General features: G+C 31.5%; 6 protein-coding genes and 2 long non-coding RNA genes across 11 annotated transcripts; 5 read left to right on the top strand and 3 right to left on the bottom strand.

Annotated features, from left to right (window-relative positions):
* The first annotated feature begins 2623 nt into the window (after positions 1 to 2623).
* On the top strand, positions 2624 to 10873 carry LOC107891108 (uncharacterized). The gene is made up of 2 exons (XR_001682122.2): positions 2624 to 3045; positions 10374 to 10873. It is a non-coding gene; the product is annotated as an uncharacterized lncRNA (long non-coding RNA).
* Positions 10874 to 14329: 3456 nt separating this feature from the next.
* On the top strand, positions 14330 to 16055 carry LOC107891109 (probable beta-1,4-xylosyltransferase IRX9). Its single transcript, NM_001326784.1, is given in 3 exon segments — positions 14330 to 15015; positions 15191 to 15437; positions 15882 to 16055. Coding segments are annotated over 3 exon segments (1107 nt in total).
* Positions 16056 to 19053: 2998 nt separating this feature from the next.
* On the top strand, positions 19054 to 21723 carry LOC107891110 (uncharacterized). The gene is made up of 4 exons (XR_001682123.2): positions 19054 to 19352; positions 19476 to 19559; positions 20887 to 21068; positions 21182 to 21723. It is a non-coding gene; the product is annotated as an uncharacterized lncRNA (long non-coding RNA).
* A 941-nt stretch (positions 21724 to 22664) lies between these two features.
* Positions 22665 to 26663, top strand: LOC121220943 (protein IQ-DOMAIN 1). Of its 2 annotated transcripts, none has more exons than XM_041100908.1 (6): positions 22665 to 23049; positions 23686 to 23782; positions 23876 to 24163; positions 24727 to 24948; positions 25193 to 25312; positions 25627 to 26663. In XM_041100908.1, exons 2-6 carry the CDS (start codon positions 23726 to 23728, stop codon positions 26278 to 26280), a joined length of 1341 nt encoding a protein of 446 aa, XP_040956842.1. In that variant the 5' UTR covers positions 22665 to 23049; positions 23686 to 23725; the 3' UTR covers positions 26281 to 26663. The 2 variants fall into 2 exon arrangements, with proteins under 2 accessions (XP_040956842.1, XP_040956843.1); XM_041100909.1 differs by having other exon boundaries at positions 22668 to 23049; positions 23695 to 23782.
* A 902-nt stretch (positions 26664 to 27565) lies between these two features.
* LOC107891111 (uncharacterized) lies at positions 27566 to 31197 on the bottom strand. 3 transcript variants are annotated; one of them, XM_016815762.2, is made up of 7 exons: positions 30850 to 31197; positions 30153 to 30687; positions 29791 to 29982; positions 29474 to 29713; positions 29085 to 29302; positions 28547 to 28801; positions 27566 to 28083 (listed from the first exon to the last, which is right to left on the bottom strand). In XM_016815762.2, the coding sequence occupies exons 2-7, from the start codon at positions 30583 to 30585 to the stop codon at positions 27826 to 27828; spliced, it is 1596 nt and encodes a 531-aa protein (XP_016671251.1). In that variant the 5' UTR covers positions 30586 to 30687; positions 30850 to 31197; the 3' UTR covers positions 27566 to 27825. The 3 variants fall into 3 exon arrangements, with proteins under 3 accessions (XP_016671251.1, XP_016671253.1, XP_016671252.1); XM_016815764.2 differs by having other exon boundaries at positions 30964 to 31078; XM_016815763.2 differs by having other exon boundaries at positions 30845 to 31040.
* Positions 31198 to 51901: 20704 nt separating this feature from the next.
* LOC107891114 (uncharacterized) lies at positions 51902 to 53521 on the top strand. Its single transcript, XM_016815767.2, has one exon. It carries the CDS (start codon positions 52458 to 52460, stop codon positions 53322 to 53324), a length of 867 nt encoding a protein of 288 aa, XP_016671256.1. The 5' UTR covers positions 51902 to 52457; the 3' UTR covers positions 53325 to 53521.
* A 715-nt stretch (positions 53522 to 54236) lies between these two features.
* LOC107892506 (putative disease resistance RPP13-like protein 1) lies at positions 54237 to 56171 on the bottom strand. The gene has a single exon (XM_016817581.2). The coding sequence runs from the start codon at positions 56169 to 56171 to the stop codon at positions 54924 to 54926; it is 1248 nt and encodes a 415-aa protein (XP_016673070.1). The 3' UTR covers positions 54237 to 54923.
* A 90-nt stretch (positions 56172 to 56261) lies between these two features.
* LOC107892507 (putative disease resistance protein RGA1) lies at positions 56262 to 56573 on the bottom strand. Its single transcript, XM_016817582.1, has one exon. It carries the CDS (start codon positions 56571 to 56573, stop codon positions 56262 to 56264), a length of 312 nt encoding a protein of 103 aa, XP_016673071.1.
* Positions 56574 to 57777: the final 1204 nt, after the last annotated feature.

The following is a 57777-nucleotide window of genomic DNA, read 5'->3' as shown; positions in this document are numbered from 1 at the left end:
GATTGAACTGTTGTCATCCCAAGTCTTAACCCACAAATACATGGAAATTTTACACATTACCCATGGTGGCAAATTATCAACAATAATCAATGGCAAACACATGCTCTCTTTCTCCTTCTCCACACCACCCAAAGCCATTAAAAAAGATTGCTTACCTTTCCATTGAAGTTAAGTTGTGGCCTTGGGCCCTTCAAATTCATTGTATATATACAATATACAGCTTCCCTTTTCATTTTTTGGCATCACTTTTTGTTAGTGCCGATACAATAATGTAATGTATCATTTTCCTCTCAAATCAGCAATTTCAGAGGGAATCAAAGGAGTAGCCATTTCCTATCTTACAAACGCTTCATCTTTACTCAAATAATTTCCCATATTTGATTCTGAGAGTGAATGTTTGATAATAAGACAACTTGATTCTATTTATAGAAAATGGGTGTGAAAACACTCTGCTACAGTTTTCTTAAAGGAATGCTATAGTGAGTGATGATTTTGATCCCAAAATAGGCAACTCTACACTAACTATAAATCGCATCAACTTGACAAGTCTAGAGTTTTAAGACAATGATTACATTGCCATTGGTTGGAAGGAAAAAGGCAGGTTAACCTAAATGAGAGACGCCAATCAAACATGCCTTACCATACAGTATCATCCTAAGGAAACATCTATATCACATAAAACAAGATAAAGAATCCAAAGGAGACTTCACTTTCCAGAGATTCCCAAGTTTGAACTAAAAATCAAGCTTCACTTTTAAATTATGTAAGAAATTTCATGAATATCCCTATTAATTATCATTGTTCAATATGATATTGAAAGTTTATTTCAAATGTGTTGTTGGCTGATTATCATTAGTTTTAAGTTTAGACAAATCAGTATTTAGCTTGTTGAAAATTTTCTATGTTATACATAATTATCTAATTTAAGCCATAACTACTCATTAAATGGGATTCCAATTGAATTTAAAATAATCATATGTTTTGTCATTCTTCAGGCCCGACAAGCCTGATCCAAAGTAAAATATTGATTTTTAAGCCCCACCTGCTCATACTTTGTCCATTTTATTTTTGTTTTCCCATACACTGAATTTTAAATCTGGAGTGCTTTTTATATATACACCACTGATACTTTACAACACTATTGAAGTTGGGCTCGGTAACTCATGCTTGTTTGTATAGGTAGTATTTCTACTTTATGCACACCATTCAAGGGCTGCATTAGTAAACAAATTTAATCTGTTGAATCAATATATTCACACCAATCATTTTAACAGGTGGTTTTCCTCTATGAGTGCGGATTTTGAGATTATTAATGGGGGAGATCAAAGGAGATTCATAACTCGAAGTTCATCTGAGGATAGATAAAAACTAATCTTTAAATTAACAAGGAGTGGTGACGTATCTTATTATAATTGTACATTCATTTTCAAAAACATGTAATACATGTTTGTAGAGAATTTTAGCCCCATCACAAATTCAAGTAAAGATTCGGCTCATCTTTCTAATGGTGGGATTAGGAATAAGAAGACTTGGAGTTTTTAATGAAGAGAAATCTAGGACCAATATTATTAGTGAAAGATAAAAAATGAATTTGATGACTTAAATCGATTTTAACTAACGTATGGAATTTAAAGCTAAACTTTGATATGGTGATGGCAAGACAAAGAGATAAAAGTATGCAACAAAAAACAAACAACTGGACTAAACCGACTATATCTATTGTTATATCCTTATGTTATTCATAACCCTTTTTTATTGTCTACCCACTTTGTGAAAATTGACAAGCCTCTCCTCCAAAAATAAATAGCAAAGTGCAAAATAGATAAATAATAAAGGGCAAATTTGGCAGCTAAGTAGTTTAAGGAGCATCAAGTCATTTTACAAAAATATTAAGAGTATTGTAGTCAAGTTCGGGCGAAAATATTAAAAACCTTTAACGGTCGAATTGAGATTCGAGTGTCAACCATTGGATTTTAATCCAATGGCTAAGATAGAAACCCTAGTTAAAGCAAGGTCAAGACTGTGACTATCTAAGCTAAGGCAAGATGTACTTTCACATCTTTTTCGATTTGGTCCAAAAGTGATTTTCATCACACCAATAGACATTTCAAGTCATTACCATGCCAAGTAATCGGTAATAACTCATATTTCTCTTTTTGGTTAAAATTACATTTTAGTCTTTCAAATTTTTAGAAATTACAATTTGGTCCTTTTTACCAAATTTTCACATGCACAATTCTTTTCATTGATTTCTATCTTTTATAAAAAAAATCTCTATCTAGCTTGTTTTCCCATTTTTATCGAGAAAAGGATATATGAGTAATTTTTACCACCCATGGACTATTATCAAGAATTGAATGTGAATTATGACATTTGAGTTTGATAAACACCTATTTGTTGTGGAAAAATTGTGCTTAGAGGCAAAAAAAAGAGGTGAAATGGTAATTTTACCATATAAGGTCCTTTCTCAATAATTTTATATTGTGAATATTATTTTAATGAGATATTTGTTTTATAGAGTAAACTTCGATAATTGGATAGGAATAAAATAGTGAGATGGAATGTGGACCACATATTAGGAATTTCAGTTAAACTTTTGGGTATTTTATTTAAGTGTTTTAATTGGAAAAAGCCATCCCCACCAACCTTCTAAGTAGTTCCACCCTCCCCTCCATAAGGGTTTCTCTTCTTTTCATTTTTCTTGACTTTTCATTCAACATTTCACAAGATCTCAACCCCCATATTTGATCTTTTGTTAAGAACATGTTTTCAAGCTTTAAAACACCTTCAAGTCCTTTGTTTTCCACAAATAAAGTTAAAGTTAGTGAGAGAAAATTTCAATGTGGTAAGTAATGGTGTTTTTCTCTCCTAGCTTAATATTTGAGTGTGGATGCTATGTGAAAGCTTGGAAAGCTTAGGTGCTAAAATGTGATTTTTTTTTTGTATGAGAAAATGATGAAATGATGTATCATGGAATTTCAAGCAAATGTGATGATGGATTCAAGTGATTGAAAGCTTAGTTTTGTGTATAAATGCATCCAAGAGGTAAGTACCTTTAGATACTTTTACTTTTCCTATACTAACATGTTTAGGAAGTTGATTAAATTGTGGAATAAATATGAAAATAAGTATGTAAATATATTTGTGTAAGTTGATAACTTACAATTATAAAAAAATTCAAAAAAGAAAAGAAAATTATAAAAAATTATAAAAATTAGCATAAAAGTACTAATTTTATAAAAATATATATTATAAAATATGGACTACCATGTTTAAAATTTAAAATAATTTCACTATTTTTAAAAGGTTGATAGCTAAATTTAGGGAAAAAAAGTCAAATTAATAAAATTTGTAAATGTTAATGACTAAATTTGTTGTTATTCCTTCTTTTTTTTTGTACCATATTTGGAGTTGAGGATAAGAGGACAAGGTTTGAACCCGTATTAGACGGATTGTAACACCCCTAACCCGTATATTTCGCCGAATTAGGGTTACGAGGCATTACCGAACAAACACAACCATTTTTAAAACCAAATTGATCACAAACATGAAAATTAAATCATTTTCGCATTGCTATTTATAATTTACAATCAAAATCTAACTAACATCGTACTCAAACCTATACATGCCATAAGATTGAGTTCAAATATTTAACAAAATACCAAAAGTAGTCGATAGTGTGATAGACTATGCTGATGATCCCCGAGCTCGTAACGCGTCTCCAAAATCTATAAAAACAAATGGACAAAAACAATCAAAGTAAGCTTTTATAGCTTAGTAAGTCTATAGCATATCTAAAATACATATAAAAGAATCATATAATTCTTTAAGTAAATTTATTGAAATCACAATTATCAATTATAATTACTAATCAAACATTGTTATATTAAGTCATTTTGTTTAAATCTAAAAGGATGTGTATTTATCTAATACACATAAACGGACAAATGTATATACATTATATGCATATAATCAATTTACTAACATAATCATTAACTGCATATACTGATTCCTATAGTACTTATTGTTCACACTTCATCGGATCCATTTAAATATAATTGTTCAAATACATATACCAAAAGCATAATTTTTATACTTATCAACTATAAGTGCCGAATGCACATATACACTTATACCCACCTATGCCGAATGCATACATATATATACATATATATATCCAACAATTTCATGACAACTGATATATATATACATACTCACTATTCACAAGGATTCGAACGATTATATACTCATCAACCACCTTGAAACAATGTTCATAAATTTATCCATTTCATATAGACAAAATCATATATATTTATGCCCAATGCATAGAATCACTTAATTTAAACAGATTCACTGGCACTTCACCTGATAGGCTTATAGTTTAATTCCGTTCACCGGCACTTAGCCTGCTAGGCCTATAGCCTGATTCAGTTCACCGGCACTTAGCCTGCTAGACGTATAGTCTGAATAATTTCACTGGCAATAAATCCGATAGTCGTTTCTCCGTTGGAATTGAATTATATTCAATTCTGCGTAACAATCATGCACTTAAAACATACTTGTATAATTCACAACAATAATTTCAGTTCAAAGAAGCTGTAATTCATATTCGAACTATATATGTATATAAATCCATACATAAAAATTCAGCTCAAAATTTATAACCTATATCTTTGAACCACATAGGTTCATGAAATTCAAACACCAAATCCAGCTCAATAACTTCATGATTCAACCTAACAAATTTATGTATATAACTTTATATCTTGAATCCTACTACTAATATCATACTATTAAATTTATAATATACCGTAAGTAATATACATTTAACATTCGAATTACTTAAATACATACACATTTTATGGCATTAAATTCACTTCAAAGAAAACATATCATACATTCAAACATATTATAAATAATCTAAGCTAATAATTTCATACCTTTGATTCAATACAAAAATTATACATGTGTATACATACATATTTGCACCTCATATACATTTATATATAATTTATACTTATAATTCAACTCATGAACTTATATATATATATTCATACACAATCGAACCTCATACTCATATATATAACTTCATATCTAATTTCAATACAATAACTTATACATGTACATATATACATATTCGAATCTAACATATACATATATAATTTCATACTTAAATTCAATATAAAAATGTATATACATGCTTATTCGAACCCTATGAATATTTTTATAGCATTCACAATTCAACTAAATTCAAAAACTTATTTATATATATATACATATATATATTCGAACATTATAAATACAAATATAACATTCATACTTTCACTTAACTCCAAAAAACTTATACTTATATATATATACTTATTCGAACTTCTTATTTACATATATAAATGCTTATATTAACTAAATTCAATTTATATACTTTTAATTATAGCTCATCAATTATATAATAAATATACACACATATATATATATATATATGTTGAGTTAATAACATTAAATTGCTCATAGACTTACCTCGGATATCGTTGACTGTTAAATCGGCTACTCGACCACTTTTGTCTTTCCTCGATCCAAATCCGATTCCTTTAATTCTTGATCTAAATCATATTCAAATTAAGCTTATTTAAACACCATTCTATTCAATTTAGCCTAAAAATACATGAATGGGCAAATTACAATTTTGCCCCTAACATTTCACACTTTTTACAATTTAATCCTTTTTGCTCAAAATACACAAAATTTAACTACACTCCTATGGCCGAATATTCCTAGTGTCTATATAATTCCATATTTTCATTTATTTAGCATTTTAGTCCCTTGAAAAATTTATTTTCACAATTTAACCCTAATTACTCAATTTCATCAAAAATTCAAAAACAATACATGTTAATCTAACAAATATATTTCATATTTCACCTACTAGCATCATAAAACTCAAGCATTCATCAATGGCACATTTCAAAATTATTCACAATTCACAAAATTAAGCCATGGATTTTGAAGAACACGAAGCAACGATCTTAAAAACGTAAAATTTTTTAAAAACCCAACAAAATACATACCTAAATTAAGGATTACAAGTGCCGAACCAAGCTTTCTTTTTTTTTTCTTTGTCTTTTGAAGTTTCGGCTAAAATGATGAACCTTTTTGCATGTTTCTTTTATTTTTATGTTTTATTATAACATATATTATCAAAATTTTTAGTTTACCAATTTAACCTTAAATAATTAATATACAAAACATATAATATAAGGTCATTCTTGACCATTGGCATCCACTAACTTATATAGTGGGCTAATTGCATCATAGAACCTCCAAATTATAAAGACAACAACAATTAAACACTTTCATATTTAACCACTAAATTTTCATTTTACGCGATTTAATATTTTTATTTAATCAGACACTCAAACGACAAAATTAAAACACGAAAATTTCACACAATTAAATTCACACATAATAAACACACAAAATAATATTAAAATATTTTTTTAACTCAGACTTGTGGTCCCGAAGCCACTATATCCAATTAGAGTCGAAATCGGGCTGTTACACGGAGGTTTAATAAAAGCTTTAACCACCGCTCTATACAAGTCAATATATACATTTTACCTTTAGCTTATAATGTTTCAAAGTATCAATTCATATCATAAAATTATTAAAACTATGATATTTGAGTTAAGTATTAATTACATTAGGATAAATATTCAATATATAAAAATATTATTATATAAAATAAAATATTAAATATTTATCTAAATCGAGCCAAGTTCGGGTTTGAAAACTTCTGTCCAATGCTTAACTCATGTTCTAAATGGGATTTTTTTTTTGTCTAAACCCATATTTTGAGTGTCATATTTTTTATCCAAACCCTTTTAAATTTTAGATAGGCTTTAAGATCTTGGGTGGATAGCCCGACTTTTAAACAAGTCTAATCCAAATATATTAATATTTATAAATGACTAACTCAAATTTATTTAGGCTTTGTCCATATTATTTTTTATTTTTAAAAATTTAATTAATTATTAATTATATATATCTTTTACTACAATTATATATATTATATCTTCGATTAAAATTTTAAACATAAACGACTTAATATCCGCATTAAGTATACTATAAATCCTATCACATGCTTATGCATGTGGAAACTACGGGATTAAAACACATATGTGTGTTTAAATATAACATATAATAAATAATGAAACTTATGGTTTGAAACTAATTGTTCATAATAACACATGAATTATGTACGATATTAAATAAATAGATTAAATTGTGAGTAAAACAAAATTATAACACATAAATCCATCAGATTAACAACACTAAATGTACTCAATCAACAACATTATTAATATATGCAACTAATAGAGATAATAAATTGTGTATATTAAAATAAAAATGTATAAAATATATTAAAATGAAACTTTTTTTAAGTGGTAAATTTAAGATTTTACCTATTTAATTGACATGAGTTCAATTTTCAACGCATGTATATTTTTATTTTTATTTTTATTGGGTTTTGTTAAAATAAAGATAAAAAAAACTAAAATACCCTCAAATAATTTAATTTATTTCAATTATAGAAAGATATTTCTGTAATTACTCTAATCGAATTGGTGTTCGGTTGATTTGTGACACTAAATCAATCAAGGACTTAAATAATAGTATAAATTTAAATTTTATATAATATAATTTACCTAATATAAAAAAAAGCAACGTATCATAAACTTAAAAATGAATTGTCCAAACCATCTCAAATTTTCAACCAACATTTGAGTTTAGACACAACTTAACCCAACCTTAAAGAAGTCTAGTTGTCACCCTTATAGAGAATCTTGGAACATAAGGGCTCTTATATTCTGATAAGAGAAAAAATTCAACCAGATTTTGATCATCAAACTTTGATGTTTTGACTAAAGCTGGAACAGCCAATCGAGTTTTAAGCATTTGATGTCGTTAAGTTTGCATTTGGCATTGCTTGCATTGAATTTAAGCCATATCTTTTTAGAAATAGAAAAGAAAAAGTTGTGGGTAGACTAAGCACAAACGGTGTTCTTACAAGGGGAAAAGGAAATGGTTTAAAGATGCCTAATGGTAATGGAAGCTTATTTTGATGCCCTGCTCTGCTCTTCTCTGCCGTGCCAAATTGTCCCATTCCCATATATTTCTGAAGCAGAAGCCCACCCACACTTAATCTTATGATTCATAAAGGGAGTTGTAAACAATTTTTCATCATCTCTAATATTCATTTGCCTCTGGGGAGCTTTTTTTTTCTAGTGGGTGCTTCAATAAACACCACAGATCATGGATAAGGGTAAACCCCGAAGACATGATCCATTAAATTCGCATATTCTTGGAGTCTGTCCACTATAATATAATATACAAGATACACACACTGCAAACCAGTGCAATATTGAGCTTTCAATATTATATGCATGATTCACTTAAGAATCAAACTTTTTCACTTGTCTGCCATTAATTCTTTGATTCCAATTCAGTTAGATAAATAATGGAACCAAACCACTTTAAAGTATCTGAAATAGTAACCAAACAAGTTTTTTTTTCTTCAAAACAAAAATGCAAATAAAAAGAGGTTGTTTTGTAAAAAAATCAAGCTTCAAGAACGAAATGGAACCAAACCAATTAAAATCTACCCATTTGAAATAGTAAAGTAAATTCATAAAAATATTTCATTTCAAATTGAAACAATAAAAAAAATATTAGTGAAGTGTTCAAAATTAATCAGGGAAAACAAGGGAGATTGATAACCTAAAGTCCATCTTCAAACATGGGACAGTGTTGACGATAGATGAGAATTGATCTTCAAATTAACAAGGAGTAGTGACATGTGTTATTATGGTTGTGCATCCATTCTCAAGGACATAATGGATAATGTAATACGTGTTTGTAGGAGAATTTCAACCACAATCACAAATTCAAACAAAGATTCTGCTCATCCTTCTAACATTTCTCATAATGGTGGAATAATGATAATAAAAGTTTTCAATAAAGAGAAATCTAGGACCAATATTATTAGTGAAAGATCAAAAGTGAATTTGACGACTTAAATCAACTTAACTAATGTATGGAACTTCATGCAAAACTTTGATACGGTAATGGAAACACAAGGAGATAGAAGTATGCAACAAAAAAACAAACAACTGGACTAAAGTGGTTCCATCTATTGATATATCCTTACGTTGTCGTAACCCTTTTTTATATTGTCTACCTATTAAGTGAAAATTGGCAAGTCCCCCCCCCCCAAACAAAAAAGAAAGAAATAGCATAGTACAAAATAGATAAATAATAAAAGGCAAAATTGGTAGCTAAATGGTTTAAGTAGCCTCATGTTATTCTATAAAAAATATTGAGGGTATTGTAGTCAAGTTCAAGCAAAAATATTGAAAAACCTTCAATGGATGAATTAAGATTCGAGTGTCGGCCATTTTATTATCTTTAATCCAACTGTTAAAATAGAAACCCTAGTTAAAACAAAGTCAAGACCGTGGCTACTTAAGCTAAAGCAGGCAGCTATTATATCTTCTTCTTTACGCTCCCTTCTATTCTGATGAAGGGAGCTTTGAGGTCAAGCGAATCTCAAATAATGCATTTTATAACTTACAGATATCAATCTTTTATATAAATCATTATATTTTTTGATTTGTTGCTTTAGACGTTAGAAGGAAATTTCGATTTTCATGTTTCCTAGCTAAAATATTCGTTCTTTTCTTTTATTTTATTTAGTTATAGTTTATATGAATTTATTTTAATTCCTTCCATTTGATTCGTTTCTATTTAAATAATGATGATCTCATTCCTTTTTATTAGCTTGATTCCTTTTGTGTAGTATTGGATATGATTTTTTTTCCTGTTTTAGATTTAGTGCATCTATTTTTGTTTATTTTTTTAATTTTAGAATCCTAAAATATATTCTCCTAAGAAATAGTGAGGAGATAATAGATATAATGAAGTAAATATAGCCCAAGAGAAATGTGTTGACAAAAATAATCAAAATGGTGAAGAACCATTTCGAGATCTAGTGGTTGTAAGTTAGTGGAAAGAACTCCATGTTTGTGGAGGACAACGGCGACTCATTATTGATGTTGAACCTTTCTAGAATTGCACTTATGAAAAATAGATTTACTGTGTTTTAGCATGTCAAATTCTTATACTGTTAAAAATATTTGAGTTTTGGTTTATTTTGTGAATATGGAAGCTTTGGATTATTTCCTTTTTCTAAATTAAGTCTAACGATTTTACCTTTGTACAATGCGTTGTTAGATTTATTATATTTTAGTATGTCTTATAATGTTAAATTTATTTGAGTTACGATATGTTTTACTAATATGTTTCATGTTCATTTTCAGCTTCTCTCTCGAGTTTTAAAATGGGTAAAGTGAAAACTCGCATCAACATCGTGGCCATTAATCATGTCGACTCGGGAAATCCACCACCTTTGGTCATTTGATCTACAAGCTTGGAGGCATTTACAAGCGTGTGATTGAGAGGTTTGAGAAAGAAGCTACTGAGATGAACAATGCATGGGTGCTTGGCAAGCTTAAGGCAGAGCATGAACGTGGTATTACCATTGATATTGCTCTGTGGAAGTTAGACCACTGAATACTACTGCACTATTGTTGGAGCTCTCGTAACCCCAATATTTTCTATAAGACACTAGGTACTGTTCCAAGATCGGACATAGTGAAATATAATCTATGTATTTTCACATCTTTTTCAATTTGGTCCAAAAGTGATGTTTATCACACCAATAGACATTTCAAGTCATTACCATGCCAAGTAATCGGTAATAACTCATATTTTCTCTTTTTGGTTAAAATTGCATTTTAGTCTTTCAACGTTTTAGAAATTATAATTTGGTCCTTTTTACCAAATTTTCACATGCACAATTCTTTTCACTGATTTCTATTGTTTGCTTCCATAAAAATTCTCTATCTAGCTCGTTTTCTCATTTTTACCCAAAACGGCATGAGTAATTTTCACCACCCAATGACTATTATTAAGAATTGAATGTGAATTATGAAATTTGAGTTTGATAAATACCTATTTGTTGTGGAGAAATTGTGCTTAGAGGTAAAAAAAGAAGAAGGGTAAAATGGTAATTTTATCATATAAGGTCATTTTGGTCATTTATCATATATGAGATTCAAATTGAACTCATAACAGACACACGAGCAGAACAATCCAACACATCAACAACAAATACCCAAGTGGAGTACAGAAACTCACCTTAAACCCTTCGTCATCGTCAGGTTAGCTTGCCCATCAGGATGGGAGGCAATCTATCTTGAATTATTCATATAAGCCAACTTGCTATCTGGATGACAGGAATAGCTATTCGAATGACAATTTAGTTATTTTCTTACCCCTTGTTTCTTTAAAGATCGTGTTTTTAGTTGTTTTAAATTCTTGGAGACTCATTTTATGATCTGGTCTTGTTCAGATAGCTATGAAATAATTCAAAATAGTTGCAAAGAGAATTTAAAATGTTTGAGTTTGCTAAAACATCCAAATTCCTCATTTGAGATGTTAAACATCCTATTTGTATCTCACTAAATGAAGTTATGAAAAAGGTTATTAGGTAATTTGAAAGTGGGTGAAATAATTTGATCGTGAATAATGGGAGACACAATATATTACATGAAAGTTACGCTCACAAAAAAAAAAAATTGGCCATCTCAAGATTAATACATTTAAAGTGATCCTCCAATAGATCATATCTCCTTTGATTATTATGGACAAAAATGTTATTAACCAAAAAAGGTATCTATGGTTTGATACTTAAGTTTTCCTATTAAGATTTTTTAAAATAATTTTTATATTTGTTTTATTATTCATGTTTGGGGTTTGTAGTTATCCCTCTAAACAATGTTGTTCGAACATACACTCTTCCTTGAAAGTGTAACGTGACTTATCACAATATCAACACTTGTTGGTTCCTATTAAGATTTTAAGCACCCCCAACCTGAAGTAATTTTATCTTTTTATGAGTGTTGTTTTAAAAAGGTTAATATATAAATTGAGCTCTAAAATTATTCATTTGTACCTAGTTGGTCTTTGAACTTGTATTCTGTCAATCAGGTTGGTACTTTCGCACTAACATCGTTAGCTTGTGCTGACGTAACACTACTAGCCATTTTGGTGATACCACATGATAGCCTCTCAATGTGTAATGTGGCAAATATAAATATAAATTAAAACATAAAAATAAAAATTATGTTTACCACATGGTGTTTTGAGAGGTTGTCATATGGCACCACCATATTGGTTAGAAATGCTCCATTAGCACAAATTAACGGTGTTAGTGTGGAGGGACCAACTAGATCCAAAAAAAATATAAGAACCAACTAGATACAAATAGACAAGATTAAGGGCTAAATTATATATTACCCCTTTTAAAAAACCTTTTATGAATCAATTTGGGAAGGCAACTGAAGCTTTCATTTTGTGTCCAAATTGAACCTGCCTTGCACCCAAATGCTTTAGAGGCCCAATTTCCTCCTCCAAATATCTTACTGACAAGGATTTACTTAAACCGTGTTTTATTATAGAATAAATTATTTTGTTCTTGTTCTTATAACCTTTTATTTGATTTATATTTTGTTTATACATTTTTTTTATGCAAACCACTTTTTTTGGAGAAAACTAAAGAACTAGCAAAGCTTCAGACCTGAGTCATTCTTGCTTCATTAACATCATGAATTCATTGCCAGTCTCTAGTTTCTTGTGAAGTTAGAAAAGTGAGGCATCAATTAAATTAAAATTAAGGTTAATTACACAAACAGTTACTCAATTTTGATCTCAATGACAAAATAGTCACTCAACTTTTAATTCAGTCACTCAACTTTTAAAACAGTAACAAATCGGTCACTAACGTTATTAAAAAGTGACAAATCAGTCATTCATTAATATTTTCCGTTACAGTCTAACGGGTTAGTTGATGTGGCTTGTTGACTTCCCACGTTGAACATGAGGAGCAGAAAGGTCTTCCTCTTCTTCTTCTTCTTCTAAAATTGGTCCCTTCTTTCTTTTCCCCTCTTTTCTTCATTTTTTTTCTGTTTTTGTGTTCTATATCTAGAATAATCTCATTTGGTAGAGTTTGAATTTGAAGTTGAAAATTTGGGTTTTATTATACTCGTTAAGTTTTACCACCAAACCACGCCGATTATACTTGTTTTCCATTAAACAAAGAGAAATTAAAGATAAAAAATCAAACAATAACTCAAAAAACTTAAACCCCAATTCCGAAATGGGTTGCTTCAATTTCAAGAAAGAAGTCAAAGAATAAATGAAACCTTAAAATTTTTTTTAAGAAATGAGAAAGGAAATGAGGTAAAAATAATTGTTTGATACAAAACACAAAAGCAAATAGACAAACGAAACAAAATACAAATTTCATGAAATTAAAGGATTAAAATGGGGGGAAAATCAAGAAAATAATATCTAGATTTCCTCTCTATTTTCTCTATATGATAGTTGGCAGAAACTTTATCTTCCTCTTTCTAGGGTTTGTTAACAGTTGTATTGGATTTTTGGAAGAAAAGATTGTTCTAAAGAGAGAAAAATAAAACGGAGAAAAGAATTTTAATTTTTGGTAATAAACACTAACTTTGATTTCTTTTTCTTCTTTTGGGGTTATTTAAATGACAGCATAGACTCCAACGTAACTAGTTAAATGTCACGTTAATTTGCTATTATGTCTGTAATGAAAAATTTTTAGTATGACTGATTTAAAAGTTAAATAATTATTTGTTATTGAGATCAAAATTGAGTGACTGAAGTACGAAAGAAATGATAAGTGCACCCTTACTTCAATCAACAAATTAATAGTTACCATTGGTAAAACGGCTTTCTAAGCGAAGTTTTTCTTACTCTTGCATCATATAATAAATTCCAGTAACATGAAGAGTCAGCATGCCGCCACCTGAAAAACATTCTGCATCTACCTGGTCATGGCAACTAAACATTTCTCATCCAGTAAGTATTAAAACATACCAAGCCAACTCCTGTTATTACAAAAACGAATCATGACAGCATGTAAAATATGGTATAAATTGTTTTTGCAATCATATTTAGTTGATGGGTTCCATCTCAACAACTATTTGGTGCAGACAGCAACCGAATCCCTCGTATCTGTTGTATCTTTTTTTTCCCCATTTTTCTTTTACTTCAAGAGACAACCAAGTGAAGAAAATGCCTCCCCAATTAAACAACAACCTCCCAAAGCCAACTTAATTATAAAACCAAACCCCATTGCTCCTGGTCTTCTAAATTTCCTGACTTAAAATTCCATTTTACTCATAAGATGGGGTCTGCTGAGAGAACAAAGAAGAAAGTACAGCTATGGAAGAAAGCTATTGTTCACTTCTCTTTATGTTTTGTCATGGGGTTTTTCACAGGCTTTGCTCCAACTGGTAAGGATTCCATTTTTTCTAGCCCTGCTGTTGCTACACACAATAAATCACATATTTCACAACCGCCTGTGAACCAATCAGTAACACCAGCGGTACATAGCAGTAATGTTAACCAGAGTTTGAGAGCCGAAACTCCGGTTCCAGTTCCAGTTCCGGCAAAGTCTAATGAGCTAGAAAGTCCGAAACAAGTGGATGGTACTGTTGTTCATGAAGTCAAGCTGCCATCCAGGAGACTTGTGATTGTTGTTACACCAACCAGCACAAAAGATCAGTTTCAAGGTGTGTTCTTGAGGAGGCTAGCGAATACTATTCGGCTGGTTCCTCAACCATTGTTGTGGATCGTCGTGGAAGGGCAATCGGATTCGAACGAGCTATCCGAAATACTTAGGAAAACAGGCATTATGTATAGGCATTTGGTGTTCAAGGAGAATTTCACAGATCCTGAAGCAGAGCTAAATCATCAACGAAATGTTGCATTGAAGCACATTGAGCAACACAAGCTGAGTGGGATAGTTCATTTCGCTGGACTTACCAATGTTTACGATCTTGATTTCTTCAAAGAACTTAGACAAATTGAGTATGCATCATTTCTCTCACCTAATTCTTTCTCATATTATATTTCTTATGATAACAAGTTCCGAACTACCTGTATAATAATGATTTTGTAGGGCATACTTAAAGAATATAATATGCTGGCTGGTACATGGAATATAAATGTATTTAATTTATAGACAAAATTTGGCAATTTGCAGGGTGTTTGGCACTTGGCCAATGGCCCTGCTATCAGCAAACGAGAGACGGGTTGTGATTGAAGGACCTGTTTGTGATTCATCACAAGTTATAGGATGGCACCTAAGGAAGATGAATAACCAGACAGATGCAGAAACAGATGCTGATACGAAACCTCCTATTCATATATCAAGTTTTGCATTTAACAGTTCAATCCTTTGGGACCCTGAGAGATGGGGACGTCTCACATCGGTCCAAGGCACTTCACAGGTAACCAAATATTCATTCAACCAACCTATAGAAACTTGTATAAAAAAAATACCCCTATATTTAACATTTAGCCTACTATCTAACGGTTTGGTAATAAATTCCATTTAAATCATAGGATTCCATGAATGGAGCTTCATCCCATTAAAAATTAGGTTCCAAATAGAATGCATTTTGCCGTTTTTTGTAGGAAAGTAAATGGTTCAGTAGAGATTAGACTAACTACCATTTATTTATATGAAGAAATGAGTAGCAAATTGCATACTTCGACAGATATTAGGTAAAGGGTTAATTTATAAGATGTTGCTGTTGCTTTGTTCAATCACCCCCACCGTAAGAAAATAATAATAAAAGGAAGGGTACTTAGAACAACGTTTTTAGTTAGTTTTACATAGATATTGCAGGCAACCTTTAACAATTTTTTTTTCATGTTTTATTTGCCTTCAGAACTCACTGAAATTTGTGAAACAAATTGTAATGGAAGATGAGGGCAAGTTAAAGGGTATCCCACCGGAAGAGTGCTCCAAAATAATGCTATGGCGTCTTCATTTCCCCATTGGAGTTGTGCCTAGAAATCTTGTCAAAACATCCTCATTGTTTGATGTAATTACTCAATTGTAAAAAAAAAAGAAAAAAGAAAAAGAGAGGAAATATATGCATCTGTTAGAGGACAAAATCTATGTGATACTATGAGCATAATCTCAAAATTTTCCCATTTTTCATGTAAAACAATTTTCAAGTTTATTTTGTTCTCTTTAATTGATGTCAACAACTTTTGGAGTGGTGAACTATTATAATCCACCAACCTGTTGGAAGTGGTTATACCAAATTACTTGATTAGAAAGCAATCAAACAATCATTGTTCTAGAAATTAATACTACCTATATCATCTTGCTTCATCTCTCAATGTTATAGAATATAGCAATTCTCAAACTGTTACCCTCTCTTTCCCCTTCAATGCCTGCATTATCTTGTAAAATTTTCAATTTATCTGGAACCCCCCCCTCCCCCAACTATTATGATACAAACTAATCACCATTGATGACCAATTATTATGGGGGAGGGAATCAATTGTTAACTGCCATTCTTCGTTAGCTTAAGCCAGAGTTTTGTAATATGCATTCCCACACCTTTCAGCAGGTGGCCTGTCTTTGTCACTTGGGGTTGATCTTCTAATTAACATATTTCAATTATCCCTTTTGTTTACGCAATTTGTCCTTCTCAGTATATTATACTAGAATAAAATTTGAAATTTGAAATATAAATATAAATAAAAAACAATTAAATATATATTTTCTATCTTAATTGTTTTATTTGCATTTATATGTAAATTATTTAAAATTTGAATACTATAATATTTTATAATAATTTTATTAATTAATTTAATGTGTTTTCAATTAGGTATTAACTTATGGTTAGTTTTAATATAAATTTATATTTTTCAATTAAGTATTTGAGTATTATGTTGTCTATGAGAAATTATTTGGTGCACTATTAGTAGAGTTTTTAAAATTTACGGTCAGGGGAGTTGACAAGTGTCCTATAAGGGTATAATAAAATATTAAAAAAAACACGTGTTAGATTTTTAATATTGCTTATGGAATAAACAATATATATTGATAGTGTACCAAATACTCACACATTTAATATTATCTTACCCGACATTTTTATTAATAATTATAATTAAAAAGGATTTAAATTTAAAAAAAAAAAATTATGTAGACTTAATTGTGAGATACACTGTTTTCAAAGAATCCAAACTTAAATATTAATAAGGGTTAGTATTAAGTACATTAGCGCCGATTTAGAGAAAAGAAAAAAAAATTGTTAAACATTTTATAAGATTATTTTAAAATAAATAATTAAATATTTTAGAAGGGTAGAAATAATTTTGATGAAAAATTTTATGGGATATTTTAAAATAATTTTATATAAAAATAATAATAAAATTTAAAAATTATTTTGGTCAATCACCTTGAATACTTTTGGATTGGAGTAAGACAGTTGCATATTCATATTGGATGAATAGATGATATGTACAAACGGCAGGGAGGGACATTGGCCCAAAAATGAAATTTCGCTTTTTAACCCTGAAGCACATTATCTTTTCCAAATAAAATTATTTCTATTCAGTCCCTTTAAAAATGATAAAATTACATTTTAAGTTCTTAAAAATTTCGTACCTCAATTCTAAACTCCTAAAATCGGATATATATTTGATAAAAAAAGCATGAGTTTTTGAAATTTGAGACTAGAAAAAAAAGGAATGGTAAAGTGTTGTTAGTAACAAAGTGGATATAAACAGAAAAATGCTTTAGTTGACATTAATTAGTGGCTATTTGAGTTTAAAAAAAGAGTTGACATTTTAACCTACCATTCAAATTGACTTCATTTCTTAAAGAATAAGTCAGCCAAGTGGCTATTATTATTGTTCCAATTCAACCTAAATATTAAATAAGCATGGGATTAAGAGCAATTTATCCTTTCTTTTTGCCCAACTTACTTAAATATGATTTATTATAAAGCTATGTGAACCATTCATTATCATTTTCTTTAAAAAAGTTCTTAGCAACTGATTCTTTTATTATACTCCTATTTTGTTTTTTTATATAACATTTTCACATTATATATTTATAAAATTTGATATAAATAATCAATAAAATTTGTTAGTTTAGTATTAGTTCGATTGACATCAATATCGCTGTCAGTGCAGGAGGACGTAAGTTCGAACGTTGAATCACATTTATCTTCTTATTTAAATGTTGAGAGTGTTATGGTTAGTTTTAGACATTATATCAATAATAATAAGTGATACTTTAGTTGGATGGTAAAATAGAAATGTTAAAAATTAAGGAGGCTTGGGTTTGAATTAGAGATGTTCATGGGCCAGACCAAGTCAAGTTCAAGCCAGGCCTACACATGATGTGAACACTGTTTATACTTGTTCAAGCTCGACCCGAAATATGGGTTTAAAATTTTACCCAAACTCATTCATATTTGCAAATAGCTAACTTAAGCTCATCTTAGTCATGCTCATATTATTTTTAAAAAAATTTAAAATATATTTATATTATTTTAAGCTAATATTTAATAATTTTATTATTTATTATTTATTAAATTTTTACATATAATTATTTTAACATTTTTAATATTTACATTGTAGTAGTATTATATATTACTATACATTTAATTTTTATATGTTATAAATTACATAATATAAAATATTACAAACTAAAAAATGGGTCCGATCAAGCTTAGGCCTTGAATGTTTAAGCTCGAACTCGGCTCATATTCTAAACAAGTTTAATTTTTTTACCCTAATTTATTTTTCAAGTCTAATATTTTTGCTCAAACTCTTTAAAATTTTAGACGAACATTCGAACTTAGACAAATAGCCCAACTCATGAACAAATCTAGTTTTAATCTAATTGTGTGTGTATTTTTCTATTTTTCGATATATATATATATTTTACTTAAAAAAATATAAAATAACAAAAATATCTTCAAAATAATATATTTTAAGATATTTTCGTTATTACTCAACAAAATTAATACTCCTCGCACCAACTTAACACTATGTTTGGTTCAATGTATTGCGCTAATACGGGCCTATTACATTACAGAGGTATTCCTTATTTTCTCTGCTTCAACGCTAATTTCTAATGCCTTCCAAAAGTAAGCATTAGCTAATCAGAGTCTATTTTACCCTCCTCAGCCGTCTTCTCATTTCTTTCTCACGTCTGAAGCATCTTCTTCTTTTTTTCATTTTTCTTTCCATTTCCTTCCAACCTTCTCCCTCCTTTTCATGCTTCTATCCTGACCAACCCTTTAACAAACCCTAACAACCCTCAACAAGGCCTTCAATTACAAATCGTATGAGGTAACAGAGTAACAGAGAGTAGCAGCAATGGTTCCCAAGTACGCTTCTCCCTTCTTCTATTCCTTTGATTTCAATTAAATTTCTTTATATATACCATGAATTTAATGATCTGTTCTTGAAATATTGTTTCTTTATTTTTTTTTTGTTTTCTTCAAATGCAGTGAGTAGGGAAGTCTTTTGACATTGTCTGCCAATTATCTCCAAATGCAGTGACTTCAAATGCAATGAATCCCAATTCAATCAAGGTAAACATTGTCTGCCCTAACATTCTTTCAACATGTTTTCCCTTTTATGTTTTTTTATGACGAAAGATTCAACATTTGTAGAAATTGAATCTCTTCTCCCTAACCTTGTCTGCCCTAACCTTCGAATCTGTATTTGCTGATATGAGGTTTAATATTTGTATTTGTAAATCTCTTCTCCCTTCTAATTACATTTTCTTATGAAAAAAAAAACCACCTTTAAAAAGGAGTAGAATAAAGGGATAAAAGAAGAGAGAACATCTTCTGACTAAATGCTGGGCAACGAGTGCGGTAGAGGTCTACACAGTTCCACCTAAAATGGGAGTGGTTTATTAAGACCTAATGCTGTGCTATATTTCAATCTATGCGCTTACACAACACACATGCATACATACAGCTACTGTATTGTATTCAAATGAAAAACTAGACTACTTGGATCATCAATTTATATAATGAATGCCTCAACTTGTATGTATTTAGCAAAGAAAGATGAGAACCAGGAACTGAGGGTATCCCTTTATAAATTTGTCAAATTACATCCACCTTGGGGGAATTTATCAATTATTTTCTGCAAGTCCAAGGATAATCCAAAAATATGCTAATGCCAATCTGTAGGTTTCAAATTGATGATATGAGGTTTAATATTTGTATTTGTAAATCTCTTCTCCCTTCTAATTACATTTTCTTATGAAAAAAAACCACCTTGATGCTCATTCGTTGATGTTACTTAAAAAAAAGAGTTGTTGCAGGGGAGACCAAAGTCCATTTTCTTATTACATTTGTACATATGCTAATGTTCATTTTCTACATCCTTGTCTCGTTGAAGCAGTCCCCTAGTACTGGGGTTTGATTGAAAATTAGCATATGTGGAAATCAAGTATCAAGTATCAAGTATCAAGTTTCGAATTTCAAGTCGAATTTAAACTCAAACTTATCAATATTGGAGCTCGGCTCAACTCAATTACACCCCTAATTTCTACTGCAGTAGTTAGTCCACTATAGATATGATATTTTAATCTAAATTATCTTTTTTATATTAGTCCACAAGCAAGTCCTGTCCCTCTCTTGAGCATTGTTTCTTGAATTTATCATTCATTTTGAATTTCCTATATAAATATCCACTACAAGGTAACTTTTAGAATGCCATATTTGTCTACCTCTTGTACTCTCTTGCACTTGAGTGTGGTTAGATACATATATACCCTAAACCCAATTAAACTAGCTTTCCTTTATAAGCTAATTTTTTATGAAATGATCTTTTTCAAAGTTCAACTTCGTTGAGCAAGCTAAGATGGCAAATAATTGGATTTATCCAACCTTTTTGATGCAGGTGAATGTAGGAGAATGTCATTACCAGCAATGTTAGTAGGGGAAACAGTGGGTGAAATGCTTCAAGCAAATCAATTTGCAAGACAGATCCTAGCTGTTGTTGATAACAAAACCAAGAATACTTCTGCGGATCCTAAAACTCCATTGACTGAACACAGGAAGCAAAGATGTCAATTTTTAAAGGTAATTGCATGAACCAATTGAGTTAAAACTCAAATTTTTCCGTTGTTTTTTTTCTAGTGTTGCCATGATATGTTCCCTGTTCTGCTAAAATATACTGTTCTTGGTGCTTCTAGTCTCTGATGGAAAAGGATGATTCGAAATGCGGGCAGAATGCGGTGGTGGAGAGGAAAACCGTATTAGTCCTGAAAAGTGAGACCATAGTTCATGCAATTGTTAGGAATGTTAAAACATTTGACTACCAATTAAGCAATGGTGATATGAAGCCAATAAAAAAAGGTTTGAATGGTTTGAAAACAACTCGGAAGCAGCGATCCAAAGGAAGTAAGTGAAAAACGAGACTGTAGAGACTTGAGAGACAAAAGTGTTTGTATATGAGGTAAAATTGGATTAGATGGAGTGTGTTATATATATGTATATGGGACTGAGTGAATTTTGATAGGTATTAGCACTCGGGTCTCTAAAAGCCAGCATGGTTAGTGTAACATCATCACCCAGTTTTATAGGGACAAGATTTTGGATATTATCTCAAACGTTTTAAGGCCTATTAACATATGGCGTAAATTTTAAGCACAATCCCTATATTATTGTATAACCATAGATACAGCCCTCAATCTTTACCATTTTGGTTAATTTAGTCTGTAACATTTCCCTTTTATTTCTTCTTCAATTCTATTTAGATTCTACCAGAAAGCAATTTCACATTTTTTCTTTTTTTAATCTTACTGGTTAATATTTAACTATACCTCTATAGAACACTTGTCAATCTTTTGACTCTATTTGTGGAGTCTAAAAGTGTATCATTTAATTGTTTAAAGCACCATTTTCCAAATCTAATAAAATTCATCAAATTTATTTATTAAATTTTCATCATAATAAAATTGAAGAAAAAAATGTGAGATTCCTCCTCAGAATTGAAGAGAAAAAAGGACGAAAATTAAACCTATAATTTGCCTCAGATGAAACAAAGAGTTTGACGAATTCGTGGTGAAATCAAGTTTAGTAAGAGGGAATGGTTTAAATACCAAAAAATTTGATTATATTTAATAATAATTATGTTATATTATATTTTATACTATTATATATTATAATTTTAGTAAATTCATATAAGAATATTTAATATTAAGAATTTTATTAAATCATATATTTTAATTAAAATATATTTAATAATAATTATGTTAAATTATATTTTATAGTATCATATATTATGATTTGAGTAAATTCATATAAGAATATTGATTATTAAGAATTTTATTAAATTATATATTTTAATTAAAATATATTTAATAATAATTATGTTTAAATATGATTAAATTATTTATTATTGATAATAATAATCTTATTAAAATTTAAATAACAATAACAATAATCATTTACCAAAACAAATTTATGCTAAGGGTATTCTAGTCATTTTAGTTTTTTTCATTATGCTATTACACCTCTATTCCATTCAATGAAACACAAGATTATTATTAGGCCTCTATTCCATTACATTCAACCAAACAGTTGATTTGCTATTACACCTCTATTCTATTACACCTCTAATCCAATATAGATTTATATAAATTTGATATGCTAGTTTCGAGTTTTCACTGATCCGCGTGTAAAATTTAGAAACAAGTGTTCATAAAACTGTGGTTCAGTTGCCAAAATTTGGGGAAGAAATGGGTGGACTTTGTTTCCAACCAAACCAATCAGGGGAGGGTGGCAATGCAGTTAGATAAGTGTGTCGCATTTTTTGCCCCAAGAACTGGGTCACACTAGCAAAAGGACCAGCTGTTTCTTCTTCATATTCTCTAAAATCCACTTGTCAACTTCTCTTTATATATTCCATTTTCTTCTCCATATCAAAAGGATGCAGTCTGCTAAGCCTATGCAGTGACAACCTTTCAAATTTCTGGGTTCTTTTTTTCTGTTTGTATTGTGAATAGAAAGGGAAAGAGCACTCTTCAAATTCTTTGAGATCTGGGAATTACAATCTCAGGTGCTTCTGCTACTTTTTTTTCTTTTTTGTTTCATGGAAACTCAATTTAAAGATGCAATTTTTAGCTTCGTTTTGTATGAAAATTTTGTTGCTTGGTATTGCCAATTGTCTTTCTGAATCTGGGTTGTTGTTTCTTTTACAAATACATGGGAACCTTTTAAGCTTTGCTCTATTGTGCTTTGCTTAATTGAGGAGAAAATCTGGGAAATTTTTGAAACTTTTGTAACTAAAGTTGTTACTGTGCAGTTTTACTGGATTAGGAAAAAAAAAGACTTTATTTTGCTTAATCATTTTTGAACTGAAAATGCAAAAAGAAAAGAAAAAAAACAAGTGGACAAATTGTTTTGATATTTGCCAATAGAAATGCATATGATAGATCATGGGATTATTCTTTCTTTTTTTCTTTTTAAAACATTTCCCCCCTCCAATCAAGTTCTACTTCTTTTCTAAAACTCCCACTTGCCTTCCTAATTATCACTGTTAATATTTAATTTCCCCATGATTTTGGCACTCTGTCTTCACGATTTATCTATTATTACCATTTATTACCTATCTGCCTCTATGAATATTGGTTGGAGAATATACATTCCAAAATCCTTTCATTTAGAAAAGGCTCTTTTGTTTTGCCTGTTAAAGGGTTCACAGTGAGGAAAGATACGATGGGGAAGAAAGGAAAATGGTTGTCTTCTTTGAAGAAAGTGTTCAGCCCAGATTCCCAGGAAAAAAAAACCAGGTTTGAAGAAAATCCCATTCACCTAATTGTGCCTTTGCAGTAGTTTATAGTCCTCAATGAGTTTTTAGTATTCTTGATTGCTATGTTTTTCAGAAATCAAAACAGCAGTTGTTGGAGAAGCAGGTGCATTTGGGTTCCAATGATTCTGGTGCAGCCACTTTAGAAACTGTCAACTTGTCCCCTCCTCCGCCAGAAGAAGTTAAACCGATTGAAGCTGAAAGCAAGCAGACTTACCCTGTGGTAGTTGCCACTGCTGCTGCTTCACCTCAGGCTGCCGTAGAGGTTGTTCAACGTCAGCTTAATAGAGATGCTCTGTTCGCTGGAAAATCTGAGGAGGAAGTGGCAGCAATAAAGATCCAAACAGCTTTCCGAGTTTACCTGGCATGTGCTGCAATTCTAACTTTTTATTTTATCAACAAGAGTGTTTGCCTAATAATTTTTCTTAGAAATTCAATCTGATATGGTTATTATTTATCAATCAAGTCCAGCATATTCTTGGTTAAAGCTACTCAACCTGCAGGAAACATTGCAAAAACATCATTGTGAAACTTTTCCTTGATAACCGCTTGAGGTTCTCATCAAATTTTCTAGAAGAGAGATGTTTAAGTTTATAGTTTTGACTAGACTCATGGAACAAAATCTGCATAGAATGGGATTCTAAGCAGCTTAACGCCTACTTATGACAGTTGCAGATTTTTAGCTGCTAAGTATTTCCTTCTAATGGTTAGAAAAGACAAAAATGATAAAAAGGTCAGAGAAAGATAATTACTTTGTTTAACTCATATGACTTGTTGATTCCCATGATAATTTGTTGCTTTATGTTATGTGTTCTGGGGTCTAATTAAATGGTTTTAATGTGTGAAATTCTTTCTCGATCATAATTTATTTTTCAGCTATAACAGAAACTTTTGTAGTGTTTGCTGATTATGATTTATTCTTTTCAGGCTAGAAGGGCATTGCATGCTTTAAAAGGATTGGTCAGGCTGAAATCATTGATGGAAGGGCCTGTGGTCAAGAGGCAAGCAGCAAGTACTCTTCGGTGCATGCAAACGCTTTCTCGTCTGCAGTGTCAGGTTCGAATTAGGAGAACCAGGATGACTGAAGAAAATCAGGCTCTTCAGAGGCAACTCTTGCAGAAACATGCAAAAGAGATTGTGAACTTGCAGGTAAATCCCCTTTCACTGTGATACATTAGATCCTATAATTAGAGTTATCTTTATATTGCAGACATATAAGATAATTGATTGAGGTATTATATAACATTATAGAGCTGATCTTAGAGTGACTTCATTAAACCTCGTAGTTTCCCCCATAGCATTTTCCATTGGTGGAAAACAATTCTGTGGTGTTTTATTTTCCACAATGTCTCCATCATGCTGATCAGTGTGGATTTTTGAAATGTTTAAACAGATGGGGGAAGACTGGGATGACAGCCTGCAGTCAAAGGAACAAATCGAGGCAAGCTTACTTAGCAAGCACGAGGCGGCTATGAGAAGAGAAAGGGCCATGGCATATTCATTTACTCATCAGGTGACCTGCTGAAATTTTACATATGCTGTTGAATACTTTTAAGAGCATCAAATATTTAAGTATTTGTATGTTCAAGTGAGATTTAACAACATCATCAATGATATGAATGAATGAAGCATAAATAATTACTTGAAAAAATGTTCTCCATAGCTTGGTAATGAGGCAGGAAGTAGCATTATCTTGTAAACTTTTATTATTGGCTCATCCAAATGCTTATACATGAGCCTCCTTTTAAGGTGTTGAGTATAGTCCTTTGCAATTCAAGTACCTGAAATTTAAACAAAGTTGTCTGACACCTATACTTCTTTTCGCAGCAAACCTGGAAGAATGCTTCAAGATCTATGAATCCGTTATTCATGGATCCAAACAATCCCTCATGGGGATGGAGTTGGTTGGAACGATGGATGGCAGCACAACCACAGGAGGGTCGTGGTACAACAGAAAAGGAACAGAACGACCAGTCATCCATAAGGAGTGCACGCAGCAACTTTGGAGGAGAAATCAGCAAAGCTTATGCTCGCTACCAACTCAATTTGGATAAGCAATCCCCAAAGGCTGGCCAAAAGCCAAACCAAACATCAAGTCTCCTATCCGTTTCAACTCCTAAGACATCAGCTTCAATACCTGCCCGAAAGCTGAAGTCAGCAAGCCCTAGAAGCAGTGTGGTCGGTCCAGATGATGACGGAAGAAGCATGGTGAGCATTCAGTCAGAAAGGAACCGTAGGCATAGCATTGCAGGCTCCTCAGTGCATGACAATGAGGGCCTAGGAAGCTCTCCATTGCTTCCAAGTTACATGGTACCGACTGAATCCACAAGAGCTAAGACCCAGTTGCAAAGTCCGTTGGGACTAGAATCCAATGGAACACCTCGGAAGGGACCGATTGCGTCTGCCAAGAAACGCCTTTCTTATCCACCTTCACCAGCTAGGCGAAGGCAGCACTTACTAATACAGAAGTTGGTGTCATGAATGGAAAGGGCAGTTAGTCATAAAAAATATAATATTAAAGAATGCAAGCATCTGTACGTGGGTATGGAGAAGTCCAAAAGGAGCAAAAGGGGGGGGGGTGAGGGGAAGGAAGCAAGGAGGAACTATAGTCATTTGATTTCTAAAGTTTTTAATTCATTAATGCCTGAGTGGTTTTTGTTGGGGTATAAGTGTTTGCTGGGATGCGCTGTTATCTAACAGATCCTTTTCAATTCATACATCTTTGGGTTTTTTTTTTGATAGATTGATATTTGTGATTGAGAGCAAATGATGTCCAAATTCAGTTCTTTGATGTTTGTGATTTTTAGTTTTAGATTTAACTGCTATTGAAGTATTTTCTATTTAATTAACTTATTTTTCTGGCATTTTGCGGTCTAGCTGAGGGTAGTTTTAATCCGTATTTCAGGTTGGAGCTTGTTTATAGAGACTTCCAATGACTTCTCATTTTTGGCTTGTTTATTCATCAGAAACTAGGGTTGTCATCAAAGCGAAACTGAGCTTGATAAACTGCGAAATCCACAGCTTGATGTTTGCCTCAAACACGATCCGAGTATCATTTTCAAAGCTTAAGATATGTTTGGTTCTATGAAGCCGGTGACTTAATTCCTGAGCATCATTCCTTTTAAGCTCGAGATATAATGAAACTATTATGATTAAGTTTGTTTAATCAATCCCACGTTCAAACTCAAGTTAAGCTTGCTCATATATATTTTTAAAAAATACTATATTAAAATTTAGAAGAGCTATTTGAAATTAAGTATTAAAATATTTAAATTCAACTAGTTAACGCAGCTTAATAAGTAAATGAAGTAATTTGCAAACATAAGTATTTCCTTGAAACTGTTGTCTCGCCCTTTTTACACCATTTTGATATACAAACCAGGGAAGAAAGCCCTTGATAATCCCAACATTTTGAACATGGAATCATCACTCTTTCTTGTTGATTATGTTGAACTAACCACCAAGGCCAGCCCTATTGTTTCAGTCAAAATTTCTGTCAGTTCCCTTTCCAGGAGTGGACAGGTTCCCTGTACAAAAAGCAAGCACAACCACCCAACTCAGATGCACATGCAAAAATATCACATGATCAGGCCACTGGAACCACCACGGTTGTGCACGTGCAGGCACCCGTCTCCTCCAGCAATTATTCCGAAACATATCAGTACAAGAAGAAAATATTTGCCCCAAGCTGAATCATAGCATAACCATAACCAACCTTTCTGGCAATAAAATGCTGTCAACTATTTCAAGTATAGAAATGGGGAAATACCAAAAAGAATTGTTCATAGTTAATACTCATTGATTCTAGTGTTGTGTAAGGTAAATCGCTAAAATCAGTGCTTCCTTGCCTGTATAACTCATCTCTATTGTACGTTTTCTTTTAGCTTTACCTCTAAAGTGCTTGTAAGTTGTAACAGAAAATTTTCAAACATCTAAATGTTCTCCCGCGAGCTATGAGAAGCAATATGTGGTTTATTTACACAAAAATTGGGATAGCATAATCAAAATGTGTAAATCTATGGTGTATCATTTGTTGGTAGAATCAGTAGCTAATGATTGTTCTTCCATATCTCCTTCGGAGAGGATTTCACCTCCATTCGTTGCCTGCTCAAGAGGACCTTGAGGGCTTCCAAACAGAGTAGAGAATATCTGTCGATGACACTCGTCACAGAAAAAGAAAAAGGAAAAATGGCCTTCATTTGGGAGCTTATGCATGGTGGCTCCTGGTAGAACCCGGCTTATGTGATCTATCATTCCTTGTGGAACAGCTTGATCATCCATCCCCTGTACAGAAATTGATCAATGAAAAAGTAAAAACCGATAACAACTTATACTGTCGATGGTTGGCTCAACAGTATCAGTGACACTTCAGATAATATGTGGTTCAAACTTGAAAGGCATAACAAGTCACAAGCACAGTCAGTCTAATAAAAAATGCCTCACCAACTAAATTAGACACTTTGAGAGACACTTAAATGATTAATGCATCACTAGAATGAAGGCTGACCGGCAAAAAATTATGGATCATGATGCATGGCATACCACACTATACAGTTATACTCTCTCCAGTCCACAACAATAGAAGAATAGATCATGCTCCTCACACTCAATATTCATAGAGCTGTCAAAACTTACTGCTTTACAAGACTGGAAAGCAGGCTACATTGAGGTGATAAATATGAAAGGACAGGCAACTTACATGGTGATAGTTCTATGAAAGGAAACAAAAGGGAAAGAGTATGCAGACCTGCCATATATGTATTGGTCCCAGAAATCCTGCCAATTCACATTCTGCTAGACTGTACAGGGACTTGAGCCAAGGGAAAATTCCATTTCTGTAACACTTCCTCTGCACCTGAAGATCTGCCAAACTAAAACCCCAATTGGAAACCTGCAGGATAGCCTCCTCAATGAATGGTTTGGTATTCCCCTGACGGACTGACTCCTCCACATCTCTATGCCAGAAGTCTTCAAAGGTTGCTCCTTCAGTCAGAATCTCATCCTGCACAAATCAAGATTAGCTTATGCAAATCCTAAAAATATATCAAAGGCCAGTTTTCAACTATATGCATAAGTGTAAGGGTAGACCTTATCACATGGCACTTCCAAACTTGGAACAAACCCCACAAAGTTAAAAAGTTCACCCAAATAGGAGGCACTCCAATATGTTTGCAATTGAAAAGAGATTATTGAAGTAGTCATGAAAACCCGAGAAAGGAGGAAATGTGACAGTTTAAACACAAAAAGTTCTTTAAATTAACACAAAAGGATGAGAGTTGACTTACCCGCCTTCCAAGTGACACAGACATCAACTTTTCAACTCGACCATGCTTGCCTGATAGGAAACTCCGGCGGTAAAAAAATGACAGCAGTTTTGGCAATCTTCTAGCTAAGTAGTACATTAGCTTCCTTCTTGGTAATGACTCTCCCCAAATACTTCTCATTTCTTCCTTAGTCATGCTAGGCTCATACGGATTGATCATTGGAGCAACCACCGCTGCACCTGTAGATTTAACCAAAATGCAACATGATATAAGGTCCAGCATTGTTAACAATTTGCCTTCACAAAGAAAGTTCATTATGAAACAAATATCTATTCAGGCTTCTAAGTAACATTATGCATTATTATGTCAAGTACCAAACCAGTAAATGTACAAAAGCAACCAGTTCACACCTGCAATTCTGTGAGGAACATATCTAAGAGCAGCCCAAGCATGGATACTTCCACCTGAGTAGCCCAACACCCAGAACTTATCATCGACCCCAACAGCATCAGCTAGATGTAGCATATCAAATGCTGATGAATTTAAATTTCGACTAGGATGAGGATCACTCTCCCCAAAACCAGGAAGATCATAACTGACCAAACGAACTCCAAACTCTTCCAGCAGTGGTATCTTAACTCCAGGTATACCTGTTCAACAAAAAATATTATACAAAGTTCACCAATTTTGATTGAGAACATGCATATACAACTTCTAATAAACTTACCTGCAAGTCGGGATGAAAGAAAAGAATGTGGCGCCATAAGAGAAAATCTAGCTTTATCCGCTGGAACACCTATTTCACGATAAGCCAAGTGTCTACCGTCTGGAAGCTGGATTCGGCTGGCGCTAGGAGGATGAATAAGCACTTTCTTCACTGCTGGTGCCAATCCATCATGTCCACCATTCAAATTTAGAGCTGCAAAATTTTAAACAATGTAGTATTAACAAAAAAAATATTCTTCAAAATTATTCGAATTTGCAATCAAGTAACCGAATTTCATAAATACGGTCCTAAAATTGTGCGAATCTAACGTTCCAGATTTTCAGTAACCACTGGCCAACCGCAAATATTAAAGGATTTAGTACCTGAAAGTGCAAGGATGAAAACGAAGAAGATAACAGGCCAAGCATGAACTGGATCACGATCCTCAGGCAAGAACTCATTCAAGAACCTCAATCGACTGGAGACCCTAGCGACAGGTCCACCAAGCTTCTGTACTACAAACGAATCTTCCGTAACTACCGTTTGCTGCAAAATATCTCTACATCCTCTTCCAAGTTCAAGAACCATCTCGCCCCACGATTTCAAAAATTCCGTCACTTGTTCCTTCAAAGTCTCAGGCGGCTCCGTCTCATGATCAGTCTCAGAAACCGCCGCCGCCATCGCCGTCGATTTTTCCGGATTAAATGGCGGTAACGACGAGAAAGTGGCCGCTTCCCCGGTGTATAGTATCCCCGTGTCTTCCACTAAACTCGCCAGTTCCTCCCGCCACGTGTTTGCTCCTCTCACTTCCGCCATGATTTTGCTAAAAGAATTCGCTCACACTCTCTCAATCAATCATCAGTTTCTATGAAAGAGCCGCTTTGCTTTAACCAGAAGCCTCTCAATTAATCATGAAACCTTTTCATAAAAAAAGTTCAAAAACCAAATAAATAATGTCAAAATCAAATATAAAGACAGAACTGCAACTGAAGCTTTACAAGCGTGATAATGAAGCTTTTCATTTCTTTAATCAAACAAAAACATGAAACCAAAAATAAAAAAGAAAGAAAGAAACCTAACCGAACCGACCGCCATTAAAACGGAATCAAAATCTCCAAAAGAAAAAGAATAAAAATAAAATAAAATAAAATAAGTCCAAAAAGGTTTTCACTCTCTCACTCCTCCATATTTCACCTTCCGACACATCAGAAGCCGTTGTCCCTGATTACAATCTGACCCAATTCCTTCTTTTCTTTTAATGAATTAACTAAGGAATGATTTGAAGCAAGTTTGTAGTTATACTCTCTTTTAATTGCACACATAGGTGTTTAGTAATTACATTATACTTATGTTTGGTAGTAAATTTACATAATTTGTATTTTTTAGCACAATAAATAAAATTCTAAACTAGTAATAAAAACTAAAATCAAATTATCATATGTATTTTGTTAGTCTAAAAAAATAATTGCTAATACCATTAATAATAAAAACAATAAAAAAATAAGCATCATATAAAATTTTGTCTAATTGTTCTAATGTTTCATATTTATTAGGTTATTCTCTCTTTAATATTTAATATAAGCTCATTTTCATTTAATGTTAGTATGTGACACAGTTCATTTGATTCTAAATCTGTATCATTAAAATTATTAATTTCTCTTTCTATCATATACTCTTCAAAATATGGATCATCCCAAATCCACATATGAATGAAGCTATGAAATATGTAAGAAGTTAGTACGGTCCAACCTTATTTTTTATGTTATACTAAAGTGATGTTAATATAAAAAATATTTTATTATAAGCAACAAATGTTTCAAATTAAAGAATTCGCGAGCTGTGCTTGTGTCAGATCCACAATATAGTGTAAAAAACCCTTTTGTATTTGCACAATTAACATCTACCCTATAATATTTGGGTTCACAATACGAGTAGTCTATAACTCTAATCATAAAAATTTATATAAACTTAATTTTAAAAAAGAATTATACTATGTTATAATCTTTTTTACAATATGTAAATTAAGTAAAAAATAATATAAAATTTATAATATGTATAACATTTATAACAAAAAGGATTTTATAATGTGTTTAATAACCTTCCAAACACCTTTTACAATTTTTTTGTCATAATTTTAAAAAGTTATTTTTTACAAATAAATTATGATAAATAAACATAACCTTTTCTTTTTGTGCATAATCATATTATTTTTATAATATATAGTATGGACATATAAATAAATTATATACATACTTCTTGACCATAACTTTTTATAAATAAATATATTATAACACTTTTACAATATATAAATTATTTTTTATAATAAACTTTTGGTTAAAACTTTAAAAAAATTAGGATTTCAATAATATGTTTTTTTGTTAGAATTTTATAAAATACACATAAATTATTATTTTAATATATATTTTTAAAATTTATAATATAATATTTTTTATCATAATTATCCAAACACTCAGGTTCAGGCTTATAATATAAAAAAATATAACAGAAATTTATACAGAAATAAATTTTTTAAAATTAAATTTATACCTAACTCTGACCGTCCTCTTAATAATTAAAAACTCTTAAATTTTGAAAAGTGAATACTGACTAACATGATTACATCTAAATATTACCCAAATAAATTGTTATGTAATTGAATACTGAGCGTTGATTAAGGACGGATGCTGAGGATTTGTCCACGTTCGCAAGCACTGTGCCGTAAGCTAAACGGCTCATTACCGGTGGGACCGGTGCGTGTCTGGCGCCTATATCCGCTATTTTTGCACCTGCTATTGCCGGTTGCAAACGAACAGGAATGACGTGGTGATGAAAGTTCAAGTCGGTGCATGTGACATGGGAATGCTCGTTTTAACCTTTTCTTTTTGCCGGTTTTCTTTTTCTTCAATTGTTTATTGTAATAAAAAATGGATTGTCCTTCAAAGAATCTCGTCCCTTGATTTTGATTAAAATCATTGCTGAAATTTGGTAATTGACGGTGATGGAGGAGGACCACAGGTAATGTGCTACTCGTGAAGAGAATGATTACGATTGAGACTTGGGTATTGATCCTGATAAGATTGCGTTATATTCTCCTACTAATATATTTAATTACTTTTAATCTTTTATAAATGTTGTAATATTTATTTAGTAACATGATTACAAAATTAATATATAAAATAAAAATATTATGATAGTAAATTGTGTGAAATTTTATTGTTATAGATAATTTCTAACTTAATTTTAATTATTAATTATTTAATGTAGATTGTTAATTAATTTTAATTGTTGTGACTCGTAAATAAGTTATTGTAGCATTATTTAGTTTTTAAATATCTATTTCAATTTTAATAGTACATTTAATTTGTAAAAATAATGATAAACTTTTAAAATTTTGCTTTAAACTATTTTAAAATTTATAATAGTTTATTATGTAAAATGTAAGTTGAATTATTGAATATAAGCAAATTAAAAAGATTTATTATGAAAGTATAATTTGCAAAGCACCATTAAAAATTATATAGAAAGGACAAAGGGGTTTATTTTGAACTTTTCGCTCTACAAACACTTATTTTTCTTCCTTGCTATATGCCAAATTTTTATAGTGTGAACACATTATAAACTTAATAAGCTTGATTATATGAAATCCAAACTTAGGCTTATCGATTAAAGGTGTTTACCCCATCTCAAAACGTGAAATTGATCCTCTACATAACTTGTGTGGTTGTTTAGTAGCATGCTTGTATGGGTGTGAGTTATACTTAAATTCATTAAGTTAATCTATCTTCAAAATCTTATATAACAAATATATTATCACATATATAATGCCACGAATTCATCCATTTTCAAAATCTCACGAAATAAATATATTATCGCATATATAATGACATCTTATATAGCGTACTATCTCTAGCATAACTTGTATGGTAGTTTAGTAGAGTACTTGTGTGCGTGTGTGAGCTATACTTAAATTCATTAATTTCATCTATTTTCAAAATCTTATACAATAAATATATTATCACATTTGTAATACCACTAATAAAAAAACCAGTTAATGGAGTTAACGGTTCTTGTTTATGTCAATATTAAAATTTCAAAAATTGAAATGTATAAAAACAAAGAATTAAAAGGTACAGACTAAATTTATAATTTTACACATAATATAATATTAAAAATAAAATTTTACCAAATAAACTCACTGTTTGATAAAAAATAAAATTTAAAATATATGAAAGTTAAAACCCATCCATTCGAAAATTATAAAAAATAATAATAATTAGTTTGACCTATCAATTTAATATGGAACTGAGAGTAGGTGAGGGAATGGCGTGAAGTTACAAATTTCTTGATAACGACCAATCTAGTCTTTACCTTTTCTCAAATTTCTCCTACCGGTAACCTCACCATTAACGATGCAATCAAGTAGAACCGAACTTGAATATCATTAAACTCACACTCGAATTCGATTTAAAATTTAATATTTAATTTAAATTTGATTAAATATTTATTTTTAAATTTGAGTTTAGTTCAAAATATAATTAAGCTATTCGAACTCAAATAAGTTTATTTACTAATTTTTATAGTCGAGTTCAAACTCATCTTAATCATTAAGTTTAAATTAAATAATATAAAAATATGAAAATTTTGATAAAATTTATGAGTTGTTCGAGTCAAATATTATTAAACTCGAATTTGACTCGATTAATAGCTCGAGCTCGAGCACCCGAATCTAATTCAAAATTTTTGGAGTCAAATTCGAACACCACTGTTTCATTTACACTACTCAAAACTCGCCCAACAAAAAAAATGAAATATCGGAGTTTTAAAATTGTATATATAGGTGGAATTAAAATACATTTTATTTATTTATATTAATATTTGTTATGTTAGTATTATTAGCTTGTGTCAAGTTTCAACAATAACGGGAAAAGGGTTTGAACAATGAGCTCATTGGTCAGAAAAGGGTTTGAACAATGAGTTTCAATTATTCTCACTACCCATAAATTCGAAGTACAAGTAACATGATTTAAATTAGGTAAATATATTTTTAGATTAAATTGATAAAATATGTAAATATGAAGAATTAAATTTATTAAATTATTTAGAATTAAAATTAAATTGATAAAATATGTAAATATGGATAACTAAATGTATTATTATATCACTTAAAAAAAACCTTTTGTTATCAATTTAATTATTTGATTGTTGTTGTGTTTAGGGGTTTAAGAATTTGGAATTTGTTTTTTTTTCGTTTAAGAATTAGAAATTGAGAAAAAGAGTTAAAACAAATGTTTGAATTGTATTTCTTTCCGGTTTTTTCCTTTATTAACTGACCAAATTCGGTTAAACGGTCGGTTAATCAAATTTTTTCTGTCGAGGATCAGTTAATTATTTTTTGATTTTTTGGTTAACGGTTAATTCGGTTCGAAACCGGTCGATTAACCGATTTTTTTCGGTTTAACCGAAAAAATTAATAAATAAAATTATAATATATAAATAGGTCCACTATTCACCTAAACCCAATCCAAACCCAAGTATCCGACCCAACCCAATCATAAAAATTATAAATAATTTAATAAATAAAAATAAAATTCTAAAACTAAAACTAAAACTAAAACTAAAACTAAAGTCTAAAAGTCTAAACAAATAATTTAATAAATAAAAATAAAATTCAAAGACTTATGCAATGTTTTTAATTATGTAGTGATTCAATTCGGTTAATTTGGGTAATTCGGTTAATTTTTAACCAAAAATAAAAAACATATAATTTTCGGTTCGGTTAATTTTTTTTGAAAAAATTTCGGTTCGGTTAACGGTTAAAAATTTTGAAAGGTCGGTTAATTCGGTTAATGTTATTTCGGGTCAGTTAACCGACTGAACACTCCTAGCCAAGCCTCCTCGTCAATGGAAACTCTCATCTTGGCTTTACAGTAAGTGTAGTTGGATCTATCCAAAATGAGGGGTCTTGAAATTGAAAAATCTTCCATCCCGATCAAAAATCAACTGTAGGATCACCCGTCAAGTATGCTTTGGTATCGATTGAAAGTTGATTGATTTTTGCAGAGTATGTATAAGTTCGGATATATGGTAAGTTGAAATTGAAGCGAGTGACTATTTTAGATAAAATAGAGACGGAAGCAAAAAATTTATTTACTCAATTCAAAAATTTCTTATATTTGTGTGGTCTTGTAGAGATAGTTAATCCATTATACATAAGCATGTACAAGCTTTAATTTAGGCCCCACTTACTCACCTAATAACAACCTCACCCCTATACTCTAAATAAGATAACTCTCTCTCTAATACTTTCTTTTCAAAAGCTTAGATGTAAAATAAGCGACCCACTTGAATTTATTTAAAATATTCCACTCGCAATGATTGTTTAATTTCAAATCACAATGTACATACTCTAACCTAATACAAACCATACACATATAAAAGATGACTTATTAAGTTTTCAATGATCGAGATTTTCAGAATATTTTGTAAAGAAAAGGAAGTTAGGATTGCTTTCAAAGGCTTTGGCTTGATCTGATTTCAACATGTTTTAACATCACAGATGGCTAAAATCACTAATGAGATCCACAAAACTAACCTCCATAAAATTTGGGTAAAAAAGGTGCCAATTCAAATAACGCAAGTTGGTATCCAAAGTTTAGCCAAGTGACATTGTAGCTAAAAGATAAAATTGACACTAACAAATATAATTGGTCAAACATGTTTTATATAGACACTTGCAAAATAAATTCTAAGAGAATAATATAAAATTCGACAATAAAAATTCTATTTAATGAGGTTTAAATGAAATATAAATTTTTAAGGCAATAATAATATAAAATTCGATTGTAACTAAATAAATAAATTTTAATCTCTTAACATGAATTAAATATTCGGTTGTAACAATAATATAAAATTCGATGGTAACAATTTAATTTTTAAGGGAATAAGAAGTAATTAAAAACTTTTAAAATGAATTAAATATTCAATTTTATAAGTTGTATCTCTAAATAAATAAATTTTAATCTCTTTAAAAACTCTAATTTCTTCGTGAAGAACAATAATGGTAATTAGACCAACCATCTTGATGCTTTTAAGTCCTTGCCATGAAATCGTATTGTGTCTATTGCAATCTAAAGTGAGAATGAAATTGTATCCAGAAGGAAAAGAAATATTGATAAGCCCAAACCTGCTCAAATCAAGTTCTGTAAGTTCTTGATAGCTGAACTCAATCGCAAGGCAGCTTTGATAAACCAACACTTCTTATGAGCTTTGCACTCTCTAGTTGTCTGAGCAGCTAGCTCACATGTAGTAGGACACAATGTAACAGCTCTGACACCTTTGGTCGATGAGTGCTGATAGATTAAGAAAGCTAATCAGAAATCACGGGAGAATTTCATGCAATAATGATAAATATGTACTGCCTTTAGTTTCAGATACAAAAGGCAAGTTTTTTTTCCAGATCCAGTTGGAGCCGGCCCTTTGATCAAAGTAGATGCTGCAAACTCTGCAAATGAAGTTGCTACAAGTTGAAAGAAATTTTTAATTGAAAAAAAATTCACCACTAACTGCTTGATAAATCATGTAAAGGGAATATGCCAGTATCCCAGTAGTGTTGCAAAAATTTGAGTGATTCTTTTGGATAGACAGCCATAGCTAACCAAATTTAAGCATCTATTGTATTAATCGTAAAATGCATGTGAAATTCAGTTATCAGCTTTGCTTGGTGAAAGGAATATCTTTATGGGATCTTTTATGAGTGCATTTTTGCTCCTTAGTTTTATATATGTTTTGACAAGTCTGTCTCTTCCTGGGATTACAAAAGGTTCGTTCTTTGGAGAAATCTTTTGCATGCATGAGGGAGTGAGGCAAAGCCAAAGGTTTTATTTATACCAGTACCAGAGAGTATTGCCATCTGAACTAGACCAGAAGCTGCTAATTCAGCAACAGCAATCTGAAATGGCTTTGGCTCAATCCAAACAAGATATTGTACCATATTTTCTATAGGCAAGACCTTGAAGATGCTATCAGAAAATAATACCAACAACAATGGATTGGCCAATGGGGTATGACAGGTCTCTCACCATTCTAAAATCTACCTTGCATATGCCCTTTGTTGTGATTCTCCTAGATGGAGATGGATCCATACAATATAATATTGACATAGATATTGATATTCTGGCTTGTCTTTATGCCTGAGTTCGGGGCTGAACTCTCTCCTTCACAAAGTGATTCCTAGTTGACTTTCTTTCTCAAGAGTGTCGGATGGGAAACAGATCCTGATATCCTAGTTGACTTTTTTGTTTTCTTGTTCAGACATTCTTAAATTACGAATCACTCCTTTCACAAATTTTAAGGTCTGATTCGAGACTTGAGTGCAACCAAGGGTAGAGTAAATTCATAGTGCGGTGGTGGTTGCTTCTGCACTTGCTTTTTTCTTTTATCAAATTATTATATATTTATAATTTATTTTGGACATAATTATATTTTTATATCTTTTTTTTTGTTTTTATATTTATATTATCTTATGGAATTTAAAATTAATTGCATGGTGAAGGTGGGGGAAGATTTCCTTTCCCATCCAAGAAGATAGAGATGACTTTATTACTTTGTTCTTGACCGGAAAACTTCACATGTTCTTTTTCATCACTTATTCAAACGTTATTAACAACAAATAAATATATATATTTGGCTATTTTACCAAAATAATCTAAAAAAAAATATATTTACAAAAATAACTTAAATTAAAAACAATCACAAAAATAACCTGATATGAACAGTAAAATAGGGTTGTGGCCTGTCAATAGCCTGCACCACCTGATATTTTGGACCCATGATTGTCTGATATTTGTGTCAGATTTAAAAAAAAATAATTTTTTGGTTCTAGCCTGTCAATGGTCGGGATCAGTGTATTTTTTTTAAATCGTATCATACTGGTATACAGGGAAAAGAAAGAACAAAAAAAAAAATTTGGTACTGACCTGTCAATAGCCGGCACCACCTTTATATAAAAAAAATTTACATTTTGGGCTGTCATTTGCCGGCACTAGTATACGAAAAAATTCAAAAAAAATAATTTTTTGTGGTGGCCTGGCAATGGCCGGCACCAACTTTATGTAAATTTTTTTATATATATTTTGGGCTATCATTGGCCGGCACCAGTATACGAAAAAATTCAAAAGAAAAAAAAATTGGTGGTGGCCTGGCAATGGCCGGCACCACCTTTATGTAAAAAAAAATTACATTTTGGGTTGTCATTAGCCTACACCAGTATACGAAAAAAAATTTTAAATTTTTTTTTGTGGTGGCCTGGCAATGGCCGGCACCACCTTTATGTAAAAAAAATTTATATTTTGAGTTGTCATTGGCCGGCACCAGTATACGAAAAAAATTCAAAAAAAAATTTTTGTGGTAGCCTGGCAATTGCCGGCACCACCTTTATGTAGAATTTTTTTTTTTACATTTTGGGCTGTCATTGGCCGACATCAGTATACAAAAAAATTCAAAAAAAATTGGTGGTGGCCTGGCAATGGTTGGCATCACCTTTATGTAAAAAAAATTTACATTTTGGGCTGTCATTGGCCGGCACAAATATACGAAAAAATTCAAAAAAAAATTTGGTGGTAGCCTGGCAATGGCCGGCACTACCTTTATGTAAATTTTTTTTTACATTTTTGGCTATCATTGGCCGTCACCAGTATACGAAAAAATTCAAAAAAAATTTTTGTGGTGCCCTGGCAATGGCCGGCACCACCTTTATGTAAAAAAAAATCTACATTTTGGGTTATCATTGGCCGGCACCAGTATACGAAAAAATTCAAAAAAAAAAAATTTTGGTGGTGGCCAAGCAATGGATCTAAAATATTTATTTGTTTGAATATTAATTTAATGGATCTAAAATAATTATTTGTTTGAATACATGAATTCATAATATTTAAAAATAATAATTAAAATAAGTAATACTACACGACAAATTAAATTTACATACACAATAAAATACAATTATTCTACAATATTAATACAAAAATTATAAATTTCAAACAAAAATAATATGCACGATATTAAATTTAAACACCCAATTAACTACAAACAGAATGGTAAAATTAATACACAAATTTAATTTTCAAACTTTATATATTACAGATTAAATTATATTTACATATAAAAAATACAAACATTCTAAGAAATTATTACACAAAAATATAAAAATGAAACCATAAATCCTAAACAACTATTTTAAATTTACAGATATAAAAAAATACAAACATTCTTAAGAAAAAATACAATTATTTTCAATACTAGTTTCTTCACAATTAATCGTCTTCTGCTTGAATCAGGTTTACGTTACATCGGTACTAGTTGCTTCACAATTAATCGTCTTCTACTCTAAACCTTTTCTTCCTCAATTGTCCCATGAGGTCTCATGAGATACCTTTGCATGGAGACTCTACCAACTGGTTCCAATCAGAACCTAGTTGCGGAATAAACACTATTGCACCATAGATAATGTCCATCTGCATTGGACAACTTGATTAGCCCTCTATGGTGCAAATAATCATCCAACCCTTAATAGCATAACTTTTAGGGTGGACATGATAGTAAATAATTCAACTCCAATAAAATATGACAGTATATAATTTAACCCCGAAATTTGGTTGAACACTACAAAAAACTCCATATACAATCCACTCCAAAAAAAACTTATTTGATCATATACTACAAAATATTCTCATTTTGATGGCTCTCTCAAAATTTTTTTTCTTATTCCATTTACACTATCAAAACCAGAACCACTCACTATATATAAATTTTAATGCCGACCATTGACAGGCCAGCACCCGAAATTTTTTTTTTCCCGCAATGGCAGGCCACCACCAAAATTTTTTTTTAAAATTTTTTTATATACTGGTGTCGGCCAATGACAACCCAAAATGTAAAAAAAAATTACATAAACGTGGTGCCGGTCATTGCCATGCCACCACCAAAATTTTTTTTTTGAATTTTTTTGTATACTGGTGCCGGCCAATAACAGCCAAAATGTAAAAAAAAAAAATTCTCTTTTTTACATAAAGGCGGTGTTGACCATTGCCAGGCCACCAGCAAAAAAAAAATTAATTTTTTTCATATACTAGTTCCAGCCAATGACAGCCCAAAATATATAAAAAAATTTTACATAAAGGTGGTGCCGGCCATTGCCAGGCCACCACAAAAAAAATTAAATTTTTTCGTATACTGGTTCCGGCAAATGAGAGCCCAAAATGTAAAATTTTTTATATATAAAGGTGGTGCCAGCCATTGCCAGGCCACCACCAAAAAATAAAATTTTTTTGAATTTTTTCGTATACTGGTGTTGGCCAATGATAACCTAAAATGTAAAAAAAAAAATTTACATAAAGGTGGTGCCGGCCATTGATAGGCCAGCACCTAAATTTTTTTTCTTTTTTTTCCCTGTATAACAGTATGATACGATTTAAAAAAAATATACTGGTTTCGGCAATTGACAGGCCAGAACCAAAAAAATTATTATTTTTAAGTCTGACACAATTATCAGGCAATCATGGGCCCAAAATACCAGGTGGTGCCGGCCATTGACAGGCCACAACCCCATTTTACTGTTAATTTCAGGTTATTTTGGTGATTGTTTTTTAACCTGGGTTATTTTTGTAAATATAAATTTTTTAGATTATTTTGATAAAATAGCCTATATATTTCTTTAGTTATCTAAAAATTATATAAAATAATATTTTTGAAAAAGTACTCCCAACTTTCAAAATTTTCAAATATATTGTTCCTATAAAGAAATACATATGCTTTACGCCTGCAGCGAAGGCAGTCAGATGGCATGGAAGATGCGTTGATTTCTCATCTCCGTCGATTGTGTTTACGAGGCTAGTTGGTCACGGTTAACTATGTCAATCGTACGGCCAACAAGACGGCTGATGCAATGGCCGAAGAGTTGCTCCTGATACATGGACAGCCCAGCTATACGAAGTACCGTCAGGTGATTTTCTTCAGTCGGTGGAACCGGATAGGGCCTATGGGTTGCTTAGCAAGGAATAGTTGATTGTGTGCTGGGTTTGCCTTGGTTTTTGTGCACCAAAATAAAAAGGCTATTTTACCCCTTTTTAACTCAAAAAATTTAATATTTATAAAAATAATCCTGATTCAAAAACATTCACCAAAATGATCTGAAATGAACAGTAAAATTTAGTTATGGGAAATAGATAGCCGACACCACTTTTTTTTTCTATTAGAAAATATTTTTTTGGGTTTTGAACACTAGATGATCGGCACCATATATATATATTAAAATTTTTTGGGTGCTGGCACACTGATGGCCGGCACCCTTTTATTTGATTAAAAAAAATTTGGGGAAGTGGTGCCGGTAAACAAAGGGCCAAAATCACCCAACAAAAAAATTTTGGGAATATTGCAACAGAACCCCTCCTTGTTTCTCCATCTTTTTTATTTCCCAAGTTTAATTACATATTTTATATTTTAAAACAATATTGAACTACTTATAATGTTTTTTTAATTATTATTACATCACTCACGTTATTTTTAAATTTAAAAATTAATTTAAAATATATTGAACTACATATTTTATAAATATATTACTCGTTATTTTTTAAAATAAAAACAATAATTTAACAATGTTTATTTGAATTATTATAAAAGATGAAAATCATTAAAGCAGATTTTAATTTATCAAAAAACATATAATTTAATTGTGCATATTAAATTTAAATTAATTTTAAATTAACTACTTTTGATTTGAAAATTAACTAGCTTAGTATCATTTATTGTCATTTTGCATACTGTATTTAGCATTTTAATATATTTTCACAATTATAAAATTTAATATTAAAATTAATAAATAGTTTTAAAATACTTTCGTTTGAAGTTCTTAAATAATATATTAAAATAAGATAACTTTAACAACTTTTTATCAAAACCACCTCCAAAAAATTATCATTACATTTAAAAATAAATATAATTTTTTAGGCTTAATTTATTATTTATACTTGAGTTTAACAACAATCAAGTTATATTTAACAAAATAAAAACAAAACTTTTAAAAAAAATCATGAAAATTCAAATATGATGGGAAAATTCAATCATGAAAATTTTAAATTTTATAAAATATGTAGTTCAATATATTTTAAATTAATTTTTAAATTAATAATAATGTAAGTGATGCAATAATAATTAAAAAATATGATAAGTAGTTCAATATTGTTTTAAAATATAAAATATGTAATTAAACTTGAGAAATATAAAAAGATGGGAAAATAATGAGGGTTATGTTGTAATATTCCCAATTTTTTTGTTGGGTGATTTTGGCCATTTGTTGGTCATCAGTGTGTCAACACCCTAAAATTTTTTTTAAAAAAAATACATGGTGCCAGCTATCTAGTTTCCAAAACCCCAAAAATTATTTTTTTAATAGAAAAAAAAGTAGTGTCGGCCATCTATTTCCCATAACCCAATTTTACTGTTCATTTCAGGTCATTTTGGTGAATGTTTTTGAACTAGGGTTGGGTCAAATGGATAAAATAGCCAAATAAAAACGAGATTTTACTATCATTTCATTAACCAACCCAACGACTGATAAAATTAAAAGCCTTTTCAAGATATTAGATGCCATTGAAGACAAGGTTAAGAAAATCATCTAAAATTTGAATTTGAATGAAATTATTTGTAATTATATAAGATATATTTGGGTAACTATTCGGTGAGTCTTATCAAATTTAATGTAATTGAATTCAATCCAATTATACGTGTTTGGAATGGATATAATAAAAAATTTTCTTATATTATAAATTTAAAAAAATTATATTATAAAAGTAATTTGTATATTTTATACAGTTATATTATTTAAATCTTAAAATATTCTCCAGTTTTGACTAAAAAATTTATTATAAAAAAGATTTTCATGTTATAAAAATATTATAATATATTTATTTATAATAAAAATTATGATCAAGTATGGATATAACCAACTTATATATTATAAAAATAATATATTTATTCATAAAAAATGTTATAATTTTTTTATCATAACTTATTTATAAAAAAATTATGAAAAAAATTATATTATTTATAGTTATAAAAAGTTTTGGACAATATATAAAACTTTTTTTTATAAAGGTTATATATTATAAATTTTATATTATTTTTAACTTAATTTATGTATTGTAAAAAAAAGAATAAAACCTAGCATAAGACTCTCTAAATTAAGTTTATATGAGTTTTTATAATTAAAACTAACTATTTGGTCTGTGAACCCAAATATTATAAGGTAAATGCTAATTATGCAAATAGAAAAGGTTGTCTTGCATCATATCATAGGATATAATACCATTTGAGACAATGGTGTCATATACAAGCACCATCGACAGCTAGTGAATTATTTAATTTGAAACATTCAAAACTTCGAAATGTGATTGAGAGAACATTTGTTGTCCTAAAAAATATTTCTCATATTAACATCACCTTAGTATAACATAAACAGCCCAGGTTGGATCGTATAGCATGTTGCATATTTCATAACCTCAATCATAGATGAAATTGAGATGACCCGTACTTCAAAGAGTACATGAAAGAATGAGATCTTGATCATCTTATTAATGCAAACTCAAATTCAAATGATAATTAACTCAGTCAACGACCAACAAATGATAATAAAGAGCATATGTTAAATATTAAAGGGAAAATAACCCAACAAATACACATTAGAACAATTGGATAAAATTGCATATAATGTTTATTTTTCTTGCTATTTTTATCAATAATCGTATTATCAACTTCATCAACTACTTTTTTAGACTAACATAATACATATGATGATTTGATTTTAATTTGTTACTTGATTAGAATTGTTTTTATCATACCAATAATTTTTATAGTAATCAATATTTTAAAAAAATATAAATTATGTAATTGTGTAATTACAATTTATAATACCAAACATGACATGAGAAATTATGATATAATTACACTTTGTCAGCCAAACACGTCTAGGGAATTACAATTCTTTGGAATAAGAGTATAATTACTACCCTAGTAATTACACTTTTATTCAATTTCTATATGTTGTCCAAACAAACCCTTAAATTTGATGCCACAAATACAAGTTCCTATTGTTTCCAATTGTAACATCCTGATTTTGGGTCTAGTTAGAACAGTGGTTTCGGGACCACAAATCCGATGAGAAAAAAATTTATTTTATTATATTTTTAAGGTCTACGATTTCACAAAATGATTTCGTGAAAATTTCGTTTGAAAATTTCGGCGTTTGGGCACCCAATTTAGTCCAAAGGACTAAATTATAAAAAGTGCAAAAGTTGAGTTCTACATGTTAGTGGTGTCCAATTGTTATTAAATTTTAAATTGGAGGTCCTTATATGATAATTATACCATTGGTTAATTTGGTAAACAAAATGGACATGGTTAGACATGTTTCCAAAGTTTTTCATTAAGGGCATTTTGGTCATTTAGTTATTAAAATGAATTAAAAATAAAATTAAAAGCCAATTTTTGTCCATCTTCAACCCCATGGCCGAATTTCACAAGGGGAAACCATGGCAATGGTTTTTCAAGCTTCCAAGCTCGATTTTAAGTCTGTTCTAGCCCCGTTTTTAATGTTCTTTACGTTTTTGGAATCCCGATAGCTTAATTTAGCTTATTCTAGCAATAGTTTAACCTAGGGTTCATATTTGGAAAAATACCCATAGGTGAAATATGTTTATTTTGATGTTTTATGGTAGAATATAAAGCTATAAATTATGTTAAACAACTTTTGCTAGTCGATTTTAAGTGAAAACGAGTCTATTGACATAATCGGCAAAAATACCTAATGTTCATAAGTAAGTGTTAGAGTAAGAATTTGATGTTGTCATAGAAGGGAAAAATGTTCAGCATGTTATAAAACATAAGAATAAGAGATGAAGTTTAATTTCTAAGCTTTGGGGAAAAAGTGTAATTATGTAAAAGTTTAGGGGAAAAATCATAATTTTATAAAAGTTAGAGTCGAGGACTGTTTTGATGAATGTGGGTATTAAATATGCTAAATTTTCAAGTATAGATCACGAAGAATGAAATTTGAAGCTAAACTGGGGAAAGAAAAAGATTGAGGACTAAAGTGTTAGATTTGATCACATTTTTGTACTGAGGTAAGTTTATGGTAAATAACTACAATATTTTGATAATTATTATTAATGCTGTTATTTTCCAGCAATTATATATTTATTTCATGAATTTATTTAATGTTGACTCAAGTATGATACGATAGAGAATTAGTATTAAAAAGTCCCGTTGAAACTTTTGGAATGTATTGGATACAAATGTCATGACATTTGGGTGATGAGATCCCATGTAAGACCATGTTTGAGATATGACATTGGCATCATTGAGACTATGAGAGATCCCATGTAAGACCATGTCTGGGATATGGCGTTGGCACCGAGATGAGAGGTCCCCCGTAAGACCATGTCTGGGACATGGCATGGGCACCGATATGAGAACTCCCATGTAAGACTATATCTGGGATATGGCATTGGCAGTACAGGAAACATCCCATGTAAGACTATATCTGGGATATAGCTTTGGCATGTTATATTCAGACAAGAGACCCGAGTATCCTTAGTATTCCAAGTGATTCAACGGGCTAGAAAATGAATTAAGTTACATGAAAGTTCAAGCAAAAGCATGATAACTAGATTCAGGTGAGTTATAAAGGATTGAAAATGTCTCAGTTATCAGTTGAGAAAAGAAATTTCAGCAACGAATGAGTAAGTTAAGCAAGCAAGTAAGTAAACGAGTAAGAGAGTAAGTAAAGAAGAAAGTAAAAATCTTAATGCTTAATGAAAATTTATGAATATAATTGTTTATGATAAATGTTGTTATTTATTTACTTGTAAACTTACTAAGCTTTATGCTTACTTCTTTTATTTCTTTTTCTTTCATATAGTATTATCAAGCATAGTTAGGATCTTGAAGACGTCGGAGGGCGTTCACACTATCAACCACCACAACTCGGTATTTTAAGACGATAAATGTTTCGAGTTATGGCATGTATAGGGACTTAGTCATTTCGATTGTATATTCTTAAAATATGACCAAAAGATTATATGTAAATATTTGATGATGAATAGTTATTAAAATGATTAAGTATGAAGGTGTTTGTTGTTATAAATGTCTAGGTGCTAAATTATGCATAGAAATCATGAACAAGTAAAAATTGGTAGTAAATCAGTTTTGAGACAGCAATAGTGACGTGATTTTGAAAAATCACTAAGGATAGTATAAAATGAATTAGAGAGTGGATGAGATATAGAATTAAAGTTTATTGAGTCTATTTTCATAGAAAAATAACGGTGTAGACAAAGAAATTATGTATTCTGAGATATTTGCATTTTAGTTAGACAAGGTCAAAGTGGTTTTCGGAATTCCCTGTTCTGACTTTGGAAAATCATTAAAAATTGTACAAAAATAGTTATGAGTTTTAATTTATATGTCTAGATTCCTTAATGAGTCTATTTTCTGTAGAAACAAGTGAAAACACCATATGAATGGTGAGTTTGAATGGGCGGTGCGTTTACCTGCAGTTAGTGTAAAAACAGCGGTGGCGGTGAGATTAGACACTGTAGCGATACTGTAGCGTGAGACAAAAAGTAAACTAAATGCATCACACCGCACCCAATCGCCTATCCAAACCCACCCGAAGTCTGTACAATGAGATAATTAAATTTTAGTGACAAGAGGTCAGGACAGTTGATCAGTGAAACAGGGGAGACTTTAACTAATAAACTGTACTAATTGGCTGAACTAAAAATTCTGAAAAATTTATGGTAAAAATATATATGAGTCTAGTTTCAGGGAAAATTTACGGATCTAAATTTTGAGTTTCGTAGCTCGAGTTATAATTAATTTAGTAACTGCTGCGCAGGTGGACAGATTTGTTGTGAATAGTGAAATTATTTCAAAAGTAAAATTTTATGCCCTGGACTTTTAAGTTAAGTCAAGTAACGCCTCATGCTCGACTCCGGCAACGGTCTCAGGTAAGGGGTGTTACACCAATAACTCGTGGATGCATCTTTACCTTAATGACAAGGAAGTCATAAAAAAATTAAACTCGTATTTAAGTTTTCAAATTTATTTGCCTTGACTTGTATGGAGCGGTCAAAGGCGAAGCCAGAATTTTTTAAGGGCTGAGATTAGATTATATTTTTGTATGAAAGCTAAAATGCAGTTCCACCCTTGTATTAACTTATATCTTTATGGTTTTCAAAATGACTAAATTGAAATTCTAGCATTTTAGGGGTAAACTATAATTTTACCATTTATTAATTTAAGATTTTAAAAATTTGGGGGGACTAAAGTAGCAATATTCCATTTTAAAGGGGTTAGAGAGGTTGAATATTTGCCACAACTTCTTTCAAGTGGTGGTCATTTTGGTTATATACGTAATTGGAAGGAGAATGAAATTGTCAAGGAGAAACTTGTGTTTCCTGCTCGTTCTAAGAAGTGAAAGCAACATTAGTATTTTCCTTGTGTTTTATTTATATCAGTACTAATATTGTCTTAAATTTTATTTTTTTCTCTAGGCTTAGACGAGGAAGGTATGATAGGCACCGAAGATCCTATCGTTGATGCTATTGTTCCTACTATTTTGGAAAAGAGGGGTTTTATTCCCGCGAAGCCTCTTCGAGCTCCCTAGGCTCCTTTTACGTTGAAAAAGAAGTCCATTTCGTGTCCTTCCATTAAGAGGGGAGGGGATGGGATAATAAAGGAGTCCTCTATTATATGAGGAGATGTTGTGTGGAAGGCCCCCTTTAGTGGTGAAATGGGGGGTAGTTCAACTAAAATCCTTTTCGTTGGTGAAGGGTGTTCTACTCATATTGCGAGAGGCTATGAGAAAAGTGTTATTAACCTTGTTACTCCTCCTACCACTATTTCTGTATAAGCGGTGGCTATTGGTTTATAAGATTCTTTCGAGGCTCTACATAGTAAGCAATCTTTTATTCCCATAATCTTATTAAAGCCCTTGGGGTGGTCATAATGTGATGTTTGTGCATAAGTTTTGAAGATCTCTTTAAGGGAATAAGGGTTGTTGTTGAGATATTTATGCGGACTGTCATAGATTTGCATGAGTCATCCAATATTGCTAAGGCTGATAAGGATAAGGCTCTAGTTGTAGTGGGGAAGTGGAAGGCTGCTAAGAAGAAAGTTAGGGATGATGTCAAGTTTTAGTGGGACCAAATAGAGAAATACAATACTGAATGATACACAACTCAAGCAACTTTAGCTTGGAAGAAGGAGAAGTTGAAAGTGAAGCAGTAGGCCCATACCCTTACCAAGTCCCGGATTGAGGAGAATGTTGTCAATGCCTCAGACTTGGGCATGAGGAAGGCCATCTTGGGGATGCAACTACACCATGAGCCCATCTACATGTATAGCCTGGACCTTAATCCCCTTGAAAGTATTATAAGCTACAAGGGGAAGGACATTAGGTTCAATATTTCAATCCTGATGACCCCAAGTGGGATAAGTATTCGAAGAGAATGAGGCCCTTGTGTGTATCTAATATCTTTTAGAGGGAGGGTACAAAGGCTTAAGATGATGCATCGAGTAGGGAAATCAAAATATCGAATGGTGATGAGGATCCTCTTAGTAATAAGCCTGTCGAGGGTGTTGACAATGGCTTTTATATTGTAATATATTTTTCATAGTAATAAAAATTTTTACTTTTCTCTTAGTACATTGGATTTATTACTTTGTTGTTTCTACTACGGATGGTATGCAAGACAGTTGTATAACTACTTTACGTTATAAAGTTATAATCATATATTCAGAAATTATCAATACTTCAACTCTTGGTTTTTTTAATATGTGAGTAACCACAACAATTTGTATTAAGTATTGGGAATCTCAGTCTGGCACTTTGGTAGGTCGTTTACTTTATATAAAATTTTTTTAGATTATTAGAAATGTAAAATGGAAAAGATTCAAGCTGACTGTTGGTAATAAAATGTAAGGGATACGATCTATTCATTGAAACATAAGAAATGTGTAATACATGTTAGTCACTAGCAATTTATAGTGATCGAAGGGTTCACGAAGAGGTCTAAATATTGAAGATATGTCTCACCTTCACTGAGATCCCAAAGGGTTCATTAAAGGGCCAAGATATTGAAGATATGCCTTACCTCCGTTGAGAGCCCAAAAGGTTCACAGAGGGTCCCGAATGTTACGAAAAGTAATAATATGACCTTACTCCCAGAGACACCAGTTGTTGATACTTGATATGACAAGGGATGAGGATAATGCAAGGTAAGGAAAATGTCAAGACGGGTAATGGAGGTCAGTTCTCCTATAGCGGTTGAGAGTTGGGACAAGGACAAGAGGACAGACTGATTGGGAAAACGAGTGTTCAAAGTAACTTTAGGATGCCAAAAGGTCGATCCTTTGTTCATCGTTCTCAAGTTATTTATAAGAGAGGTCCACTTGTCTACAGGTATGATGTGTCAAGATATACATTCAATCCGATTAAATGAGTAATGGATAATTATTGGCACATATCATGGGACTCTATCAGTACGAGGTAGTTAAGCCTAAATAAACTTCTTATTGCCTTAGGTTTGTGTTCACATTAGGATAACGTTCACCCTTAAGCCCGGGTGGTTGGTTCCATTTGAGGTAGGATGGATGGTCATGCTTAGAAAGTCAATGCAGAGTCAACGATGCCTTTTAGGCTAATACATTTCCCTTTGACGAAAGGGATATAACAAATTTTATAGTGCAAAATTTAGACCTCTAACAAATACATTTACAGTTTGTGTGTCGAATAAATAAGAAAAGTATAAGAATTAGACCTTAATTTGTCAACATTTTTTCTCCAAAATTATGGATGTGATTTTGATTCAATAAATTGAAACTTAAACTATAGATAATGGAAATAAAAACAAGGGTAAACTACACCCATGGTCACTTTTGTTCACCTTTGGTTACATTTTAGTCACTTATATTTAAAATGTTACGTTTTAGTCACTTACGTTATAGTATTGTAACATTTTAGTAACTAAGCCGTTAATTGCCGTTAACGGTGTAACGATAAGCTGACGTGACACGCTAAATCATCATTTCAAATAAAAAATTTAGGTTAAATTATACAATTGATCCCCATATTTTTTTCATTTTAAGCAATTTAATTTTTTTCTTTTATATTCTTTAAACTTTCCTTCTTTTTTCATTTTTTTCATTCTCTTCTGTTTCTCTCTCTGTTTTCCTACCTTCTCCATTTTTGTTTGCAGTTCGTGGTTTGGGTTCGATGTTTAGGGTTTGAAGTTAGGGTTCAGGTTCATGGTTTAAGTTCGGGTCCAGGGTTCAAGGTTTAAGATTTTGGATCCAATGTTCAATGTTCAGAGTAAAAAAAATTACCAATATTATGTGTTAATGACATAGAAAAAGATTATTGAAATGTAATTAAAAAATAAAAAAGGGACCATGGATGATGTGGTAGGAATGATTCATAAAATAATTTCTCTATATATATCAATCACATTATATGTTTTGATAATACGTGTTCTTTTTAATATAATGCCACCTAAAGTTACTCATAGTCCCTTCCCAACTCACAAACTCGAACCCACATTCTCTTGCATTGGCGACAATGTTAATGTCAATCCAATTTAAGTATATACTTACTATATTTATATTTACAATATTTAAGTATTTTATTAAGTTGGTGTTATATTTAATCAAATCGCCAATTTAATTATGAAATTACAAAAATACCTATTCTTTTCTATTATAATTAATGTTGTTATGATAATATTTTTGTCTTTTTATAATTTTATAACATTTTTAAATAAAACCATTATAGATATAAAGATCATGTGTGTGTTCAATTATATTAAAATACAAAATTATTATTAAAGATCATGTGTGTGTTCAATTATATTAAAGTACAAATTTATTATCACTCCACCTATATTTATTATTGAATAAATTTTTAAAAAATTTAACATACAATATTTTCTTTTATTAGGTCTAACAAAATTTAATTTGAATAATTAATTTTAAAAATTATTATAGATTATATATTTGAAATTGAGTACTTTGGTTCAGTTGGTCGTTTCCCTTAAAAAACAAAAGCATCAATCAGCATCCAATCATGAATGCTTGGTTTGGTAGCCACTGAGTAAACCACACCTTCATTTATCCTGCAAACCACTGTCCCAAACCATAGCCTGGATGTTACCACACTGAACCAACATCCCACCTAGATGCCCAAAACACATCCCTAATCCATCAATCTAAAAGCAAATAAAAAAACCACTTTCAGTCATTGGATTCATTCAGCCATCCGTGCAAATATATATCTATAGACAGAAATATAATAAAGAAGATGAGCAGTGACCAACACTGTCTACAATACCTTCTTCATTTTCTACCCACAACCAAAGTCACCTATTCCCAGACGCAAATAACACCCACATGCTTTCAGAAAATGACAAATAACCATACTGCAAATCTTTCATTCTCCAAACTCTAGACCTTCATGTAAGTATATAACTCAAAACATCAAAGAAACTCGTGTAGATAAAGACAGACAGGATAAACGAGAAATCTCTGGAATCTTTAAAGAAGAAGGAAAGGTTTTTTTTTTTTTTGTGTGTGTGCGCGTGAAAATGAAGGTGTCGTCGAAACCCATATCGAGCCCCTGTCGGGGAGAGAAGTATCCGCCACAATTGATGCGTTTTCTGAGAAGCAACGTTGGAAGTAGAAGCAGGGGAAGGTCACGTTCCAGCCCCATGTTTGTTAGAAGAAAGCACACCCCCATCGAAACCCAAGAGCCTTCTTCGCCTAAAGTCACTTGCATGGGTCAGGTTCGGGTCAGACGCTCCAAACAAACCGCTCCACCAGGTGCTCCTATTTGTCGCAGCAGCCGCTGTAAATGGATCACTAATGCTCTTTTTTGCCATAATTTCCCTGGGAAAGTCAAGGCCAAGCCTTTTGTTAAACCCTCTTGGGAGAAATGGGGGACTTTTTTCCTTATGGGCTCTTGCAGAAAACCCCAAACTAGAGAAGATTCATCGAAATATGGGAACAAAATGGAAGGAAGTGAAGAGGAAGAGGAAGCTAAGATATTTGCATCTTCTTCTTGTTCATCACCACCAAAAAATGCTTTGATTTTAACACGTTGTCGATCAGCTCCGTACAGGTCTTCTTCTTTAGCTTTTAGATTTTGGGGGTCACCTTTAGCCAACCATGAAACAAATGAAGAAGCAGAGGTAGCGAAGAGAGGATTTGAAGACGAAGAAGAGAAAGAGTCGATTTGTAGAAATTCGGAAACTGAAGAAAAGCCCGGTTTGTGCAGCAAAATTGAAGAGAAAGAAATAGAAGAAACTGAGAGAAGTCAAGAACCGAAAACAGAGCAGCAGGGAAATGTAGGGCCTGTAGTTCTCACAAGATGTAAATCAGAACCGGCTAGAAATGTTGCAAGGCTCGATCCTGAAATGAGATTGTGGAAGAAGAGAACGTTGGGTTTCACATGATTCATTCCATTTTCATTTAATTAAATTTCTGACTCATGTTACGTCAACAGCTAGAGCTTTGAGAGAGAGTCTCTATGGGATCTTAGATTAATATAAACCAAGAAAACGGAAATATGTAGAGTGTTAAATCAAATCAATGATAAGGTTTATGTCTTCTTAATTTTTATTTGTAATGTCAATGGTGAAAGCTTAGTCAAGTGATTATTAATTTGTAATTGATAAGTGGATCAACCTACTAATAGAAGAAAATTAGGACCACTCTTTCTTTTTCAGATTGGATAAGAATCATGGGGATGATTTTTTTTTTCAAAGAGAAAAGAAAATAGTTTGGGTTTAAATGGGATTAAATTCTGATTTCAAACCTTGGTTGGGGCATACCTAATGGATCCAACTTTTGCACTTGTCACATTGTTAAGCTTTTTCAGGGCCCAGATGCTGTTCTTCACTCATTTAGTAAACAATCAAATTGTTTCAATTCTACTCTTTTCACTTGAGTGGAAGGACTTTTATCAAATTAAATTCGAATTTTAGGATCGGAGAATAAACAAAAATATTTATGATTATATAAAAAAATTACTTAAATACAAATTGTGGTGATTTGTTACGTGAGTTATTACATCAATACCATTATATTTTTAGTAATTTAAACAACTATTTTATTCAACAAAAGACAATTTATCTAAATTTTGAACATTTGAAATCAAGGTGATCAAAAAAAATTAAACCAAAGTAACAAAATAGGCAAACATTGGGGTTTATATATATATTTCTTCCACTTTTTAGTAAGGAAGTATTTAAACTAATAAGACTATGAAAGCATCTTCAGAAAGTGGCATAGGGAGAAAAAAAAATCCAAGTCATTGATCTTTGTGAACAATGATGATTTTGCTTGTGGATTGAATGGATGGTGATTGAAGATGCTTGAAATTTTCAATGTATGGTAACCTTAAAGAATGGGAAAAAAAAATCATCAGCAACAGCATGCGCGCTGACTTACATATATTGAGATTATACCAAATATGAGGGTTATGAGAGAAAAATGAAGCCCCAAATTCCTGATGGAATGAAACTAGGGAAGGCAGGAGATTTTGGTGTCCGAATCTATCTGATACATCAGGTATTGGAAGAACAGGCTTTTTCCCTTTACAACCAAACATCTGCAGTGGTCAGAATCAGATTCTGATCCAAGATTACATCCAGTATCTGGCCCAAAAGATTTTGTCTGGTTTCCCTGTCTAGGGTCAACCTCTAGATTGTAAAACTGCTCAAACTGGAGCCTAATTCCTGTTTTCTTCTGCTTCTTGTTTTTTAGTTTTTTCAAAACGCGACAGAGATTAATGTCCCAACTTTAACAGCAACCAAAAAAAACCCGATGAATCTTAGTCCAGACATAACCAAAATGAAGACTTATATACTCACTTGATAACTAATTAGATCTGCAGTTTTGCTTCCAATCACAGTAAATATTGCTAAATTTACTGATGCAGCTTTTTAAAATTTCCATCTGTGTATCAGATAGGCTTTCCAAATATGAAATGGCTTAACAGTGACTAAGGAAACAAAAATAGAAAGAGATGGTGTGAAGAATGAGAAATCCAGTTAAGTAGAGAAAGCTTCATCACTCCTACACGACCATTCTTCCCACCCAGCCATTTCCTCAAACGCTAGGATTTCAAGAGATCCAAATGGTTTAGTCGAAGCTTGTCCGTTACTGTAGAACTCCTCACCAACAATTACAACTCCGCTAAATCCAGAAATGGAGAGAGATTTCAAAGATGATAACTGGCCAAGCGACGGCAAAGATATGCAAAATTTGCAGTCTTGCAACTTCAAAAATACCATATTTGAGAAGGAAAAGTGCCCCACCCATTTTGGAAATCTCGTGCCTTTGTAACTTTCAATAAGTATATGCTTCAAGTTTGTATTAGGCTCCAATTGTTCCAATACTTCTCTATCATGCTTTGAGTCACCATCAATATCATCATATTCATCCCATGTCAACTTCAACTCCTTAAGATTAAACTTATCTTTCAAATTGGCATCTTTGGCATCCCTGGCATATACAACATTTTTCAGTCTTGAAATGGCAAGTCTTCCCCGTAAATGCTTGAGCTTTCCCAACTCATTAATGCTTGAACCAGTTTCATCATCTAAAACAAAATCTGTTAAGATTCGAATATCTTTCAACTTACCCATCCCTTCTGGCATCCTAGTTAACTTTGTTCCCCTAATATCAAGATAAAGCATGTTGATCAATCTCCCCATGTCTCTCGGCAACTCAACAAGGTCACTGCATCCATGCAATGTCAATGCTTGCAAATTATACAATGTACACAGAGAATTTGGCAACCTTCTGATCGAAGTTTTTGAGAGATTCAAATTTCGTAGATGCTTCAAACTACCAATATCTTTCGGCAATTCATTGATATTTTTATACCCAGCTAAAGAAAGCACTCGTAAGCTTGATTTCATCAACAAATCATGCATTAGCACATTGCTAACATATGGCCAACCAGAAGAAGACTTCACATTTAGAAAGGTACGCAGACGTTTTGCTTCAGGTAAACTTTGAAATTTTTGTCGCACATCATATTCTTCTTGGACATTAGATAAATGACCAGTCCTTTTAGTTATTTCACAAGAACCATTACTACCTTCCAATCTGTAAATAAACTTTCCAGCGACAGATGTAGCCAAGTCACTGATTAGATCATGCATGACAAATCTAGATTCCTTTGCATTCAATTGCTGAAAAAATGACCTCAATCTCATATCTTCAAAATAGTCATCACCTCGTTCTTCCAGATCGCCATTGTCATTTGAAAGCTCTAAAAGACCTTCAGCCATCCATAATTGAATTAATTCTTCCTTCTCAAATTCCTAATCTTTAGGGAAAATTGAACAATAAGCAAAACATCGCTTTAAATGTGAAGGAAGTTAATAATAACTCAATTTCAACGCTGGAAGAATATCAGTTGATAGGTGTGGAAGAATATCAGTTGATAGGTCCCAAAAATTGCTATGTAATATTTTGTTCCATTTAGCAGCGTCTAGATTACAACGCAGAAGACCTCCAAGAGATTTTGCAGCCAAAGGGAGGCCGTCACATCTTTTGACAATTGCTTTACCGATTGCCATCAGATCTGGATGCTTGCCTGGGTTTGTACCAACGAATGCATGCTTTGCAAATAGCTCCCAACAGTCATCATTTGATAAGGTCTGTAGAGGATAACTTTGACCAGTCTTCATAATGGCGGCAACATTTTCGTGACGTGTTGTTACAATAATCTTGCTGTTTTGTGCCCCAAAACTGAAATGAATTCTGAGCTATGGCATGCATCTACCTAACAATGTTGTGAGGATATTGACGGTTTCAAATACCCTAAGCCCATGCTCGGTACATTTGGTGCAAAACAGAAAAGCTCTGTTTTTAATTTGGTGGATGAAAGAATTTTTTTTTTCAATGAAAATATAGAAGTTATTATATCAAGTTCTCATATGGAAAATTTCTCTTGGATTTGATAAAAAAAATTAAAAATCCAAAGATTGGACTTTTTTTTTTTGGTAAAAATTTCATTTATAAAATTTAACTTTAAATTATATTTGTTATACTCACCTAAGATAATAAATTTAAAGTCCAAAGAAAAAGCGACCTAAAAAGCTCAAACGCCATATGCTCTTAGCCAACACTTATCAAAGCTTTACACCTAGTACTAACAAATGTTTGGAGCAAAACAGAAAGCAAGGTAGTGGACCTAAAGTCCTTCAGCATGACCTAATTGGGTTAAAGATGCCTCAACCAATTAAGAAATGACCATGCACTCTCATGCAAAGGGACAACTTACCGAATACCCAAGGGAATGGAGGACATGCTCAGATATAAAGAAAGCAGTTTAGCAGTCTCCTATTGAATCATTCTACCACTCTACCACTATGCTATCTGCTTTCTGGCTCTCATCCTCTTCAGTCACTTTTATTGGCTTAAGCATCAAAAAGCATCATGAAGGACAGTTCCAACGCCCTCATAGTTCACCTTATGCTTGCAAATCCAAATCCAATTATGTTCCAAAGAGATGTAAACAATATTGTTTGTAGTTCTTTTGACAAAGACTTACGAATTTGGTATCTCTGTTCGAAATCCAACATGAGTGCGATTTTTATTTTGCATGTTTTCTTTGATGATTCAAATTAGTTCCACCATTATCCTCCTCCTCCACTTGCAACTCTTCATTAATTTTTTATTCCATTTGAGCCAGCTTTTCTCACACCAATACCATTTAATATATCTATATGGCTTACTCAATCGTTACCACTATTTTTGTGGTATCCTATCTATTGGATACCTACAATCTTTGACTTTTCAAAGATGAATAGTGGCAGAAAGTTGGCACCGAAAGGCACCGAAAGTAGAAAGTAAGATTAGTTGGCATGGGATAATTGCAATTTTGGTCCC

The sequence above is a fragment of the Gossypium hirsutum genome, chromosome D09 (assembly GCF_007990345.1).
Source record: "Gossypium hirsutum isolate 1008001.06 chromosome D09, Gossypium_hirsutum_v2.1, whole genome shotgun sequence".
NCBI lineage: Eukaryota > Viridiplantae > Streptophyta > Magnoliopsida > Malvales > Malvaceae > Gossypium > Gossypium hirsutum.
The sequence above is the reverse complement of the archived record's forward strand: the minus strand, read 5'-3'. Positions and strand labels throughout refer to the sequence as shown.

What these genes read in the sequence shown, in the direction of transcription:
- LOC107892507 (XM_016817582.1), bottom strand. Translation starts at nt 56,573, where the DNA reads ATGAAGACTGGTCAAAGTTATCCTCTACAGACCTTATCAAATGATGAC.
- LOC107892506 (XM_016817581.2), bottom strand. Translation starts at nt 56,171, where the DNA reads ATGGCTGAAGGTCTTTTAGAGCTTTCAAATGACAATGGCGATCTGGAA.
- LOC107891114 (XM_016815767.2), top strand. Translation starts at nt 52,458, where the DNA reads ATGAAGGTGTCGTCGAAACCCATATCGAGCCCCTGTCGGGGAGAGAAG.
- LOC107891111 (XM_016815762.2), bottom strand. Translation starts at nt 30,585, where the DNA reads ATGGCGGAAGTGAGAGGAGCAAACACGTGGCGGGAGGAACTGGCGAGT. An exon ending in TTTCATCCTTGCACTTTCAG is followed by an intron (nt 29,983 to 30,152) that starts GTACTAAATCCT and finishes AAAATTTTGCAG; the next exon opens with CTCTAAATTTGAATGGTGGA. An exon ending in TGTTCCTCACAGAATTGCAG is followed by an intron (nt 29,303 to 29,473) that starts GTGTGAACTGGT and finishes TTAAATCTACAG; the next exon opens with GTGCAGCGGTGGTTGCTCCA.
- LOC121220943 (XM_041100908.1), top strand. Translation starts at nt 23,726, where the DNA reads ATGGTTGTCTTCTTTGAAGAAAGTGTTCAGCCCAGATTCCCAGGAAAA. An exon ending in AAGAGATTGTGAACTTGCAG is followed by an intron (nt 24,949 to 25,192) that starts GTAAATCCCCTT and finishes ATGTTTAAACAG; the next exon opens with ATGGGGGAAGACTGGGATGA. An exon ending in CATATTCATTTACTCATCAG is followed by an intron (nt 25,313 to 25,626) that starts GTGACCTGCTGA and finishes TTCTTTTCGCAG; the next exon opens with CAAACCTGGAAGAATGCTTC.